The sequence below is a fragment of the Armigeres subalbatus genome, chromosome 3 (genome assembly GCF_024139115.2).
Source record: "Armigeres subalbatus isolate Guangzhou_Male chromosome 3, GZ_Asu_2, whole genome shotgun sequence".
In the NCBI taxonomy this organism is placed as follows: domain Eukaryota; kingdom Metazoa; phylum Arthropoda; class Insecta; order Diptera; family Culicidae; genus Armigeres; species Armigeres subalbatus.
In genome coordinates, this window is record NC_085141.1 from 216,931,686 (window position 1) to 216,995,737 (window position 64,052).

General features: G+C 42.0%; 6 protein-coding genes across 10 annotated transcripts; 1 reads left to right on the top strand and 5 right to left on the bottom strand.

Moving 5' to 3' along the window:
- Positions 1-625: 625 nt before the first annotated feature.
- Positions 626-3,915, bottom strand: LOC134219764 (uncharacterized). Of its 3 annotated transcripts, none has more exons than XM_062698631.1 (7): positions 3,826-3,915; positions 3,635-3,765; positions 3,086-3,565; positions 2,364-3,020; positions 1,623-1,961; positions 1,311-1,470; positions 626-1,253 (listed from the first exon to the last, which is right to left on the bottom strand). In XM_062698631.1, the coding sequence occupies exons 1-4, from the start codon at positions 3,902-3,904 to the stop codon at positions 2,445-2,447; spliced, it is 1,266 nt and encodes a 421-aa protein (XP_062554615.1). In that variant the 5' UTR covers positions 3,905-3,915; the 3' UTR covers positions 626-1,253; positions 1,311-1,470; positions 1,623-1,961; positions 2,364-2,444. The 3 variants fall into 3 exon arrangements, with proteins under 3 accessions (XP_062554615.1, XP_062554614.1, XP_062554613.1); XM_062698630.1 differs by having other exon boundaries at positions 2,260-3,020; XM_062698629.1 differs by lacking the exons at positions 3,635-3,765; positions 3,826-3,915 and having other exon boundaries at positions 2,260-3,020; positions 3,086-3,622.
- A 2,913-nt stretch (positions 3,916-6,828) lies between these two features.
- On the top strand, positions 6,829-9,517 carry LOC134219762 (zinc finger imprinted 3-like). The gene is made up of 4 exons (XM_062698628.1): positions 6,829-7,136; positions 7,215-8,430; positions 8,980-9,212; positions 9,275-9,517. The coding sequence occupies exons 1-4, from the start codon at positions 6,963-6,965 to the stop codon at positions 9,473-9,475; spliced, it is 1,824 nt and encodes a 607-aa protein (XP_062554612.1). The 5' UTR covers positions 6,829-6,962; the 3' UTR covers positions 9,476-9,517.
- LOC134219761 (zinc finger protein 84-like) lies at positions 8,454-24,120 on the bottom strand. 3 transcript variants are annotated; one of them, XM_062698626.1, is made up of 6 exons: positions 23,771-24,120; positions 23,102-23,717; positions 21,299-22,172; positions 20,929-21,186; positions 20,539-20,667; positions 8,454-8,597 (listed from the first exon to the last, which is right to left on the bottom strand). In XM_062698626.1, exons 1-5 carry the CDS (start codon positions 23,936-23,938, stop codon positions 20,565-20,567), a joined length of 2,019 nt encoding a protein of 672 aa, XP_062554610.1. In that variant the 5' UTR covers positions 23,939-24,120; the 3' UTR covers positions 8,454-8,597; positions 20,539-20,564. The 3 variants fall into 3 exon arrangements, with proteins under 3 accessions (XP_062554610.1, XP_062554609.1, XP_062554611.1); XM_062698625.1 differs by lacking the exon at positions 8,454-8,597 and having other exon boundaries at positions 20,489-20,667; XM_062698627.1 differs by lacking the exon at positions 8,454-8,597 and having other exon boundaries at positions 21,299-22,169.
- On the bottom strand, positions 12,459-15,593 carry LOC134222293 (uncharacterized). Its single transcript, XM_062701436.1, has 3 exons — positions 15,258-15,593; positions 14,368-14,985; positions 12,459-12,989 (listed from the first exon to the last, which is right to left on the bottom strand). The coding sequence occupies exons 1-3, from the start codon at positions 15,591-15,593 to the stop codon at positions 12,459-12,461; spliced, it is 1,485 nt and encodes a 494-aa protein (XP_062557420.1).
- Positions 24,121-24,967: 847 nt separating the features above from the next.
- Positions 24,968-25,737, bottom strand: LOC134225430 (uncharacterized). Its single transcript, XM_062705510.1, has 2 exons — positions 25,432-25,737; positions 24,968-25,362 (listed from the first exon to the last, which is right to left on the bottom strand). Exons 1-2 carry the CDS (start codon positions 25,556-25,558, stop codon positions 25,043-25,045), a joined length of 447 nt encoding a protein of 148 aa, XP_062561494.1. The 5' UTR covers positions 25,559-25,737; the 3' UTR covers positions 24,968-25,042.
- Positions 25,738-39,202: 13,465 nt separating this feature from the next.
- LOC134225439 (alcohol dehydrogenase class-3-like) lies at positions 39,203-43,329 on the bottom strand. Its single transcript, XM_062705522.1, has 2 exons — positions 42,944-43,329; positions 39,203-40,463 (listed from the first exon to the last, which is right to left on the bottom strand). Exons 1-2 carry the CDS (start codon positions 42,962-42,964, stop codon positions 39,357-39,359), a joined length of 1,128 nt encoding a protein of 375 aa, XP_062561506.1. The 5' UTR covers positions 42,965-43,329; the 3' UTR covers positions 39,203-39,356.
- Positions 43,330-64,052: the final 20,723 nt, after the last annotated feature.

The window sequence follows — 64,052 nt, forward strand, 5'->3', positions numbered from 1 at the left end:
TTTTAATTTGGAATTCAATGGGCATTACTATCAAGTAGTTGTTTGCATGTATTGTGTCCGCATCGTTTTCAACATCTAGCATTGTAGAAGTAATATCGTCATTATTATCTATTGTGACTATCGTTGGTAGTTGAAATCCTACACTGTTTTTCAAATGTTTAAAAAACTTATGATCGGTATTTACAAAGTTGAAAATGGTTTTGATTTGATCTAATTGTTTTTGAAAATTAAACCTATTCTCTGGATCATTTATGAGTGGTTTGAATTTTGCGAACTTATCTGATATTTCATTAAACAATACGCTCATTTCATTTTGTATCTGATAAACATCTTTTCGCGTAAAGTTGTTATGCTTATGCATAAATAGAGTTAGTTTTAACGCTATTTGATCAAGTGTATTAATTGGATTGCGATTTTCTAGATCAATTTGATCGTCAGTGCTCTCAAAGCGTCTGAGTTTTGACGAACTACCCTCGAAATTGCAAGATGAAACCCCATCGTTATCTGTTGACGATACTGCAAACTGCTTCAAAGATGACTGCTCATGTTGGCTGCTGCTTTCCGTTTCCTTTGTTTTGCTAGTGTTATTATTTCCAACATGGTGCATAATATGTTTTTGAAGGGATACACTTTAGAAAAAATTTGTTGGCATCCGGCAATTGTGCATTTATATTGATGAATAGACGGGACACGATGATATTCCTTTAGATGGGTTAGATACTCGCTCGTCGTTGAGGAAAGGATCGTACATTCAGGTATCATACAGCTGATCTGATTCATGTTAAGGATTTATTGTCCGCTCCTTTTATTGTCAAGATAAACTTGCAATTTGTTGATAGACGCGTAGGATTCTTGCTGCTCTATGCCATATACATATCCACTGACGAAATGCCACACCAATTTCGAAATTCTCGAATAAGGAAGTCCAAGTACAGCAGTAAGTTTGATTAGAACGTCAATGGATCTGGACACTGAGTGGAGCTCATAGAAAATATCACCATACACGACCAAAAATGTTCCTTGGAGCTGGTCCAAGCTATTACCAACCACAATCAATTTAGGTACAATTGGTAAATTCAAATCTTCATAGTTCCGATAAACATCTTGTATTTTCGATCGGGCTTGGTCTTTAGAGTCGACAAAAATCAGCGTATCCTGTTGTCCTACGAGTATGGTAGGCTTAAAACGTGATGCAACCGCAATAGGTGGAAGCACAGTGTTCAGCGCTAGCAAAAGTATGCAAATTTTCTTATCTGAAAAAAGTAATAGTTAGAATGACTTTGTTGTATGGTTGTATAAGAATATCTTACCAATACTTGCGTTATCAGTAGTCAGTCCCTCAAGCAACGATACCGCAGATGGGTCGACAGCTTTCTTTGAAATGTATTCCGTGATCAGTGGCACCAAAAATTGCAGTTTCTTTAATCCGTTTTCAGCTTTAGGAAAACATTTTTGGAAATCAATGTCGATCTAGAATTTAATTAGAAAATAAATTATTAGTTACGTACTATAATTAAACTATACTGATACTTCGCCTCAGATATTTTGAACCAAATTCGAATATATTTTAATACCATTCAGTTCAGTTACATATGCAGAATGACTAGAGATAATAAACTTACCAGTTGGAAACCATGTGGGCATCTGTATTGCGGATATGTCGTAAGAATTCTGGTGATACGCTTTTGGGATAATAAATCATCCTTTCGTGCTTCGTAGCTGATTTTCCATCTTTCTAGAACAACAGACCATGGATCAGTGTTCAACAGCAACCATTCAGCTGCTTCCTCTGCTTCTGCGTTCCGAGGTGGCTGGCAATCGTTAGCAGACTGTTTTGTTGCTTGGTATTCGTTTTCTTTAGTTTCTCGCTTCCTTCTTCTCTGCTTTAAATTGCCAATCTTGTTGGCTATTTTTCCGCCATGGTTCTTTCTATCACCGCTTCTTGAGATGAAGTAGTTTTCCTAAAATGATAAACATACATTGAATGTTAAGAAAATTATTTTGAGCTTTTTAGTGGAATGTCTTCACTTGTCATAAGACGAGTTTGTACAGTCCCATTTAATTCCACCACTTAATTGTATCGACTTAAGTCAAGTCAAGTACGAGACACTGAAGACGACCTTACTGTTGAGGTCGAAATACGTATCTGTCAAGGTACAATTAAGTGGTGGAATTAAATGGAACTGTACACACTCGTCTTAAGACAAGTGATACATCGAATATAAAATGTTAATATATGTTCACGTGATTACAACTTACCAATCGCTCAAACTTGAATAGAGTTGTCACTGCCAAGGCGTATGTTCGGAGGTCTTCGGTTAGTAGCTTACTTCTCGTACTCAAATGATGTTTGGCGATAATACTAGAGAGTTCTAACTGCTTCGCTTCCGAAAGCTCAGATTTGATTCCGTACTGCAAAATTTCCTTTCCTTCTTCGGAGCGTTTCAGCAACTGTTCCAAGGTTTTCGTTGAAAACACATTGCACTCGTGTGGTAGATTATCATTATTGTTAGAAATCGTCTTTGAAGAACCAATGGCATTAGATAGTACAATTGATTGAAGAGGACTTTTTGTTGACATTGCTCTGCTTCATTCAAGCTTTTCCCATCTTCTGTCGGCTGGCAAATGCCAAGGCTAGATTCATTGGGCACATTAGACTCATTTCCAGAAATGGATGTAATACTATCGTTTGTATCACAAGTACCATCTGTTACATTCGCACTATCAGGAGAATTTACGACATAGACCGGTGCTGTGCATTCGGAGCTACCGCTCGCTGAAATGGATACCGCCGTATAATCGCTTCCGTTTCTAGCTGAAGTGGATGCCGCTGTATAGTCCGGGTCGGATTCGTTTCTTGCTTCAACTTTATATATCTGCTCACCGACAAAGTAGTATTGACTTGTAGTGTTGATAGGCGCAAACAACGGCGGAGCAGTATTCAACTCAACCGCAGGCGGATCATCCGGCTTCGTGTAAGTTATTTCCAACGATTCTGGTAAACCAATGACTATCGATTCCTGCAAGATGTAAGCAAAACATTGATTGTTTGATTCCCGTACCTACTAATTAAGAATACACTTACGAGTTCAGTTAGCTTTCGGAGCTCATTTTCTTCGGATGCTGCAGCTTTCTTAACATCATAGTGGTTGCTTGTCTGGAGCGGTAAAGTTGTTTTGATCAGGGAGTATGCGTCCGTAGTTTTGACAGCCTTGGAATCAGCAGCTGCTGCAGCTTTTACATGAACAGTGGATGGCGTTAGTACATACTCTGGTGGCATGGAAGTTGAACTTCCGGTGACTGAAGTAGTAGTAAAATTATCGTCCGTATTGTTTACATTTTGCGTTGGAATAAATGCTGGTGTCCCGACAAATGAATTTGAGGAAATTGGAACGTCTGAATCGAATTCACATGCCGGTCCGTTCGTAGCAAACTGATGGGTTGTGATGGTCGTGGTGTCTGATGATACAGCAGTAGACGTAAACGGAATGATGCTCACCTCACCGGTAAGCCGAAGGCGGTATGGTTGCTCCAAGGATTTCAGAAAATCAGCAATTTGAGATTCCTGTGAAAAGTTGAAATACCTTAGTAAACAACCTACATGGCATACACAGAGAAGTGCACATGTACTTACGTTTCGCGTTCTCCAGGAAGACACCAACTGTTGCAGTACCGGATATTTCCAATTTATTTTTGTTGGTTCCAACGATGCACGGAATTTATCGGCCGTAATACTCAGCAAATCGTGAAAATCGATTCCACACTCTAAATAAATAAAAACAAACTATATTATACTAAAATAGCAATTACCGAAAAGTTGTCTACCATCGAATATCTGCAATAAATGTTGTGTGATTTCCAAATCCGCCAGCAATACTCGTAGTTTGTTTTCAACAGACGCCATTTTGTCGAATAACTTGGGGAATGAACGCGAGATGAAGCTGTCAAAATGAATCACACAGCGAGTACGGGGTTTTCACGTAAGAGTCACTAAGTAGTCACAGTGAACAATACAGGAACAACATATAATGTTTACCAAAGGTGCAATAATTGTTACCTTTGACAGATAAATTCAATATTGAGTTCATTTTCTTTCATCTACGTGATTTTTCAGGTAGCATTAACGTGTGGATTATTTTGAGTGCAGAGCAAGATGATTTAACATCAACAAACTCTTTTGTTCACTCAGCCAAGAAAACTAGTGATAATCATACGAATGTCTTATGTTTTTTTGCTATAAGAACTACACTGACAAAAATCCAATCATATCCATTATGTGTGGCACACATAAATTTTGACTATAGCATTTCCCACATGACGGCTATGTAAATTCGCATAGCATATATGTGGAAACACACATAACCGTTATTATAACTAATAACCTTTATGTGGATTCTCCTATAGCGGGTGGTTATAAACGCACACATAAAATTTATTTGTAAATTTCTTTAGATTTTTGCCAATAAAAATGTGTGGATTTTTATTAGTGTACGTATAAATTTTGGACGATTTTCTTATGAACTGTGTGTTATTTGACCGAGAATGATTTTTATAACTTTGTCTTATGAAAATATAAAGATTTGTCGATGCCCTTGATGGAATTCATAAGAGAATTTTATAAACATCAATCATCCTTGCATATGATGACCCTCATATGTTTTCTACACGATTTTTGTTTATGCTGTGCATTCTTATAAAGCATTAGAGTAGACAAATGCAAAAAAAAATCCACAACTCATTGTACAACATGGTATTTTTTTTTCTCTAAATAATAATCACAATCTACCGTCTAAGACGAATTAAGTAACTCCATTTAATTCCACCAATTATTTCGATATCTTTGCAGATATGTATTTCGACCACACCTGTGTGGTCGTCTTCAGTGTCTCGTATTTGACTCGACTTCGTCGTCGTCGAGTCAAGTACGAGACACTGAAGACGACCACACAGTTGTGGTCGAAATACGTATCTGCAAAGATGTCGAAATAATTGGTGGAATTAAATGGAGTTATTTAATTCGTCTTAGACGGTTGAATAAATTCCACTAAAACGAGCTTAAAATATTTTTTCTGAATCACATTCTCTTAATTCATTCGATTTATGTTTCGTCGAGATGCATCGCACCAAGTAGGAGACTCGAGAATAGTCTCATTGTCGGTATTCCTCTCATTCGCTTCTTGCGTCAACAAAGTTCTGAAAACTATGAAATATTATTTTAAAAGTGAATTTAAACGCCTAACATTTACTTACATTTCTGATCCTAACAACCAACTGCTATCGAACGCGATATTAAAAAAAAATCCCAGTTGATGAACGATAAAACGCAGTTTACAAGCGCGAATGTCGATAATAAATCTGCGATGAGAATTAGTTCGTCCACAACATACTCTGCCATGTTAACTTCTCATTTCATAAGATTTGTCTTATGAGTTTTTCACATCAGAAGTAGTGATGAAAATTATAAGACAACTCTTATGTTTTATTTTATCTATATGAATCACTCCCATGAACTTTATAAGATACAAGAATGAGTTTCATCAAGAGTAAGTCATTATCTGGGTGCTGCGGATAGAGCCGTTTTTCTGCACTCAAGCGAGTAGCGGGATATTTTGAAATCACTACCATAAACAAAATTATATTGCAGTTACTTGACTGTCAAACATTTCCCGCTCTTCGAATTTCTCTTTCCATGCTGCATGAGAGCGCACAAATGCTCTAGACTCTACATGACTTTACGATTGTTTACATACATTCCTGCTCCAATCAGCTGCTGAATCTCGTGAAATTTCGACACAAGTGCTTTTTATTACCATTCCTATTAATTTTCCACTCGAAATATAATGTGGAAATATTTGTTACAAAAAATAAAAAACTCAAACAAAGTTTATTTTTATTTTTTCCACAAATAATAACAATACTTCTCAATATAAGATCAGAAACGAACATAACCACAATCTTCAATGTTTGGCTCCGGCACAATAGAAAAGTTTGGCTTCAGTTTGACAACCAAATCGATTCTATTCGCACCACCCAGGTCATTATCATAAGAAGCTCTATGAAAATGAAATTCGCATATTTTTCCACGCTTCATAAGATTAGGCTTATGATGTTCAAGAGATAGTTTAGTTTAGGGATCCTACATTCAGAGATATGCGAAAGCGGCCATCTTGAGCCAATCGAGCATTGAGAGCTGTCAGAATCTGAGCCAAATGAACATTGTTATTGTTACGAATTGAAAGGTATTGCGATTGTAATGAAAAAGATTTTCCAAAAAGTTTTGTCGAATAAACAATTTGTTTTACATTGGCAAGTTGAAGTAGTCTAGTTTATGCATGGCACTTTGTTCATTTGTATTGCACTTTTATTTTAGGGATAATGCACTGTTGGACGTTAGATAACGAAACCTGAAAAAGCCATTATACGCAAAGTCATGTTCGAGCTCCAACATTTTGCGCCACGGCAAGTGCTGGCAGCGTCTGTTTACGAAAGTAACAGCGTTGCTAAATCGTCTGGAAAAGTATTCGCACATCTCTTAATATAGGATCCCTAGTTTAGTTCAGTGTTGGTCTAATAAAAAATTATACCATGTTACGAAACGAATATCACTAGTGTGTCTTTAGTATTAGGGGCGAGGTCATTGTTAGTCCTACAGTGACTATAATAACAGTGCCGTCAAGTGTCAAAATTGGAACAGAATCAGCTGTCAGTTCCATACAAATGCGCATTCCAAACGAGCAGGAGACCTGTCAAACGTGGAATATGGCGATACTCTTCTTATAGGACTCTAGTTAGTCCAAACTCCCAACGTGTATGAGCGTGTGTACGCTACATTATGTACACTCTGGTTTACCAACAAAACAAAAGAGACAAAGAAATTTTTTAAATATTTGTTTGGCGAAATATTTATTAATTTTGGTTTAATTTGCTTCTAGTGCGTTGTTACTAAGAAAATAAAACCCAAAATGTCCAGACTGCAGGCAGGCTATGCTCTGGACATGGATGTGGACAATGTGTGCCGCATTTGCTTGTCGCAAACTGACGCCAGCGAAAGACTGTTTCACATATTTTCATCAGCAATCGTGGACGGATTCCTGGTGGCCATTCCGGAAGTTTTGGAGTTCTGTGTTAATCTGACGGTAGGTGATCAATTGAAATTAAATATTGACGAAGGTTTGATATACCTACGCAGAACTAAATTGTTCTACATATTCTAGGTAACCGAATCCGATCGAATGCCCTGTAAGATCTGCCAGAAGTGTAAGGGGCAGTTGCTGGGATTTTATTTGTTCAAACAAAAATGCCAGCGAACGGATAAAGTTCTACAGGAAGCTTTCGGTTCAATGCAAAAACAAAAAAGTTCTAATCGAACTTTTGAGAATGAGAAATCTGACGATGATAATGCGATTGATTTAGAAATACTTGAAACTCAAACAAACGGAGACGAGGATGAAGTTGAAGTGGAACCAGTATCAGAGTTCATGGATGTTCCAATGTCGGACCCCCCTGAATTCCAGTGTCATCTATGTGATCAAATATTCAGAACTGAAGAGGATCTCAAGGAACATACGGTGGATCATTGCACATTGATCTCTGATCAGGACCAGTACACTTCGATGGGTGAGGAACAATTACAAGGATATACAAGCGAAGTAGATCATGAAAGCGTTGAAGTAAAGATGGATTATAAAATACCCAGTGAATCCAACGTTCTTGAAGCAGCTGATGAAGATAGAGTTTGCTACTTAGAAGATGCAAAGATGGTGGAAGAAATGCCGATAGAACGATTCCCAAGCGATCAAAGTGATAGTATTTCTCACATAAGAGAGGAAGACGATGAGAGTCTTACAAACAACGTAAAAGCGAATGAGGAAACCGATGAAACCAAGTCAATTAATGGCGTGAAAATTGTCAACACAAATGTGGCTTCGCTTGAACAACTATGTTGTAATATCTGCGGGAAAATAGTGAAAGGGCAATCGCGGTATTATAAACATCTACAAACTCATGATATTCATACAAACGTAACGGAATTTCTAACGTATCATATCTGCAGTATTTGCTTGAAAGTATATTTAGACGAAAATGAATTATCAATTCACACAAATGCAGAAAGTCATGACTCAAAAACTATTCCAACAGACAGCGATACACCTTACACTTGTGGGATATGTTCGGCAGAATACACCCGAATTGACCACGCTAAGCAGCATATGCTGTCGCATCTAACGTCATTTGCATGCCCTTTTCCCGGTTGTGGGTGCGAGTATAGCTCCGCAGCCCGGCTGGGATTACACATATCAGGCAAGCACATAGAGTATGAAACGCATCAATGTCGGTACTGTGGAGCAAATTCATTCGAATCGATGGCCGAGCTGCAGCAGCATTTGAGAGTTAAATGCAATGGAAAAAAGTTCCCTTGCCATCACTGTGGTAAGTTTCTATTTTTGTCGGCTACCAAGTAAGACCATGTTGAAGGTGGCTGGGTGGTTTGATTCTCGGTCCCGCTCTTAGAAACTTTTACGACTTTCCTGAAAGTATCGTTAACCTCATGATGTACGAATGCAAACATAACTTGGCTTAGACATCGTAATTGATAACTGAAAGAAAAAGAAATGGTTGGTTATGAAACGCAACTGATTGCATTTGATACAATAGCATTGTTATAATTGATTGTGACCAGACCAGACAGATATGTTTTTGCTTCCGCTCTTGTCAATTGCTTGATTTAGAAGTAAATTCGCGAAAATTATAAGAAAATCTACACTGCAGTCTAGTAGCAGGGAAGTCAAACTAACAATACTTTCTCTTTCCAATGACCGTAAAGACGTAGCAGTTACAAAATCTCAAGCTAGATATGGTTCTCTGTACAATCTCAATAACACAGTAGTAACTCCGGAATGCGTCTCCCCAGGCCATATTTCGCACGTTCAACCCCATACTTAACTTCTGGCGTTAATGTAATAAAGTATTTTTCCATAGATAAAAAGTTCTTATCCTCAAGATCTCTCGCGCATCACTTGAAATGTCTGGAGAAGAAACATCGCTGCGCAGAATGTGGCAAAACATTCGCTCAACATGGTGAGCTCAAGCTACACGAACGGATGCACAATGGCGAACGGCCATTCAAATGTACGGTTTGTGGCAAAAGCTATAAAACAGCGTCGCTTCGGACGGCCCATATGGATTCGCACATTGAAGGAAAAACGTTTCAGGTGGGTTTGAATGGTACCGTCTTAGTTCATAGGAACAATCAATATTTTTCATTATCTTTTAGTGCCAACTTTGCGGAAAACAGTTACAAACCCGCACCTGTTATCGTAACCATATCAAACGACATTCGGAGGAAAGAAAGTACGAATGTGATGTGTGTTCGAAAAAGTTCTATACCAAGTACAATGTGAAGATTCACAAACAGAAGGTGCATAAATTAATAGATGGTAGCACAAGTGTTGTGCTAGAGACGTGCGACGAATAATTTTATGGTTTTCCACCAAATAAAACAAAATCAAATAGGGAACATGCCGAAATCTTCATCGATTTCATTAGTCCGAACCCGCCGGTGCATTTGATATTTCAAAGACTGTTATAAAGTATGAAGGCGATCTTCAACCCGCTCTGTAATGATTGGTAGGCAATATTTCAGAGGGATTCCTAGACTATGGCTTTGTCTCTCACTGACCGTGTAAGCAGAAATCTGAACCGAGCTAGAAATGAATACAGGATTGTTACGTGGATCTTGAATTATTTTTCGTGATACAATACTCTGAATTATTTTCTCTGCAAGTGCGTATATATAAAAAACAGATTTTTAATATAATTCTGCGCTTTCGCTTCACCTATAACAGATAGGGCAGGTGGTTCTATGACACTAACCCGAATATCACTACCCCGAACGCCAGTACCCCGAAAGGTCACTAGGTCACCTACCCCGAATGATCACTACCCCGAATACCCCACTACCCAGAAAAGCCATTACCCCGAAAATCATTTAAATATATTACGCAATAATTTTAATTATTACTTTTGCATATGCTAACAATTATCCTAATATTTGAGCCGGGAGCGCTCGGGATAATGCGAATTCCAGAGACCTTGCCAGAGACGGTGCTTATATAGAGACCAGCGGAGAGAATGAAAGCAAGTCTGGCTTCACGAGAAATTTGTGAAAACGTGATGTGACTTTCAGAATAAGCAATTATTTCTTTTACTTTAATACATGTCCTGTCTATGAAAGGGATATACATATCTTCAGCAAGAAATAATGTTAATGCGCTAAATACAATACGCGCACTTACCCGAGACAAGGCGAGAGAGTAAATAATTTTTTTCTTTCAAATTATGCACTTGCTCGGAATAGGATTAGAGAGTAAATGTCACCTTCTTGCGGAAGAATGTGTTTCTACTTTTAAAGTACGCATTTGTCCGGGAGGACAACGCAGTAGCCCGGAATAAGACGGGTGAGTGAATGACTCATACTTTAATTACAGTCGCCTCTCCACATCTCGATATTGAAAGGACCATCGAGATAGGGAGAGATCGAGGAATGGAAGGAAAATTGAAATGGATACTAGATCCAAAAAAGCTCGTTGCTATGAAAAACGACAACAAAACAAATGTCGTTTCCTATTGTTGATGTGTTTGTTATTGTCCAAAGATGGTCTAGTAGCTTAAAAATTTGAACATATCGACATAAGGAGAGTAAATTCTGAACAAAATATGATCAGAACACATCGAGATAGAGGGATATCGACATAGGGAGGTTATCGAGATGTAGAAAGCTCAAATGTATGTAGTTTGAAGGGACTGAGGAAACCATCGACATAGGGAGAGATATCGAGATGTAGAACATCGAGATGTAGAGAGTCGACTGTATTTTGAATATGCTACTTTTGACTGATTAGTTTTTATTTTCAACTTCATTATTGAAACGCAATCTAATAAAGTAATAAAGTGAGCAAGAAAGCGAGTACTTTTTTTTTATTTCAATTTTTGGCAAATTCGGGGTAATGATCATTTGGGGAATGATAATTGGTAGATGATAAAGGGTAGTGACCATTCGGGGTAACGGGTTATTCGGGGCAATAGCCTTTCGGGGTACTGGCGTTCGGGTTAGTGACATTCGGGGCAGTGTCATAGAATCAGGGCAGGTATACCAGTTTTGGCTATGGTAGGCCTGGTAGTGAAGTGTTACAATTGATCAATTCAAATTTGGTCAACAATGTATCAATGTAGCTGGTCAAACGAATGCTGTAGTGTCCTTTGTCATGAAGAACTTCCAACCCCAGAAACTGTCGCACCGGTCCAAGATTGGTTGTTTCGAACGCATCACGCAGGGCTGTGAAGACGATATGTATTTCGCTTCACCGTCATGGCGCAAATTTTGACATTGTTTAAAATTTAGGCGAATTAGGGTTTCGTGGCCCTCCTTAGCCGTGCGGTGAGACGCGCGGCTACAAAGCAAGACCATGCTGAGGGTGGCTGGGTTCGATTTCCGGTGCCGGTCTAGGCAATTTTCGGATTGGAAATTGTCTCGACTTCCCTGGGCATAAAAGTATCATCGCTCTAGCCTCATGATACACGAATGCAAAAATGGTAACCTGGCTTAGAAACCTCGCAGTTAATAACTGTGGAAGTGCTTAATGAACACTAAGCTGCGAGGCGGCTCTGTCCCAGTGTGGGGATGTAATTAATGCCAATAAGAAGAAGAAGAAGCAGAAGGGTTTCGTGTAAGGCTTTGTTCCAGCACCGCGCACTCTGTTTTAGCCCATAGATGCTCTTTATGATTCGACAAACAAGACTCTCCTTGCTAGTAACTTCATACCCCGGAGGTTGGCGCATATAAACCTCCTCTTCCAACGTTCCGTTTAAATATGCGGTCTTGATATCAAAATGGTGTAAGGTCATCTGCCTTTTTCCCGCTACTGCCAGAACTGCACGTAATGTTGCAATGCGCGTTACCGGAGCAAAAACGTCCAGATAATCGATGCCATACCTTTGGTTGAACCCTTGGGCTAACAAACGCGCATTATGCTTGACAACCTCGCCTGTCGCGTTCCGCTTTAATTTAAATATCCACTTGGATCCTATTACCTTTTTGCCTTCCAGCAAACGCATCAGTTCCCATGTATGGTTCACATCATGGGATTGCATTTCCGCGTCCATGGCTTGCTTCCACTCGGTAATCTTCATTGCTTCTCTGTAACTCGTTGGTTCTTCCGGGAGATATTCAGCCACACCGACAACAAAATCATCAAACCGGCTCGGTAGCACGCCTCGCGATTTTCGATTTTCACGATGTCGTTTATGATCCACATTGTCGTCCATATTTCCTCTTTCTGGTTCATCCGAATCAAATCCGTGAAAAGACTCTCCTGACCTGAAGCTGCTCTCACTGCAAAGATCTTGCCTCGACTCCATTGGCTTGCACGGAATATCGATCTCCTGTTCCGAACTCACACTTATTCCGTGGTTATCCGGTTTGTAGACTGATCCAGAAAACGGTATCCCTTATGGTCCTCGCTGTATCCGACGAAACGTAATTTTATCGCCTTTTGGTCCAGCTTAGCCCGCTTCACATCCGGAATATGCACGTAGGCTTCACAACCAAATACACGGTAGTGACCGATGTTAGACTTTCGCCCCGTCCATAGTTCATAAGGTGTTCCTACGATAACTCTTGATGGTAGTCGGTTCTGCAGGTACGCTGCTGTCATCACTGCTTCACCCCAGTAGAGTTTCGTCATGTTCGCATCCGCCAGCAAGCAATTAGCCATCTCCTGCAGCGACCTATTTTTCCGCTCGGCTACCCCGTTTTGTTGGGGTGAGTACGGGGTCGTGAACTGAGCTTTTATTCCTTCGCTTTCGTAGAATTCTTGCAATTCGCGGTTTACAAATTCACCGCCTCCGTCCGATCGAATCACAAGAGGCTTTCTACCGAATACGTTTTGAACCATACGAACATACTCCTTTATCTTGGAGGCTGCTTCGCTCTTTTTGCGAAGTAGGAATACCACCGCATAACGACTATAGTCATCGATAAGAGTCGTTATGTAGCAATTTCCGGATGGCGTCGTCGTTTCCATTTTACTTACTTACTTATGGATCCTGTACACCTCCGGTGGTGCAAAGGGCCGACTTGAAAGATCTCCATCCTGAGCGATGCCCGGCTATCGCTTTAACCTGTTGCCAGGTTAGATTTCGGTCGACTTCTTTTATTTCTTTATTGAGGCTTCGCCGCCATGAGCCTCTGGGTCTGCCTCTGCTGCGATGTCCCGCTGGGTTCCAGTCTAATGCTTGCTTACAGATTTCGTTTCCGCCCTACGTAGAGTGTGGCCGACCCAGCCCCACTTCCGATCCCGAATTTCTGTTGTTATCGGCCTCTGGTGACAACGACGATGGAGCTCGTTGTTTGAGATCCAGTTGTGAGGCCACCAGGCCCGAATTATATACCGCAGGCATCTGTTAATGAACACCTGCAGCCGTTGAGTGTTCTCCACTGATACACACCATGTTTCGCTAGCGTATAACAGCACAGATTTCACGTTAGAGTTGAAAATTCGTATTTTGGTGCGTTCACTTATCTGCCTGTTTTTCCAGATATTTCTTAAACTCGCAAAGACAGCCCTTGCTTTCTTGATCCGTGCGCCTATGTCGATCTTGGTACCGCCGTCTGACGCCATTTGGCTACCAAGATATTGGAAGCTTTCAACATTCTCCACTGGTTGCCCGGCTACTGTGAAACTGGAAGGAGTCACCGTGTTTACATCCAACGATTTGGTTTTGTTGACGTTGATGACTAAACCTGCCGAGGAGGAGCGATCGGCAAGGTCGTTGAGCTTACTCTGCATATCAGAGCGCCGTTGCGCGAGGAGTGCAACGTCATCCGCCAATTCGAAGTCGTTTAGGTGCTCCATGGTTATAGGCTGCCATAACAGCCCGCGGTTTGGTTCACGGTCAATCGCATCTACCAGAATCTCATCGATTACGATGAGGAACAGTAACGGTGATAGAATACATCCTTGCCTCACACCAGCTACGACCCGGATAGGGTCGGACAGGACCCCATTGTGCAGCACTCTACACGAAAAGGCCTCGTACTGTGCTTCGATGAGGCCGATGATTTTCTCAGGAACCCCCTTGCGTCTCAGGGCGCCCCACATATTCTCGTGATTGAGACGGTCGAAAGCTTTTTCGTAGTCAATGAATTTTCGTTTCCATGGGACCGCATAAGTCGGTGTGGATTACCTCCAGGAGGCGCGAGGTGCTTCTTTCGAGTTTCGCCGGAAAAGGTTTCCTGGCGAACTTGTTTTTCAAGCAACATTCGCAAGCAGTTCTATTGCCGCAATCATTAAATTTAAATCCACTTACCGACTTATACCTTTCCATGACACGCAGAAGATCGGGATCGCGATGACCGATTCTTCTATGCCACAGGTGCTGGCAGTTTCCGTGACAGTTGCTGACTTTTCGGGCACCTTGGGCCAATCTAAGTTGGTATAGACTGCCCACTTTGTCTCCAACGACGAGGATGTCACCGGCTCGACTTTTTATTTCGCACTTCCGCTCGTTGAATTCGATCACAAACTTCTTCGCGTCCAGCTGACAAACCGATATCAGTCCTCCATCAAGACCTGGAACGTATAACACGTCCTTCAGCTTTATCTCCACATTTTCACCTTGTCCGTCTATACCGCGCACTATACCGTGACCTGTTTCGCGAACACTGGTCTTTTTACCATCCGCGAGTATCACGCTTGAAACCGCACTTTTGTTCAACTCCGCGAAAAACGACCGGTTGCCTGTCATATGGCACGTCGCGCCGATCTCGATAATCCAGTTAGAAAGGCCACCGCCAGCCATGAAGCACACCACACTTCCCGCTCCGTGAGCACTTTTGTACTTTACACTTTTGTCTTTCGAATTTCTGCCCTTATTTTCCTGGCTTCTGTTCGCTTCACTTTTCATAGACAACCACTTCTTACAATTCTTTTTAAAGCATCCCGGTTGTTTACAGAAAAAAACATATTTTCTCTTCCCGTTCACCACTCGCATCCGATTTCATCACTTTCAAATCTTGCGAGACACGATCACCACGTTCGAGGCGCTGACTGTACTCGTCTAACAAACTTGCTTTCACCAACGCGACAGTCCAATCTGCATCCCGAGTTTGCCGACTTTGCACGTGTGTACGGTACGAGGGCGGAACACTCCGGAATATCATCTCATCTCATGGAATTTAAATGATCTTCCATGCTTACACTTTCACTCATATTCGCACCGCAAAGCAAACTCAAATAATGTGCGATAGTCGACATCGTTGCTTTTTCGTGGCTTTCTTTGAGCGCATTCCACATTGCCTTAGCACTTTGTTGAACTAACTTGAACTGGCTCTCTTCAAGGAACAGTCCAATGTTTGCCCGAGCCTTTCGATCCTTCTTCCGCCACTCATCCGTCTCTTCGTCCGAATCCGGTTCAAATGCATTCACCACTTCCCACAAGTCTTCTTTTTCCAACAACCACTCCATGCGTTGTTTCCACGACGTCCAATTTTGTTGGTTCAACTTCGAGAAGGTAATCTTCGCAGTGTCCGCCATTTTGTTCGACCCCGAAACGCGGAAGAAAAAAAAACCGTTACACGCGAATTTTCTTTAATCGGTCACTTTTTCACTTTTCACTAGTGTTCGGAGCAATATTACAATGTTAGCAACCAGACAACATATATCTATTCATTACCCATGTTCTGTTTGAAATGTTTCTGTATCCTTCTTCCGTTACTGTACTTCCTTTTTTAGTTTAATAAAGAAAGATCAAATGAGACGGACGTGTTTGGTTTTTCTGTCGCGAATTAATTCCGAATGACAATTACAAAATACAGTCCACAATTTTGATGTATATTTGGTCCTTCATGGCCGGATGAAGTGGTGAATTTATATTACCGTGAAAAATCTCGAATATTTGTGAAATAAGTGATTGGACATTCGGTCGTAGCATCGGCTGAATGTTGTGAGGCGGCCATTTTCTTTTTGTGCCGATCACCGGATCACAGCGACGCCGCCAAGGTTGCCGTTGTGTAGAACAAATGCGGAACATTTGGTTGAATCATCGGCCAAGTGTAGCGAGAGTGGAAGCCATTTTGGTTGATACTCGCTCGTATTGAAACGATCACGATGCCGTTGGCAAAGACACCGAAGGGAGTGAAAAGGAGAGGAAATGATTACACACCGATTCACGAACAAATCGAGGAACATAAGAAGAGAACAGATTCCAAAGCTACCGACGAGGAATTTGTAGTGCTAGTGCGTCAGATAGGGGCCGTGAAATCGAAAATTTCGCGAGTGCTACATGCTCTATTGGAAACCGAAGATAACCCGAACCCTAACCTCAAAAACATTCACTTTCTACAACTTCATTTAAAGAATGTTGAGTGTTGTTATCGTGAGTTCAATGATTTCCAAAATTCGATGTACGCGCTACCCCTTTCAAAAGAAATCCGTGATGAACAAGAAGAAGAAATCATCGCATTTGAGACGAGTTACAACGACCTCGTCATCAAGCTGAATTCACTTATCGCATCGATTGTAAAAGAAGAATCCCAGTCTGCAGCACCCGTTCGTGCGACTCACGCTTATTCTGACACTAACGTTCAGGTTCAGCTACCTCCGCTAAAAGTTCCATTGCCGCAATTTGACGGCTCCTATGAGAATTGGCTGTCATTTAAGTGTATGTTCCAAACAATAATGGGAAGGTATAAGAACGAATCGCCAGCAATAAAACTATACCACCTTCGCAATTCGCTTACAGGAAAGGCAGCGGGTATCATCGACCAAGACATAATCAATAACAACGATTATGATGCTGCTTGGGACATGCTCACTGAACGTTTTGAAGATTTGCGATTGATCATTGATCGGCATATCGAAGTGTTGAACAAGATGCCAAAGCTTATGAAGGAAAGCGCAGTAGACTTACGAAAAATGGTGGACACCTGCTCGAAAAATGTGGATGCGTTGAAAAACTTGGACCTCCCTGTAGAAGGTTTGGGCGAAGCGATGCTGATCAACTTGATTTCATCAAAAATGGACAACGGAACCAGGAAAGATTGGGAAACCAACCAAGTCGCCGGTGAATTACCTGAGTACAGTGCAACCATGAGTTTCCTAAAAGAGCGTTGTAAAGTTTTGGAGAAGATAAACATGAACACAACACGCGGGCAGCAGGGACTATGTCCAAGGGCTTGACGATCCCTCCCCAGGCCATCTGCAAGTTGTGGGGCTTGCCTAGGATGTGGTGGGGTTTGACAGTGGGCCCTGTTAAACCTCTATAAAAAGCTGCATGTATCCGCAAGTAGGCCCCACCAAAGCGACCGTGTGCCGCTCAAAGCGCACAAGCCCAAGTCCTAGTGTTAGGTGGGACGCTAAACAGCCCTGACACGACGGCCCTCCGACGAGACAGGAGGTTTGCGCAGGCCCAATAAGCCGCCTAGAAAACCAATCATTACGAACAATATAAGAGATAATGCGACTCGATATAATCGGCAAAGACCTAGGCGACGAATACAGGATCACGATTGGAAGCTTGGAACATGGAATTGCAAGTCGCTAGGTTTCGCAGGTTGCGACAGGATGATCTACGATGAATTACATCCCCGAAACTTCGACGTCGTGGCGCTGCAGGAGATTTGCTGGACAGGACAGAAAGTGTGGAAAAGCGGGCATCGAGCGGCTACCTTCTACCAAAGCTGTGGCACCACCAACGAGCTGGGAACCGGCTTCATAGTGCTGGGTAAGATGCGCCAACGCGTGATTGGGTGGCAGCCAATCTACTTTTAGCACTGCTGCTAATGAAGGCCATTTTTTGACATTTTCGATTTCACCGAATTTCGTTTTTTTAACATTTTCGTTATCAACGCTAAATTGGTGGTGGCCTGCCCCATGATTACTTCCGGTCTTTTACTATACTTAGTAGTATAGTCGTTGTACATATGACTAATATGGGGGTAAGCGTGATGAAATGTTGTAGAATTTAAAAAGAAAACGAATGTTAAGACCAAGTGCCACTGGATGACTCCAAACGGGCCAGTATAATGTGGGGTAGTCAGAGTTTAACTAAGTTAGCTAATTGTATAACATATTTTGCCACGCAACAATTTCAGTATAGGTAATTTGTTTCTACGAATCAAATTCCTAGAAGTAAGGTTTTCAGCATTACTTGGCGCGAGGGGTTTTAAACTCTGCGTTACATTGCATTTTTTCCCCGATTCGGTGCGTTATCATGAGTGATCAGCACTCATGGAACACATTCTTTAACGCGAATGACAGCCGGGATCGCTCAAAGTGTAAGATTTAGTGTAATTAGTTTAATTATTTTTATTTTAAGGCATCAAATGTTAGGAGCATGTTTTCAGCGTCATACAGCCCTGGAGAGGGTGTAAGCTCTGCGTTGTAATGGTATAGTGTAGGCCGTCCTCGATTGGGGTCCTGTGGGTCGCATGTAGTGGCTGGGGGCAGTTGTGTGTTGAAAGCGGTTTCGGGGCAGTTAGGATAGAGTTTTAATATAAACAGATGTAGGATTGAACAAGTTATAACCTTCAGGGTTCATATTGTGGAGACTATTGACAGCCAAAGCATTGAGGATAAGCTTTTAGTTAGGAACTGAATTAATTTATCTGATTTGGAATCCTAGATTGAATAGTAGGTAGGGGAACTGTTCCGATTTCCATCTAACTATACATATATCCATCTCATCGCTAAACAAAGAAATACGGCACAAAATTCGACGCTTCTTTTTGTCAACATGCGTGCTCACTGCTGAAAAAAATCACAAAAATAATAAACAAACCCAATTCCTTTCCATTGCTTTGCTTTTGATGGGATGGAAATAGGAGCTATGAGATGAAGTGGCGAACCGCTCCCCTATATATGGACAATATTATTAAGTATTGAGGATATGTTTTTAGTTAAGTTAAATAGCAGATATGCATGTATGATAACCATTAATAAGGCAGAATAAGAACTGTATTTTTGTCTTTGTAGTAAGATTAATTACTTACTAATGTTTTACGGGCCGGCGAGTGAAAGCGGCACAATTTTTTATCTACCTCTTTCCAGACGACCAATGATGAAGAATTTACTTCAAGAAAATCACATAGTTCCGGTATCAGGAGTGGTATTCATAACTAATACTACCTACCACCACCGTCAATACAGGAAGTCTGTGTTCACAACGAGATTACTTCAAGGACAATCCCAACATCCTCTGTGAATTGCAGATAAGTATTGCGTTTATATTTTAATTGCACCGAGCTCGTTCTAATCTGATCGGTGAATGAATTGACTTGCCACATATTTAGATGCATCGAGAATAATCAATATCATTAGTAAATTTAAATATTCCCGTAGATTAGAAAAGCAAGTGCATAAATTACTATTTTATGGCAACATATCACAACGAAACGGGACCCTTCGGAGCCTTAAGTAATATCTCGGTCCGGTTGCATCTAAGGAGATCTTAGTGCAGTGCACACCGGACGTGTTGCCCGGTAGACGTTTCGCTCAGCGGTATTTAAATACAACGCAGATAGGCTATGGTCAGAGAGTGCGTTGATATTACAAGATTACAAGATTTTCGTTATCAACGCTAATTTATTGCCTTATAATCTGCCCATGCCTTCTAATCTGCCCATGGGGCCCTCCTTAGCCGTGCAGTAAGACGCGCGGCTACGAAGCAAGACCATGCTGAGGGTGGCTGGGTTCGATTCCCGGTGCCGGTCTAGGCAATTTTCGGATTGGAAATTGTCTCGACTTCCCTGGGCATAAAAGTATCATCGTGTTAGCCTCATGATATACAAATGCAAAAATGGTAACTTGGCTTAGAAACCTTGCAGTTAATAACTGTGGAAGTGCTTAATGAACACTAAGCTGCGAGGCGGCTCTGTCCCAGTGTGGGGATGTAATGCCAATAAGAAGAAGAAGAAGAAGAATCTGCCCATGACAACGATAAATTACCAACTTTTTGGTGACATGTAAGTAAATATATGAATAACAGTAAATCAAATAAAAAAAAATGTTTTAGTTTCAAAGTGCGCAGAATAAGGAACGCTCACGGTATACAGACAGATATGATAAGTGAGAGACTTTTTCATTCTCTTTTAGATTTAAACCCTAAATTTCATTGAAATGTGAATTACCGACTCGATATTATTTTACCGACTGTTCAGTAGATTTTATCGAACATCCCCGTAAAATTTTACAATTCATCAGACAGCAGGCAGTACCAAGTAATCAGTTGTCCATGTAGTTCACCGAGGTGACTACCAAGAGTTCAGCTGTAGAGAAATCGCTAATCTGATAACAAAGCCCGGCATATAAAATTAATGAAAAATTAAATACAATTAATACAATATGTAAAAAAATACAAATACTAGATAACGCATGATTCCACCAGGATTGTTTCGAAAATTCTATACGATTAACATATGTCGACTGAAAAGTCCAGATAACTCTCCTGTTTATTCTAAAGTCGTATGATAAACTAACTTACCTGATTTGCTAATATTAATTCAATTTTCAATTCTTTCCATGCGTTTTCATGTGAAGCTTCACATGATGCTTTCGACTGAATGTTTTCCCACATTCCTCACATTCGAATGGTTTGAATCCAGAGTGAAGCCTATTAGAAAAATTGTAGACATAAATCCCGTTATACAGCTTAAGATGAACCGCCATCGGGGGTGACAATGGGTGTGGGGGAGAATGTGTCAACGCTCTCACCGGCAGCCTGGAGGTCGTAGAGCAACATCGTTCAAAAAGGTCTCTTATATTTTAATCTTCTTGCCCTCAGATACATTCAAACCATTCTACAAGCATTCTAAGTACTTGAAACAGTGACCCATCCTCACCCCCGACGACGGAACATAAATTTAAAACTCACTTCATGTGACCCTGGAGAATTCTCTCCGCCTTGAAGTGCTTGAGACAGATATCGCATTTGTACTTTTTCTCCTCGACGTGCGTGGACATGTGGTCCCGGCGGTGGCTTGAAGTTCGGAACTTTTTGTCGCAATCCGCAAAGGTGCACGCAAAGGGCCGTTCATCTGTGTGCGATCTTATGTGTATAGTGAGATCACATTTTTGCAGGAACGCTTTCGGGCACATGGTGCACGTGTAGCGACGGTCAGCGAAGTGATTCCTGAAAAAAAAATCGGTTATGAGGACTCTTGTTCGTGAAGTATTACATTTAAGAATTCAATGCATTAACTTTTTTCGAATCGCTTTTTTTCAAATAAATTGTTTATACCTACTTTGTATGCAACTTATACGTTGATTCCGAGGTGAATCTTTTGGAGCAAATTTGACAAACAAATGCAGGCTGCAGAATACCTCTTGCCTCTGTGGATAAACTGCATGCGTTCTTCAAATGGCTTCGGCTCAAATGGTGTGTCAATTTTAAGAAATCCCGATATGTTTCTAAGCAATTATAAGGGCAATCGTGTTTCGTCTTGTGGAAGTAGATATGTTGCCTGATGAAACTTGCGTCTGCGAACTGTTCGTTACATATTCCGCATTGATGAACCATGTTGTATCCGCAGTTGTCCCAAAAAGCAGCAAGGTCTTCGGTATCGGGCTCCTCGTGATCATGTGCGAGAGAATAATGATTCAAAGCATCGGAGAGGGACATAAATACTGAACTGCACAAACTGCAAACAATTTGCAAGCTTTCGTTCATGTGAAATGTTTTTATTCTCGGTAGGCAAATGCTAATGCCGTGACTGTAGAACTGTTCATGTTTGATCGCATCGCGTGACTCTTCCAAATTGTCCAGCTCTATCGGAGCGCACGGCTCATCAGTGAAGTGCTTTTCCAGCCCTATCGTAGTTAGGTACACTGATTTGCAATTCATGCATCGATAGTAGTCCACTCTTTCGAAGATGTACTCAATGGTTTGCTGGTGGATGGCATAATGGTTACTGAAAGCGGTTTTGTTGTTTGTCACAAAGTTGCAGTAAGTGCATTCATTTTCAAACTTTTCCTTGGATTCGGGTTTGGAGAGATTTTTGACGGTTTTGGTGACCATTTCATGATCATCTTGTTGAACGACTTCATAAGTTAAAAATTGAATAGCATCGGTTGCATCATTTTCATCATCATTTTCCTTGGGATTCGCTTTGTTGACTGCTGGTATCGTTTAATACAGTTGAAAAGAATTCATTACAAAAATAACGTTTGTTAATTAAACCAGAGTCGATTTTTACGCAGATGTTTGCATTTATGCATATTTAGAAAAGTAGTGGTCAAAGTACTTGAAAAATTTGATTGATGATGAATTAATTACAAAAAAAAACAAAGGTAATAAAAACCATAAGAGCCAGAGATTCAGCCTGTCACTGTCAGCGAGACACTGAAGACGACCTTACTGTTGAGGTCGAAATACGTATGTGTCAAGGTACAATCAAGTGGTGGAACTAAATGGGATGGTACAAACTCGTCTTATGACAACTGAATTATACATTTTTCGCTTCAAATGCTAGTTTTCATTTTAAATCTTCAGTCACTAATATCTTTGGATCACTTTTGGTATTCTTGAATTTTTTATATTTAGGTTTTTAACCCTTTATACCAGTTCAATTACGCTTAGTACAACATTGATAGTAACCCATCATATCCATGTGCATTACATAAGGCATAGTAAAAGATACATATTTTTTACACCACACTAGTGTGAAAAATGTTTGAAAAGCATTTCAATCAAGCAACGCTGAAGAAAATATTGAATAAATTTCAAATGATCGTTTTCTCGATTTGCTATTTTTTTTATATGGGACTGATATGCGGTTATAGGCAGTGCAGCTGTCGCAAAAGCCAACTTTATAAGATATGCATTAATGCGCTGCAACTCTGCAGAATTCGATGTTTATACACGATGCACTCTTCAGTACAGAGTTCAAAAATGGACCAACATAAAATTATAACCTAATAGTAAGCCATATTAAAACTATTCCTCGCGTAAAAACCGACTCCAGTGTATAACTGGTGAAGCAAGCATCTTTTCTGCTTTGAAATTAATTACAAACAAAATTAGGTTCGGCCAACTTTGAATCACTTACCATCGAAATCAAACTCATCCTGCGCCAGAAGCTCTGGCATGTTACTATCGTCAACTATCAGCTCCGTATTATCGACATCCTCCTCTACATCTTCAATGTCATCAATCACGTCCACACTGGTATAGCTTTCGTCGGGATCCAATTCGGTCTCTTCGACATAGAATGACTCATCCGCCCGAATTGATACGTCCGCTTCAACTTCGATGTTCTCAGAAATCTCAACCGGGTCCAAAGGAGGATCCACTTGGGTGGAAACATCCCTTTTCGGCTTCGACTCGGTTGGTTCCGTTTGACAAATCGATTCTCCGGTTTCGGGGGCAACCTGGCAAGCTGAATCATTTTTAGTCGGTTCTGATGGTTTTTCAATCGTCAGAAACCGATTGTAAGATTCCAGATCGCCTATTTGGACAACCATCTCCTTTGTTTGAGTGCCTGTTACATTGACTTCCTTCTTCATTGCTTGGGACGGGATGGGCAGCGAAGGTTTTTCAATTCCGAATATTTCGTACAGTAGATCGAATGATTTACATGCTTTCTCTTTGAACGAATACAGCTCTTTTGTTCTACTTTTACAATCGGTGCAAATGTTTTTCGGGAAGATTTCATTTTTCGCTGGCTGAAATAATTGGAAGTGAAAAAACGCAATTTTCTAAAAAAAATAATATTTACCTTCACACCCACGACTGACTCCAGAGCCTTGGGGAAGGGAACAATTTTGCCGTCCAAAATTTCGTTGCAGAATATCGGCTTCAGCTGGCCAGCCGGAAATTGACCCAAACAAGTGCGACACATTTCCTCGGCGTTGACTTGAAGTTCTAGATCCTCTGAGTCTTTCATCGTGATTTTAGTTTATTATAGAAACTATGGCAAATGTTACTAAAATTCCGGCAATTTTTTTAAAAACTATTTAGCGATAATTCAATATAGTTCACTGTTTATAAGATTCAACAAATTTATGTACACATTACACCTGATACACACTCCCTGCTCTGCCTGCATCCATCAAAAGACGCACAAAGTTTACATTTTCTGACTTTTGAAAGCAGTGTGGCCAAGTTTCTTAAAGTTATCGGTAGAGGTAATCGGTATATACGGTATACCGTTAAAACACGAGGAAAATAAACTAATTAAAAATAAGTTGATTTTATCCTCGATTAACACTGATGAAACCGGATGAAACCCAGGGTGGGGGGACAAAAAAGATACAGTCGGGATTCGCTGGTTGGAATTCTATTACTTGGGTCACTTTTTAGTTGGGCCTCCGCTGGTTGGGTAATGGCCCAACTAAAAAGCAACCGTACGTCAAAATTCAATGTAAACATGGAAAACGGGATTGGGCATCACTGGACATCATTTGTGATGTTCAAGTCGAAATATACGTGTTCAAATGGCTGTCAGTTGGCCCAACTAAAATACCGAATTCATTAGTTGGGTCGAGGTCGTATGGCCCAACCAGCGAATCGCGACTGTATTTTAGATATTGAGATTCTCACGTTCGAATGTGTGAGTGGAAAAGATATTTTAGTTTCCAGATAAAGATTGTCGCTGTCGTCGCTGTCCGGAGCATCTTTTGCGGGCGAGGATAGGAAAATGAAGGAAAAATACATACACTGAGCAAAAAATCTATATATAGTTTATGTGTTAGCGATATAGATTTTTGCAATAGCATCAAACTAATGCGTTTTATGTGTGGACCTTATAAAAAATCTATAACGGATGACACATATAATTTATTGGGCATTACCTATTCGTTTCATTATATTTGTTGATAGAACCGAATAAACTTTTAAATATAATTCATTGAAAATGTTCGATACAAATTTACTGTAATACGAGTTGCAATATATTTTTTTAGGACAAGAAAATAACAAATCATTACTCATTATTTGATTTTATTGAAGCACAAACGCGAAGAGTATATGAAATGAAATCGATAGATTTTCACACTCCGCCTATGCAGTTTCCTGCCGCTTCCGCCGATGTTCCGCTGCATTGGGGTTGAACAGTAAATGTGTGTAAATAGAATGGTGAGTTTAACCAGACGATATGAAGAGCACCATTTTCGTAAAGCTGCCGGATCACCAAGTTGTATGTCGATGTTTGCCGCTTGCGATGCATCTGCTGGCCATCGGCTTTTGTCCACTTGATATCGATGTTTGCCGCTCGCGATGCATCTGCTGGCCGTCGGCTTTTGTCCACTTGATTTGCGTTTGGATCACCAATTTGACCATCCACTTCTTCCACTCGTGCTGAATCTTGATCTAGAAGAAAAACAGAAACTACATTTACCAAAAGCATTTAATCATTATGAATAATGAGGCCATATTTACCTGCACAAATGCCAATTCTTGATGCTGCGAATTTCGGTAACACGCTTCCTCTTGCCATTTTTTCTTCTCTTCTGGTACTTCTCACGATTCGTACCGCCGAGATGGTACCAGAATCTATTACATGCATGTTTGAACATTATCCAATTTATGTGTGAGATGTTATGGTTTTCAACCATTAGTCTCCACATATATTTTCGAAAAGGGATACAAATGTTCGCGATAATACATACCTATTAAAGGTATGTAGTAGGATTTTGTTAATTATAAAGCCCACATAAAATGTATTGCAGGAGTTTTCTGGTTGTTCTATGTGTATTCACAAATGTAGAAAATTATTGATTTTTTTGTAGTGTACGATTTGACAGTTAGATACCACACATGTTTCGGGCAGCAGAACAATTGGGGAACCGAAGCGACAATCTTTATCTGGTAACTAAAATATCTTTTGTGAGTGGCGATAAAAGGAAAACAAACACCTTTAGATGGTGCAACTCAGCAAAGCTTGGGTTAAAATGAGTATATTTCCATTATATTTTTTGACACCTTTGCAATCATTGTGAGGTTATGAGCATACGGAAAACAAACATGTATTAACACATACCGAATTCCAGATCAGTGTGCGAGCGCTAAACGTCACTCATCTCTATTCCGTTCCGTGTTGTAGAGGTGTGAGAATGCCCTTTCGAATTTAGTTCAGTTCGGTAAAATGAACGGTCACCCGAGGACTAACTGCGCGAATTGAGAGTAAGAAGAGAGAGCGTAGGTTAAAGGTGATGTAACCGAATAGGAGAAATATAGTGGTTGTATACTTTGGATTGTGAACTGGAAAACAAGTGTTTTAATAAACCTCCCACCGAAATAAGGACTTAACAGTGACGACAAGGATAAAATAGTAATTTTTTTTCAAGAGACTTTACCGCGTGTGTGTGAAGATTTTTTTAATTGCGTGCAATTTTTAATTCGGACGGCCGTATCACGTAAGTGGTTTTTGCCGTATTTTGCTTCACCTCGTGTTGATTTTTTTTCCCGCTTCAGCTTGATTTAAGTCGTTTAAGGTACACGTAAAAAAATAACCTTATATGTTATGGCAAAAAACCATTCGAAAATACTTATACTCTTCATTATGCCACCTAATGAATGAGCCCGTATCAAAAAGCTAATAACATTCATAAGTTAATGAAAAGTATAATTTTCCGAATGTATGTGACTAATGCGATGTATAAGTTTTTTCTTATACAGTAGCCGTTCGATAACTGCAAAATTTTTACTTTGCAGTTAACGAATGCCGTTCGATAACTGCAACGCATTCTAGAACTCAAACGGTTGTCAATCGACGTCAGATGCAATAAAAGCGCATCTAAATGTGCATCCCAATGCAGCTGTCATCAAGTCTGACATCATTTTGAAGTTTAGTTGTCCGATAACTGCAAAACTGTTGCAACTATCGAATTGCAGTTAAAAAGCATTGCAGTTAAATGACTTGCAGTTATCGAACGTCTACTGTACATGTCATTAAGCGCCTGCTTCGGCAAAAAAGTATACTCGATTAAGATGAAAACCGGAATACGGGACTAGCGAAGTTGGATTTTTCTCGCAATCCGTACGTTAAACCTAACTTCGCTAGTGGCGCGCTAGTCTAATTAGGGCCTAATTAGACTAGCGCACTACTAGCGAAGTTAGGTTTAACGTTCGGATTGCGAGAAAAATCCAACTTCGCTAGTCCCCCATTTCGGTTTTCAACTTGACTAGCGATATTAGAAATATTAATAATAAACAACATTAAATTTTTTTACGTGTAGTTGATTCGCTGAATCATTTGACCTAACGCGTAGTGCATAGTTTTTCTACTCGCTGAAAAAGTGTGGATAGATATATTTAGAGAACAGCATTTTGTCGAGTACGCCATTGAGTCTTTGTTAGAGACTCTTTTATGTCCGACAGCTTTTGTTTCTCACCATTTTGCGTTTTCCTTTTGTTTCATAGTGAGCACCGATCTTGGCACCGATAAAACGCCATTGACATCGTCATAGATTGCAAGTTGAGTGCACCGGACTCATGGTGAGCATTTCACCCTAAGTGTCAGAGAGGAAGCGAAGTGAGTGGCTTTCCAGTGAGTGTGCTAGACGACAAGCCGTTTGTTTACAACCGGGTGCAGTGAATGCATAGAAGTGCATCTCGTGAAGTGAAGAGTAGCTGTTGGTGTGGTGTTGCTAGCGAAAGCCTTCCAAAGGAGTTATTTGTTGCTGTTGTTGCTGTCTGCTGTTGGCGTGCCCCGACGAAGGAAGAATTTGCTGCTGCTGTTGCTGTTGGATGAGAGGATCTTGCCTGTGTATTTTGAGTCAACGGTTTGTGGGTTTGAGTTACCACCGCAGGAAATCGGGCTGTTTTGTTTTTGATTGACGGTGCGCAGTTGCATCGTGCCTAGGGTGTTTGCCCTTATAACAGCCCTGGTATTTCAGATATGTGTTTTTATTTTCTTATTTTGCAGTGAGACTTTGATTTTGTGCATTGATAAATAATAATATATAGTATTTAATACTATTAGGGTTTCGCCTCATAAAGATTTCCGTTCTTTAAAAAAACATTTATCATATCATCTTAGAATCTACTGGCTTTCACATTCCAAAGAAATAAAATAAAAAGTCTATTAAAAATCTTGAGAAAATCAACAAAGGCTTGAATAACTTAAACAGAAAATATATGACATTTGTTTATTTATATGTAGAAACCGGATGAGTGCCAATGTTTTTCATCGAATCATGGCCTACATTGATTGAAAAATGTAAATATTTTCTACCTCTTGAATGTCAAAAAGGCACTCACTCGGCCGCCATTATCGAGCGCAAAATACTGGATATAGATATTTTTTCTGCATATTTTATTTGTTGTTTTTCTATATCAAGGATGTCTATTAATCCAACGTCTGAGCCCTGGTCTGAGCCGTTCATTACGGGAACAATACCTTTTTCTCAATATCTTGAACAACTGGAATGGTTGTTTGAACACAATAATTATACCGAAGACAGATATAAAACATCATTTCTTGCCGTTTGCGGTACGGAGGTGTTTTCACAATTGAAGCTTTTGTTCCCGGGACAGAGCTTAAGGTGCCTGCCAGAGTAGACGCGTGTACGCGACGCGGCGCGAAAATTGCACACAAAGGAATAACAATCAATAATAACGAGCTGTCAAATCGTATGGACGCTTCGCTTCGCTTCGCACTTCGCGTCTACCCTGGCCGCACCCTAAGAGACTTGTCTTACAAACAGATTACCGATAGATTAAAGCAACATTATGACAAAAAGGACTCGGATGTTATTCACAGCTATCGTTTTTGGACGCGTAGACAGAAGCAACACGAAAAGGCAGTTGATTTCGTTTTAGATGTAAAACATTTAGCTGAACAGTGCGACTTTGGAGATTTCAAAAACAGAGCAATTAGAGACGTTTTGGTAATCGGATTAAATGATCGTAATTTACAGAAGAGGCTTTTCGATGAAGATGATCTAACGGCGGCTAAAGCTGAAAAGATCATTGTCAACCAAGAGCTTGCTTCAGACTGAGATTTTAAGCAATAATGATGAAAAAAAAGTTGGAATAGTAGCTCGTTTAGGTCGCAAAGAAGACCGTGCTTATCGAGAGACCAGATTCAGGAATAGAAGTAGGAGTAATAATCGTCAGTTTAGGAATCGATATGGTGGAAATTACGACGACAAAAGAGACAGCTATTCCGAAAACCGCTTTTTGTGTTCCTACTGTAAGAAGCGAGGTCATACTCGAAAGTATTGCTACCGTCTAAAAAGTAAAAGTCCGCGTAAACCTGAAACTAGTGTAAAGTTTTTGAGTTCTCCAAAGCCTTCTAGTTCCGGTACAGATGGGTTGTTCAAACGCTTAAAAGAAGATTTGGAAACAGATTCTGAAGATGATATGCCGTGTTTGATGATCTCATCTGCAAATAAAATCAGCGAACCTTGTTATGTAGATGCAACGATAGAAAAGCGTAGATTGACCATGGAAATAGATTGTGGATCGGCCGAAAGTGTCATCTCCGAGGAATTGCTTTTGCGAAAGTTAAAAAATCTCCCCATAGAGGCCTGCAATAAGCGTTTGGTTGTCATTGATGGGAAAAAGCTGAAAGTTGTTGGAAAAGTTCAAGTGCGGGTGCAATTAGGCGACATCCAGAAGGAATTGTACTTGGTGATTTTGCGTTGTGAAAACGATTTCATCCCATTGATGGGGCGTAGCTGGCTGGATGTTTTTTACGTTGGTTGGAGAAGCGCTTTTGAGAAACCCATTGCGGCTGTTGACAGGATCAATTCGATAAATGACGACGACGCTATTATTGAGCTGAAAAGTAAGTTTCCATCGGTTTTCGACAAGGATTTATCTCATCCGATAGTAGGTTTTGAAGGAGATTTGGTTTTAAAGGATAACAGACCAATTTTAGGAGAGCGTATGAAGTTCCGCTTCGTTTACGACAGAAGGTATTAGAGCATTTGGATAATTTAGAAAACAATGGTATTATTACCCCGGTAGAAGCCAGCGAGTGGGCGTCACCAGTTGTAGTAGTGATTAAAAAGAACCAAGACATACGTTTAGTAATTGACTGCAAAGTGTCAATCAATAAGGTGATCGTCCCCAATTCATATCCTTTGCCTTTGGCGCAAGACCTTTTTGCTACATTAGCCGGTTCCAAAGTTTTTTGTTCGCTGGATTTGACAGGTGCTTACACACAGCTGCTTCTTTCCAAACGGTCAAGAAAGTTTATGATCATAAACACTATCAAAGGGCTTTATGTCTACAATAGGCTTCCACAGTGGGCCTCGTCAAGCGCGTCAATCTTCCAAAAAGTCATGGATCAGGTGCTTCAAGGATTGGAATATGTGTCGTGCTACCTTGACGACGTTTTAATAGCCGGGAAGGATTACGAAGATTGTAAAAAGAAACTTCACTTAGTTTTGGATCGTTTAGCCAAGGCTAACATCAAGGTGAACTTCGACAAATGTAATTTTTTTGTAACTGTGCTCCCATATCTCGGACATGTTTTGACTGACAAAGGAATGCTGCCTTGTCCAAATAAAGTTGAAACCATCCGCGAAGCTAAGGCTCCGCAGAATGTTTCTGAGCTGAAAGCCTTTTTGGGGTTGGTTACATATTATGCCAAGTTTATACCAAACTTATCTACCCGTATTAAATGTTTATACGCTTGTTTACCTGTTTTATTTGGAATCATGTATACCTGTTTTATTTGGAATCATGAATGTAGTAAAGTTTTTGAAGAATGTAAACATTTTCTATTAAAACCTAACCTTTTAGAATATTTCGATCCAGATAAACCTGTTGTTTTAGTTACTGACGCATCCTCATACGGACTGGGCGGAGTTTTGGCTCATGTAGTTGACGGAGAGGAAAGACCTGTGAGTTTTACTTCGTTTACTTTGAATGAAGCACAATGAAAATATCCTATTTTGCAGCTAGAAGCCTTAGCTGTCGTTAGCACTGTAAAAAAATTCCACAAATTTTTGTATGGAAAAAGTTTTACCATCTACACAGACCACAAACCCCTTATTGGAATTTTTGGAAAGGAAGGGAAGAACGCGCTTTCGGTTACACGATTGCAGCGTTACGTAATGGAATTATCCATATATGATTATGAAATCATTTATCGGCAATCTTCTAAAATGGGTAACGCCGATTTTTGTTCCAGGTTTCCTATTGCCCAAGAGGTACCACATGAACTGACTCGTGAATACATTAAAAGTTTGAACTTTACAAATACATTCCCGCTTGACTATAAAGAAGTGGCAAAGGAAACCAGAAAAGTGGCAAAGGAAACCAGCAGCACTGACGATAGCTCTGATTTCTACGGTTTTGCGGCCGATTCTTTCATTTTTTCGGGGGAGGATGTCGGTCCTTCCAACAATACGAGGCATACGCCGATCAACGAGAATCGACGTTCGAAGAGAAAACGTATTAAAAAGAACAAATCGGATTATGTGTATTACTAGTTCTTTATAGTTAATAATAATGAAGTTATATCAGAAATTAATAGTGTAATTTAGGGAAGATCCATAAAGTACGTCACGCAAAAATTGGCGATTTTCGACCCCCCCTCCCCCCTTTGTCACACTTTTTGTATTAAACCTCTAAATTTTTTGTATGAGTCGTCACGCTGCTCGGAACCCCCCTCCCCCCTAGGAGCGTGACGTACTTTGTGGATGGCCCCTTACGATTAAGCATGTCAGTTTTGCTAGTGCTATCCGAATAATTTCTGTTAAAAAGTATAAATTTGAATTGTCTGAATGCCTATGATTTTCTATCTTAAGGATGAAGGAGTTGTAGAGGTGTGAGAATGCCCTTTCGAATTTAGTTCAGTTCGGTAAAATGAACGGTCACCCGAGGACTAACTGCGCGAATTGAGAGTAAGAAGAGAGAGCGTAGGTTAAAGGTGATGTAACCGAATAGGAGAAATATAGTGGTTGTATACTTTGGATTGTGAACTGGAAAACAAGTGTTTTAATAAACCTCCCACCGAAATAAGGACTTAACACGTGTATATGTTGGTATCGTGTTCTAAAGACATTTTCTTCTTCTATCTCAATCACATGTTAAATTCCGTTTACTGAATCGGAAAAGTAAAGAATCGAAACAAAATTCTTTCAACAGTATCCACCTGACCCTTTCGGCCATATAGGTTTCGGCTTAATGGTTTGTTCGGCCTAGTGGCATTCGGCCAAATGGTTTTCGGCCAAACGATCCTTCCACGTTTAGGGTCATTTGGCCGAATAGTGTAAATAAGTTTCCTTACGAAGTGAGAAGTGAGTAGTGAGAAGCAAAAAGGAAGAAGGAAGAAGGAAGAAGAAAGTAGGAGGAAAGAACAAGGCAGAGATGCATCTGAACACGAGGACGCGTGTTCGTGTTCAAAACGTTTTGAACACAGCACACTGTTCAAGAGCACTGACCCAACTTAGCAACTTGTATCCTATACACGTAAAAAAAAGCGTTTTTTTTTTATTTATTAAATTAAATTCATATCCATTATTACGTCTACCGGCATGAACTTCATTGCTCGTCCAATAATGATCATTTCATATTTGAATGTTAAGTATTTAGCATGTTGATATATTGTATTTCATTTGACAATAAAAAGTATAAGTTTTGCCTAATGGCAAAAATGTATAAGGATAAACTTATACTTTCGACTCGAAGTGGATTTGCGAAAAACATGGCGCTAGAAACTGGCTGGAACATTACCAAGCATTTAATCAGGTAAATATTTCATGAAATCTGAAGCTTATTATAATTAATCCATTTTATCTTTGTTCAGCAGCGAACGTAAACGAATATTCTAAATTTGCTCTCCAGTTAAACCGGAACATCCTAATCTCTTATAAGAGATATTATAATATTAATCAACAAGAATAGGTGAGACAAAATACCCGTGCCAGTTTACTGAAGTTATTGATCTTAAATATAACAACTCATACACACTTAAATTATTTGGCAGATCTCGGCAAAATTTTTGCCGAGATTCCAACAGCCAAGATCTCGGTAATATTTTTTACTGAAATTCGGTAATTCCTTTACCGAAATTCGGCAAAGTTGATTTTTTGCCGAGATCTCGGTAACGATTACCGATGACTCGGTAAAGTTTACCGAAATCTCGGTAAAAATTTTACCGAAATTCGTCGAAATTATTACCAATATCTCGGCTGTTGGATTCTCGGCAATCGGTAAACTTAGAATTTTAAGTGTGTACGGCAATGTTGAGAGAAATTCGCCAGCAGCTGAGATACATTATTTTTGATACATTATTTTTGCAGGTCCATCATCGTCCAGCAGGTGAATCGATAGCTACGGAATGGACATGAAATGTATAAGTTTCATGTTATGAATATCATTCGAATGTCTCATAACCTTCATCTGAACAATGCATATGGTTTATACAGAATTCGCAATGGCAAAAATGTATGTGTATTGGCAAATATAATCATTAAGAAAATTTATTTTCGTGTAGGAAAACAAATTCAAACGACGGCATGCTACACATTTTTCGGCTGGTAATGGAACACGTGGGCATCTAACGGATAGAAATCAAGCATGCTCGTATGTTTTTGCATACCTAGTTCCAAATCTAAGGAATCTTAGTTACCATGATCGTTTTGATTGCGTACCAACCCAGTGCACACTGAACAGTGTTCAGAGATCAAAACTAAGAACACCAAGGCACGCTCTTGGTTCATGTTCTGTTCAGGATGCATCTCTGGAACAAGGGTGAAGGAAGAAGGGTTAGGGAAGAGGAAAAAAGGAAGAATGAAGAAGGAAGAATGAAGAAGGAAGAATGAAGAAGGAAGAATGAAGAAGGAAGAATGAAGAAGGAAGAATGAAGAAGGAAGAATGAAGAAGGAAGAATGAAAAAGAAAGAAGGAAGAAGAACGAAAACGAAGGAAAAAGGTATAAGAAAGAAAGAAGAAGGAAATAGGAAGGAAGAAGAAGGGATAAGGAGGAAGGAAGAAGGAAGAAAGAAGAAGGCTGAAGGAAGAAAGTAGAAGAAAGAAGGAAAAAGGATGAAGAAAGAAGGAAGAAGGGAGAGGGAAGAAGGAAAAAGGAAGAAGGAAGAAAGAAGAAGAAAAAAGGAAAACGAACAAGGAAGAAGGAAGAAAGGAGAAGGAAGCAGTAAGCAGGAAGAAAGAAGAAGGAAGAAAGAAAAAGGAAGAAGGAATAATGAAAAAGGAAGAAGGAAGAAGAAAGAAGAAAGAAGGAAGAAGGAAGAAGGAAGAAGGAAGAAGGAAGAAGGAAGAAGGAAGAAGGAAGAAGGAAGAAGAAAGAAGGAAGAAGGAAGAAGGAAGAAGGCAGAAGGAGGAAGGAAGAAGGAAGAAGGAAAGAGGAAGCAAGAAGAAGGAAAAGGAAGAAGGAAGAAGGAAGAAAGAAGAAGGAAGCAGAAAGAAGGAAGAGAAGCAGTAAGCAAGAAGAAGGAAGAAAGAAAAAGGAAGAAGGAAGAAAGAAAAAGGAAGAAGAACTAAGTAAGAAGGAAGAAGGAAGAGAAGAAGGAAGAAGGAAGAAAGAAAAGAAAGAAGGAAGAAGGAAGAAGGAAGAAGGAAGAAGGAAGAAGGAAGAAGGAAGAAGGAAGAAGGAAGAAGGAAGAAGCAAGAAGGAAGAAGGAAGAAGGAAGAAGGAAGAAGGAAGAAGGAAGAAGGAAGAAGGAAGAAGGAAGAAGGAAGAAGGAAGAAGGAAGAAGGAAGAAGGAAGAAGGAAGAAAAAAGAAGGAAGAAGGAAGAAAGAAGAAGGAAGCAGAAAGAAGGAAGAAGGAAGCAAGAAAAAGGAAGAAAGAAAAAGGAAGGAGGAAGAAGAAAGAAGTAAGAAGGAAGAAGGAAGAAAGAAAAGAAAGAAGGAAGAAGGAAGAAAGAAGAAAGAAAAGAAAGAAGGAAGAAGGAAGAAGGAAAAAGAAAGAAGGAAGAAGGAAGAAGGAAGAAGGAAGAAGGAAGAAAGAAAAAGGAAGAAGGAAGAAGGAAGAAAGAAGAAGGAAGAAAAAAGAAGGAAGAAGGCAGAAAGAGGAAAGAAGAAGGAAGAAGGAAAAGGAAGAAGGGAGAAGGAAAATGAAGAAGGAAGAAGGAAAAGGAAGAAGGAAGAAGGAAGAAGGAAAAGGAAGAAGGAAGAAGGAAGAAGGAAGAAGGAAGAAAGAAGAAGGAAGAAGGAAAAGGAAGAAGGAAGAAGGAAGAAGGAAGAAGGAAGAAGGAAGAAGGAAGAAGGAAGAAGGAAGAAGGAAGAAGGAAGAAGGAAGAAGGAAGAAGGAAGAAGGAAGAAGGAAGAAAGAAGAAGGAAGAAAGAAGAAGAAAGAAGTAAGAAGGAAGAAGGAAGAGAAGAAGAAAGAAAAAGAAAGAAGGAAGAAGGAAGAAGGAAGAAGAAAGAAGGAAGAAGGAAGAAGGAAGAAGAAGGATGAACGAAGAAGGAAGAAGGAAAACAATATAAAGGAAGAAGGAAGAAAGAAAGAGAAAGAAGAAAGAAGTAGGAAGAAGGAGCACTCGTAAACTGATGTCAAATTCTTTTTCACTATTCGGCCAATTGGCATCCGGCCAAATGGCCTGATACACCGATGATAATGATGATGTTGCGAAGTCGCTTGGAAAACGCTGGTTGTGCAGCAGAGTTCAACATGACAGCTCATGCGCAACAGCGTTATACAATGTTCGCACTAGGGCCTTGTAACATGTTATTCGGCTATCTTGATGAGCTTTATTTTGTCGATAATTTGAATAAGATGTTATTCAGGCCCTAGTGCGAACATAGTATTAGTAGCGAATGAAGAGAGAAAATGTGGTAGTATATTGTCGGCGTAGCACCAAGTTAGAATTCGGAAGTCGGGACTTCCGAACCGAACTTTCTTCCGAAGTTTTATTTGTCAAACTAATTGATGCGTTGTTTAGCGCATCTTTAGGCGAATCCAGCGCACTCCTTCCGAAGCTGGAAAGTTGCCTGTATCTGGAGAAAAATCCAACTTCGGTATAAAAAGCTGTATAAATTTATTCCAGATAGACAATACAGTAGCCGTTCGATAACTGCAAAATTTTTACTTTGCAGTTAACGAATGCCGTTCGATAACTGCAACGCATTCTAGAACTCAAACGGTTGTCAATCGACGTCAGATGCAATAAAAGCGCATCTAAATGTGCATCCCAATGCAGCTGTCATCAAGTCTGACATCAGTTTGAAGTTTAGTGGTCCGATAACTGCAAAACTGTTGCAACTATCGAATTGCAGTTAAAAAGCATTGCAGTTAAATGACTTGCAGTTATCGAACGTCTACTGTATATCCCAAGTAACATTTCAAGTTTTATTCCGCTCTAGAAATGGTTTTCAAGATCGAATTACAAGAACTGACAATAAAACCCATTACTACAGGATTACCTTCTGATGACCACTATAAGAGTAAGATATGTCCAAGTGGCCCTCTCTAGATTACCACTATAAACCTCTTATAAGAGTATATAAAAATCCGTTTCAAGCCGCCCGCAAAAAAGGGAATTTGGCTGCGGCAGCTGTCAAAAATTTGCTTTGAAAAAAGAGAAACAAAATCTTGCAAACAAATAATAACAAACTAAAGTGTTGATGAAAATCATGATGAGGATGACTACAAAATAATACTTTTTTTAAAGTTTTTTCTCCAATGTACTTTCATGGAAATGAGGTGCGCGCTCGATTTCATGGTGAAAGCTAGTGCAAAAATTAGATTAAGCACTACGCGCCCGAAAAATAATATAGTTTTGGGCAATGAATTTAAAATTATTATAATATCAATAACGTAAATCTTCACTGAACTAATTGATATTACACCCAGATATGTTTGTTTTTTATACCCTTTACCAAAAACGTGTCTTTTGCGGCGAAAATACCGTCTAATCATAAATTCCAGTGATAAATTTCACTGACTTGAAGATGGTTCTCCATTTCCAATATGGCCATCATAGATTTCGATCAGAAAAATGTTGCTCTTATTAAACACCGTTATAAACCCTTTGCAATGTAAATATTCTTATTGCGGTTATTCATTTGACCACATTACGACCCAAAATTATGGCTTTGATCAAGCTTTGAAAATTGGACTTATTATGCTCTTCGTTACAACCGTCGAGCTGCTAACAAGACCAGTCGGCATTTGACGTTTGAAGCTTTTCGAACAGATTTATTAGAGGTTTATTGATAGCAATAAGATCGCCAATAAATCTGAGCAACTAGCCATGGTGACTGCTGTCATAAATCCGCTATAAGAATTAAATAAATCTAACAAGCATGTAAATTGTTACTTGGGATGGAAGGCAGTATACAGAAGGTAAACAGAAAAGTGAAAACAGAAACATAATTCGCGATTGCAGTTCAGAATTCAAAGTGAAAGTTAAGAGAAAGAAATAGTTTCAAAGATTCTTATCTAAATTCTCAAGTCAATAATTAGCCGAAAAGTGTAGTGATCGTTTGCTTCCTAAGAACCAGTGTGTATTTAAAACCTGAAAAGAAATGGATGATTAATTAACAACAAAAATAAACTATACTTACTTGTAGACACGGCGATACTCTAAACTCCCCTGTAATTGAATTTGGACAATTAATCAAACGCTGATATTGGAATATAGTCGTAAGTACATCTAAAACATGTGGGATTATGAATGTACATAGAAGATTATGTTTCGATATATATATATATTGCGTATTTCCAAAAAATAATCATAAACCATAATAATATTACCAGGAAGTTTGAACTTTTAATTTCTTGAAAAAGCTCTAAGGCTCTGTCTCATTTGGAGAATTAAACTGAAGTTAAACTCAAAAGTGACATTTCAACAATAATCGAGTAACCCTGCTTGCAGAGCAAGATTACTTTTGACAGATATCGAATCATTTTGCATCAATATCTTGTTGGAATTGCTGGGTAGCACCAGCCATTCTTATGGCCGGGTTATTTTCTAATTTTCGAACTGTCACTTTTAAGTTTAATTCTCCAAATGAGACCGGCCCTAAGAATTCTTGATCACTTTTTGGGTTGAGCTTCACCTTAAAAAAACTCGTTCGTCCTTCATAAAAGAGGAAGAACTGTTTAAGTAATTCGGGGCAAAAATGACTCTATGAAATCTCCTAGGTAACCTTTTTGAAAAAGGATTATCTGTTTGAATTCAAAAAAAATCAGGAACGGCATCAATGATAAGTTTAACCGCTGCTTAACTATGAAATTATGAACTAGATTGTTTTGTACAAATGGAAATTGAACTCCTTGAATAGTAATGGTTATCCAGATGATATGGGCTTAGCATAATCATGGGTAGGACAATGCCTGGTTGTTCAACACAGGTGCTATCATGAGACATGTCATCAACTCACGGCCATTGGTCAAGTGTAAGCTCTTAAGCATTGCTTCCTCATACTACTTTCCGTATAAACTTGAAACGACAGTCAGTTGTTGTCCAAATTAGCATTAGCATTAGCATTAGCATTTAGCAGTTCGCACAAATTCGTAGGTGGTACAAGCCAAGACTATTGTATGAGAGTAACATCACTTTCATCCGTTACCACAGATATTGATTTGGGACTAATCACTAACTCTTAGATGGAAGCAATGTACTCTCCAATAGTCGAGATCTGTCCTGGCCACGTCCTTGCGAATGCTGAGGAAGGGGAAGGATGGTTTGTTGGACACCTACTTAAGAAAGATGCAGAGAACTCTACGACCTCTCATAGGTGCCACGGGAGGTTTTGGGATTGTGTCGAAGGTTATAACAGTAGGAATCGTTTTGGTATAACGTGAAACACAGAAATAACTAAGATAGAAATACAAAGTAGGAAAGGGACGAGCCTGGAATTGAACCCACGACCTCCTGCTTATAAGGCAGAAGGGGTAGCCACTGGACCACCGAGCTGTTGTCCAAATGAGCACAAATTTTCGGAATGTGGAATAAAATCAAACTTTTGCTACCATCGAAAACACAAGGTGGAATAACAAGCGGCCATGTTGTGAAAAGTTGATCTGGTGAATGATTTCTATTCTTGACAATACTTACCATTTCTAAAATACAAGGAATTCTTTCAACATATTTTTAGGCCGATACAAATGTTTTTAAAAACAATTGTCTCTCCCCCTATGATTTTTTTGCCCAAAAATAAAATTTTGAGGCGTCAACAAAATATATTCGGATAATTTTTAAGGATTTGCAAAACATTAATATTTTCGTTATTTAACATTAACATTTTTATTTTCATATTTATTTTTTATAACCCTCCCCCCCTTGATCTTTCGGTATCCAGTAAGACATAATTTCAAATAAGTATTTGGAACGGGCTTATTAACGTAATAAAAAAAAACAAATTTTCAAAAAAAATTGTTTATATTTATTTACAACAAGTTCACCATATATAATGTCAGGTATGTAATCAGAGGGTAATCAGTATATTATAACTGAACGAATGCTTTTTCCTTCGCGCATAAGTTTGAACGCTTCGTTGATTTCATCGATTGACATAGTATGGGTAATAAACTCATCTAACATTAATTCCTTTTTCATGTATTTGTTAACAAGCTCGGGTATACATTGCACACTCTTCCATCCACCGAAAATAGCGCCCTTCCATGTCCTACCAAATAGCATTTCCATTGGACGTGTAGAAATTTCACGTTCGTACTCTGCTAATCCAACGATAACCGATACTCCCCAACCAGGAGCAGTCGACTCGAGGGCAGCACGCATTGTGACTGTACTACCTACGCATTCAATCGTATAATCTAACCCCCCTTCTGTCTTTTCAATAAGCACCTGTTGTATAGGTTTGTCATAATCTTTAGGATTGACAAACTCCGTACAACCAAACTGTTTAGCAGTTTCAAACTTTTCAGGATTAATATCGATTCCAATGATTCTGGTAGCTCCCGCCGCTTTACAACCCATTACCGCGGCTAACCCAACAGTCCCAAGTCCCCACACAGCACAGCTGCTTCCTTCACTAACTTTGGCGGAATTCAGGGCAGTTCCGTAGCCCGTCGAAATTCCACACCCCAACAGACAGACTTTGTCCAGTGGTGCAGATTCGTCAATCTTGCACAAATAGTCTTCCTCTACAACGGTGTACTCGGTAAACGTCGAAGTACTCATACAATGGAATATTTGTTTTCCATTGCAAGTGAACCGTGTTGTACCATCGGACATAGTTCCGGCATTGATACGAGTTTTCACGCAAAGGTTCGTGTTGGAGCTTTTGCAGGGCTTGCACTCAAAGCACTGCGGAATGAACAGAGGGATCACATGGTCTCCTGGTTTGAACTTTGTTACACCTTCACCGACACTCTCCACAATGCCAGCCCCTTCGTGGCCAAATACGACCGGGAAGACAATATCTGGATCGAACCCAGCCAGAAAACTTGCATCCGAGTGACACACACCGGTGGCCACAACCTTGACACGAATTTCACCGGCTTTCGGTGGAGCCACCTCAATGGTTTCCAGCGAAAGTGGCTTTTTGGGCTCCCAAGCCACGGCTGCTTTGCATGTGATAACCTGAAAGGTGAAATGGCAAAAAGGTGAAAAAGCGATTAGAGTTGAGATTGTTTCATACGTCAAACTATGCATATGTTTTAGACAGTTGAATGGTTTGGTTAGGTGCCAGGTACCCGTTGAATAGACAATGGAAAACATGAGGCCGAACAATATGCGAAAAGTTAGTGGTTTACAAATTTTTATCTTACTACTCAAATTCATCGTCATCCAGGAACTGAGGCAAATCACGAACCAGATAACAATTGGGAGCAAACGTCAAATTCGAACAAATCGCTTGGCCAACTAAAGATTATTTAAATTGGCAAATTAATCAGTGAACGTACACGCGGCGCACCCCACAGGAAACGGCGCACCGCGGTTTTTGCTGCCCGTATACTCGATTCTTATGGGGAGATAACATTGCCGCGTGTCCTAAGGTGCGGTTGTTCCTTTCGAATGTAGAACGCCGCGTGGAATCTTTTGCAAATGCGCTTTTGGAAACATTACAACAGCCGCGCGGTGAATCGTATTGACAGCAGCCTCAATATATCTCCAAACGATCAAAGAAGGCCAACCAACAGACCTCTTTCAATGTTCAATTGACTTGACTTTACAATAATAAATCACAAAATCATTGTGACCAAATTCGAGCCACCTGGCTCCTCTTGAACCCTTGCAGTTCGTCTTACCTGGCCATTAGTGAAATGAACATATAATGGGATTACATTTCCCCCTGCTTCCCCATAAATGAACTACCCCAAGAAAGCCATCTTGGATCACTTGTTTTCATAATTTGTCTGATTCGCAAAAAAATATTGCTCAAGTTCAACGACTTCGAACATTATTGGCGAAAAAATGTGTTGAATATTTTCTGTAGTGCTTTGGTGTAACCCTTGAGTATTGTATGACCCTTATAGACTCGGTAACTACTGCAACAAACCGCGTAAAAATTGTATACAGATTTTTTTTTGGGCCGGGGAAGGTTCTTATGATTGGTTGGTATTCGAACAGTATACAAATTTGAACATGTTTTATATTAACTGAATATTAGTATTAGAACGACGTTGCCAAACATATCGGTTCGGGCGATTGTGCACACACACATACACACATACACACGGACAGACAGACAGACATTTGCTTAGTTTGTCGGGCTTAGTCGATTGGTATATAATATTATGGGCCTCCGATGCTTCTATAAAAAGTTATCTTTTGGAGAGAAATGATAGCCTTTCGGTACAACAAAAATGTGTTGTTTGTGCTAATATAAGAACTACACAAAACTTAAAGATGCGATGAGAGCCATGATATAACACTTATCGTTCTTACAATATCGCGTCGAGTCTTTAAGCAACTTACATAAAATGAGTTTACCTGATTCGATCAACTTCCTTGCATAATCTAATCTTGTCCAATACAGGGGAGACTGGGGAGACTAGATCCCCTTTTCTGATTTCCAATATATCACAGCCAAAAATAAATAAGCATACGCGATTTCTACACAGACTCCTTAAGAAATATATTATTTAACTTTACTGATGTATTTATGACAGTACCTATGTAAATTATTGTTGTTATTGATACACAACCGATTTTTTGGAGTGCTGTCAAAAATCGACTTTTGAAATATTCGGGGGGAATTGATCCCTCTCCAAGAACTTGCTTTGATAAAATTAGAAAGGTACCCTCAGATTTTTAAAAAAAAATTTCCTTCAAAATACGCGGAATTTTCGAATTGCTGTGTATATAAGCGATTTTTGTTATTGAATTCGACAGCACATGTAATTTTAAAATTTGGGTAGACTTGATCCCCTTTCTATGATATCTACGCAATAGTTATTTCTTCCTGCCAACCCTTCATCAAATCTGTTAAATCTACAAAAAAAAATGAGGATAGATTTATATTTTTTTTTCGCCAAATTTTTGTATGGGTGACTGGGGGATCAAGTGTCCCCATATCGAGGCAATAACTTCAAATCCAAATGTCCTAAAACTTGGATGGAATGTTGACATTTACATCAGTACAGCACATTAGGCATATTTATGGCTTTGTGCTGTGAAAAAAACGAAAGCATTTGGTCATTGTTATGAAAAGTTGTTCAAATTTTGCTTGGCCAATAAAAAATCTTCAGGAAGGTCAAAACATACAAACCGTCCTGCAGAATAAATAAGTTTGTCAATCCAAAAAATAGCACACCACATAAAGGTCATTTGTCTAAAGGATCTTTACTAAAAAATACGCTACAACAAAACTACTTTAATTCTCAATAAAACAGGGGGTGATCAAGTTACCCCGGGGATCAAGTCTCCCACCTTCCCCTAAACACAACAAGTTTCCCATGGATTCATGTGCAACAGCATGTAAACAAATATTTCGCTTTTATCGAACGTAGATATAGTAGATACTGTAGACATGTTTTATGGCGAAAAACTACTAAAACAACGGAATAAAAACACTTCACACCTTTCACTCAATAATAATAATAATAATCAAGACTAACCTTGCCAGTCGTCTCGCTCATTTCTGCTCTCAATACTAGACACAAACTTACTGCTGAATTTCAAGCCAAATTGCAAATTATATAATTTTTTTGTTTGGCTTCCCCCTCCGAGTGTATGATAAGAAGATGTATTATTAAACAATATTCACTTCCTCTTTACACTTTCGTGTCTTTACGTTCGTACTAGAACTTGACCTGCCTTACAACATTGTATATAGTTTAACATTTCCACCGTCATGAATTAAAAGTTTACCATGCCTGCCATTATATAAGTTTGAATCTTGTATAATAAGCACTACAATGTGTCCAGAAAGCTGAGAATCTTTCCCACTCGAAAAGATCCTGGCGCCCTACCGTTCTCCGGATTACCTGCAAGCCTATCTAGCGACCCCATAAACAATATTATGTCTACTGAATTTACGTATTATAAGCTTAGTGGCCACACCCCCCGTTAGGAATCGCCAGTGCCGTGCGCATACTTTTATTTGAAATAGGAAGAGTAGTCGCATCAGTTGTAGCATCATTTCCACCAGTCCAACATAACAGAAGTATCTAAGTTTTGTATTTTGAAGATTACAAAAATCCCTTAAGCTGTGCACGAAATTTTGCTTTAAGTTGACATAAAATTTATGAATCCAACTTTTGTTAAATTGTATTGATTTTAAATTGCGTATTTCACGATACGGCACCACTTTTGAGCGTACTAGCTGAGAACTCTGTTTTTATTTTTTATCCACTTACACGCAGAGAATAGTAGTTTGTGCAACTAGTTTCTGAACATAGTTTTCTAGTTCTAGTTTTTATTCTGAACATACCTGGTTTTGTCAAAAAATCAATCTATACACAAAACTGATTTTTTTTGTAATTTCATTCTATGTGTCACAATTCCATAAATTTAAATTCAACGAAACGAACGTATGTATCTCCTCCTTAGCCTAGCGGTAAGATGCGCGGCTATAAAGCAAGACCCCGCTGAGGGTGGCTGAGTTCGATTCCCGGTGCAGGTCTAGGAAATTTTCGGATTGCAAATTGTCTCGATTTCCCTGGGCATAATAGAATCATCGTGTTAGCCAAAATCTTTTTTAGTTACCAGATGAAGATTGTCGCTGTTGTCGCTGTCCAGAACATCTTTTGCTGGCGAGGATGGGGGATCTAAATGTCAATGAAGGAAAAATACAAAGGATTGACATTTAGGTACCACACATGTTTCGGTCAACAGAACAAAGGGAACCGAAGCGACAATCTTTATCTGGTAATTAAAATATCTTTTTGTTAGCCTCATAATATACGAATGCAAAAATGGTAACTTGGCTTATAGAAACCTCGTAAGTAATAACTGTGGAAGTGCTGAATGAACACTAAGGGGCCGTACATTAAATACGAAAGCAATTTTTCTGGGTTTTTCATCCCTCCATGTAAGATTTTTCCCATACAAATCAATTTTTATTTATATGGAGCGTAAGAAAATGGCCGACCCCCTTCCCCCCATTATTGCTTACGTAATTAGTTTACAACCCCTAAGCAGCGAGGCGGCGTTGTCCCAGTGATCCCCCACCAGTAAGGAGAAAAAGAAAAACGTATAATTTTGATTAAATTATGATCACCAAGTTGCTACATGTTTAATAATCAACAAAATATATTCATGATATAATTCATTATATATTTTAGAAGTAATAAGGAGGACAGGACAGAAAATGTTAAAAATTTATGTAATTTTGAATTGAAGGTGATTGTAGATAAAAATATTTGTCTCATTTTCAATCGGAACAGCTGTTATATGCACTACTGATACTCATACCCTACTAGACAACAATACTGTGGCGTATTAACATTTTGTCCAATTTCGGCTTGATGTAATAATATATAGTATACACACGCGCGCTGGGCCTTTCATACACCTTTGCCTAATATGCGCGGTTATACAGCAGGTACATGTCAAAGGTTCAATCTGAGAAATTTGCGGGATATACGAATGCACAAAAAATGGCTGCTAATAACAGTTAAAGTGCTTAACGAACGCCAAGCTGCGAGACAGCAAGCTCCCGGTGGGATATGTAATGCCAACAAAGAAGACAAACACGCGCGTACTTAATGTTAGAATTCGTTTTGTATATAAATAGATTTGAAAGCGGCGTTGGTCAATGAAGCGTGGAGCGTGTAAACAAAACGACTTTTTATGACGCTGTTTTGGCGCGATCTGTAGCTCAGCGATAAGATGCGCGGCAACAAAGCAGTCCATGCTGAAGGCAGCTGGATTCGAATCCCGGCTCGGTTCTGGGATACAATTTATTCTTCCTAGTCACACAATATACAAATGTAGATACAAACGGGGGCAATGTCTCGGTTTGGGTATCCCGATGCCAGTAAGAACAGAAAAAGATGAAATTTGCATATTATGTTAATTTTTTCACACGTCGTGAATAGGCGTACAACATAATCAAACCAGATGTTTACGTACCGTTAAACGGTAGTTAATAATACTTTTACTCTTTATTGTAGCAATAAATAGTATGGTTGCAAGCTTCATAATTAATAGCACGTTAACCCTTAATACGCCTTCCTTAGCCATGCGGTACGGTAAGATGCGCAGCTATAAAGCAAGACAAGACCATGTTGAAGGTGGCTTGGTTCGATTCCCTCGGTCTGGTCCAGGAAATTTTCTTGACTTCCCTGGACATAAAAGTAACATCGTGTTAGCCTCATGATTGAAACAAACCTCCTTCGACGTCCTAACGTCTATGGGGTGGACGTCCTAACGTCCCTAACTAGCTCACCTCGTTTGGGGTTCTCAGGGTCGGCTTGAACCTGCTTAGGGGACACACAGACAAAGGTACATCAGAGGACAACACAGAGCCAAGGAAAGCTCTGCCATGCACAACAGGGCTAGTACTTGAAATGATTGAAAGCTAATACATTTTTACTTATTTATTTTTGAGTTCTTTTCATCTTGGGTTTAGTGGTTAGTTTTAGATTAGTATCGTTGCGGCCGATTGTTGCATTTGTCATACCTTGGGGATTGGCGCGTTTCCGCCGGGCGAGGTCACCTGGTAGGTCGTTCTGGTGTCCATTTTTGGCGGTGTACGATCCTAGGAGCAGCGGAATCTCTTCGTGTTGGGCTTGAAAAATAGCGCCCGAGGACGGGGCCTCGGTAGGACAAGATCTGACTTGATTCGACACTGGAACAGACTTGTCGGCGGTCACTGCCCGGATGACTGTGGAGACGGAACTACGGATCTCGATGCGTCCGAGGACGGGCCTCGGTAGGGCAGGATCTGACTTGGTTCGACGCTGGAACAGACGTGTCGGCGGTCACTTTTTTTTTTCTTCCTAAACAATGGAGGGGGAATCTGCTCAACAGACATCCTGGGTTGACCAGGAAGTGATGGGTTAGGGGCCACCTCCAATGAGGGCGGCAGGACTGCATCCCCGACAATCTAAACCGTTTCCATTGCCGCCAAGCCCATCGCCCCTTCGGTACAACCAGAAAGTAATGCTTCAAAGGGGGGCCAGGGCATGACGCACCCTCGAGGTTAGCTGCGTGTCCTTGCAGTATCGAACATCGTGACTCGCTTTTTTAGAAGAACACCATGGTATCGTGCCAGCGCATTGCCGGCTTTCCAGGTGGCCTTACCATGCCCTATGTCCTCGGAAGGTGGGCAGGGTCGACTTCGCGCCTGCTTCCCTCTGCACGACTGGTATCAAGAATGATGATGCCGCGTGCACCCCAAAATGACCTTTCTGCGATAGGGCCTATTCGCCAGCACACAGAGGGACTTGCCGACGCGGTGCCTACGCCTGCCCCAGCCTTGACGAGGACCCCTTTCCGTCCTTGGGCTCGGAACCCGCCCGGTTGACCGACGCCGCGAAAGCGACGATACCATGTTGTTCTTCACGCGGCCACTTGTTCGATAAAAGGATCGAGTTCGACCACAGGGCACCGGTATGACCCATGAAGCCGACTCCGAACCCTTGGACGACCTCTTATTTGCGCCTGAACTAGCCATTCCTCGAGTCCACGCACCACCTTTCGTGTAGCTCCGAGACGATTTGGACGATAGCCGATAAAATGGCGTTTCAGTCAACTTCATCTTTACACATCCTCCGGACTAGGTTGTCCGGGGTAGTGTCCAGACCACATGTGGCAAGCATGTGGTCGCGCATTGTGCGAAAACGCGGGCACACAAACAACACGTGTTCCGCCGTTTCCTCTAAACCTACGCACACCGGACACTCGGGCGAGGCCGAGTGTCCGAACCGGTGTAGGTACTGTCTGAAGCAACCATGGCCTGTAAGGACCTGGGTCAGGTGGAAAGTGATTTCCCCATGGCGCCTCTTGACCCACGTACCTATCTCCGGTATCAACCTATGTGTCCATCTACCCTTAGTGGAACTGTCCCACGCACGCTGCCATTTGACCATTGAGGCCAACCTGACAGTCCTACGGATGCCTCTCGTGCCGCGCATTTCGAAGCACTCTATGTCTTCACCGATAACGATGTCAATAGGCATCATACCGGTGATGACGCAAAGTGCATCGTGCGACACGGTACGGTACGCGCTCGCAACTCTTAGGCACATGAGCCTATACGTACTTTCTAACTTTGTTCTGTAGCAGTTAATACGCAGGGCCGTGCCCCAAGCTGGCCCCCCATACCTCAGTATGGACAGAGCAACGCTAGCCAGAAGCTTGCGCTTGCTGGCAGAAACCGCAGAGCTATTGGACATCATCCGGGACAATGCCGCTATAGCTGTGGAGGCACACTTGCAGGCGTAATTGACATGGCTACCAAAGGTGAGCTTATCGTCGATCATTACCCCCAAGAGTTTGATGGAGCGTTCAGAGGTGACCGTGCAGTTGCCTGCCCTTATCACCGCTTGTTGCTCCGACTTTCGGTTGTTAACAACAACCACCTCAGTCTTGTGGTGAGCCAGTTCTGACTTCCTGGAACTCATCCACTCCTCCACAATTGCGATCGAGTGGGCTGCAGTCAATTCCACCTCTTCGATCGATTCGCCGTAGACCTCCAGCGTAATATCGTCAGCGAAGCCGACGATTGCCACGCCCACCGGGAACTTCAACCTCAAGACACCGTCGTACATGACGTTCCATTACACCGGACCCAGTATGGAACCTTGCGGAACGCCTGAGGTTATGTCAACGCACTTCCGACCCGCCTCCGTGTCGTATACCAGTACTCGATTCTGGAAGTAGCTTCCGAGAATCTTGTACAGGTTCTCGGGAATTCCAAGGCAATTCCCCGCCGTATCAAGCAGGCATATTGGTCTATATGCAGACGGATCCCCCGGTGGTTTTCCCGCTTTTGGCAATAGGACCAAGCTCTGCCTTTTCCATGCTTCAGGGAAGACTCCCGCGTCCAGGCATCTCTGCATAACAGATCTGAACATCTCGGGAGCCTCGGCAATGGCCGCTTTGATGGCCAGGTTCGGAATACCATCCGGTCCTGGCGCCTTACCTACACTAAGGGACCGTTACTCTTCCCTCGTCGGCCACCCTGGCCCGTGGCAGCTCCACAAAGGGAGGCCAGGGACTTGGGTCGTGACGTGGGAAGAGCCCCGCGATGATCCTCTCCAGCATCTCTGGAGACCGCTCTGTAGGGGCCATCGCCCCACGTGTCTTGGCCATTACGACCCTATAGGCGTCACCCCATGGATTCGCGTTGGCACTTTGACACAGGCCCTCGAAGCAGGCTTTTTGCTTGATCTAATCTCAGTCTTCAGAGCGGCTCTAGCAGCCACGAACGCCACCCGTCGTTCAACACGCTCCTCTTCTGTGCGTGCTCGCTGCATCCGCCTCCTTGCCCGTAGGCAGGCGCGGCGCATGTTCGCAATTGCTTGAGTCCACCAGTAAGCCGGTGGTCTCCCATTCCTAGGGTGGACTTTCTTAGGCATGGTGGCATCGCATGCACGCGAGAGTACTGTTACCAGCTGCTCGCCGCTCAGACCGAGAGTATTGTGCTCGCGGCGGAGCGCTTCCTTAAACACCTCGTCGTCGAAGTATGATGTCTTCCACATACGAGGACTAGGCCTCGCCCCTTCTTCCGTCCGCTGAATGCTGGTCGTATAGTCGATACTGTAGCGAACCGCCAGGTGGTCGCTGTGAGTGTAGCCATCATCTACCCTCCAGTTCGAACTACTCGTTTGGCCAGGGCTCCAGAACGTAACGTCGATAATCGACTCGGCACCGTTCCAGCTGTAGGTACTTTTGGTACCGACATTAGCCAAGTCCACATCCAACATGGCCAGTGATTCCAGCAGGATCTGCCCGCCGTTGATTCGCAGCTTTGCTGGAACAGGTCAAACAGTTGGGAGGGTTCGTGCAGCATTGTGCCTTATGTCCCTCCAATCCGCAGCGTCGACAGAGCTTGCTTCTGTCAGGGCCTTTGCAGTCCCATTGCTTGTGCCCCGGTTCCAGGCACTTGAAGCAAACTTCGGGTTGCTCATATATGCCCACAGGGCATACCGACCACCCCACCTTGACGCTCCCTAACTTGACTACCTTGGAGGCGTCCGCTGCAGGAACCAATGCTACCTGTGTCCCTGCCGGACCTTTCCGTAGCCGAACGGCTGCGGTGGACGCCTCCACTTCGCACTGTCGCCGCAGTGCCGTGACGAGCTCTTCGACTTCGGTGATCTCGTCCAGGTCTTTAACCCTTAGATTCACCTCCGTCGTGAGTGCCCTCACCTTGACCGTCTCGCCTAGGACTTCCTCCGCCAACTTCTTGTAGGCGGCGCCCTTTTGCGAGACGCCCTGCTTTAGCTCGAGGATCATCTCGCCCATCCGGGTACGTCTTATTCGACGTACGTCGGCGCCGAGTTCATCGAGCTTGACGTCACTCCTCATCGCCTTCAAGACGTCCGAGTACTTAGCCTCGTCCGTTTTGATGACTAGGGCATCGCCCCTGGAGCGATTGGCGCCTACCCTAGACTTCTTGCTACCCTCATTCGCCTGGGCCTTCTTTTCGGCCCTTGACGTCTTCGGTTTCTTCTTGTTCTTGACCAGGGTCCAGAAGGCGTCATCCCCCTCTATTTCCCTGGTCTGGGGCGGCTGAGAGCTCTCAGCCTGCCGTAACCCCTTACCACCGTCTTTCCTGGGTGGACGGACCTTTCCAGGTCCTTCCTCCCCCGGTTTTGGAGGTACCTGGCCGGGGTTCAGCTTCCCAGCCCCACTACCTTTGTTCGGGGTAGTAACCCTCCGTGTTTTGGGGCGGCCCCCAGGGAGCTCATCCCCTTGAGACTGTCTCCCCCGTTTTTGTGTCTGCTCCGTTGGAGCAGCCACCCCCGACGTGCCTGCGAATACTTGAGCCTCAGTCTGGGTAGACTTTGGCACCACCGTCTTCGCTGGCACGCCCTCGGTCGATTCGACCTTGCCCAAATCCGCGAATTCTTGGGCCTCAGTCTGGGTAGACCTCGACTCCATGGATTTCACGGGTTCGCACTTGGCCGTCCCGACCGCCGTTTCCAGCTTGGCGTCCAACATCGACTTTCGAAGTTTCAGCAAGCTCCTCTTGAGGTCCTTACTCATATTATGCTTCGATGACGCAAAGTCGATGATGGCGTCCAGCTGTTCCGTCGCCACCTCGAAGGCCGAAAGCCCATCGCGTTTGCGGTTCATCGCCTCCACAAGCCATGGGCCGTCGATAACCTCTACCGGCGTTTTTTTAGCCGAGAGGAAGGTTAAGTGACCCACGCTGGCGCTGCGCACTGAGCTGCCGACTATTGCCTCTGGCCTCCTAGGCGGAGACCTGAACAACCCACCTCTTGCGAAGGGGTTGTCGCCTACACTACTACCACTAGTTGAAGAATTGTCTTGGTTTTCCATTTTGATTCCACGAGTTGCTCGGGAAAAGAGGTCCACCACGCCAGAGCCCAGCATGACGCGGAAAGGGACAATTACTGTGGGGGGTGCCCAGGTACCCCACAGGCTCCGTTAAAGGCCTAGCTTATTATTTCACCCCCCTGGCCATGCATCCCCTCGGCACGGGTCGCTTGACGCCTTGGGATTAGGGGTTAGGGACGATGGTCCCGGTCTAACTCGCAGTGGCCATGGGGAGGGGTCGTCAAGCCCTTGGACAAAGTCCCTGCTGCCCTCAAAGACTTGTCGGCGGTCACTGCCGGGATGAATGTGGAGACGAAACTACGGATCTTGAAGCGATGTCATGCACCGGGAAATTCCGTTCGGCGCTTCGGGCCTGAGGTGTACTCGATGTTGGCCTTGGATTGGACGGATTGTAGCTCTCAGGTCGGTGGATGCTAGAGGCACTAGGTTGGGTCCGTCGGTAGAGTATGGCACGTAATCGGACCCACACCGATGGCAGGGTGCTGGCCCCAATCGAATAGAAAAGACTGTCAGCAGTTCTCTGACCGGCTCGGGGCAGCAGTTAGTCGGCTTTTGCATAAGCCCGCTCCGGGATCTTCGATGGCGAACGGAAACGACTAGCTTGCGGAAATCGGGACCCTGGCGGCAACCACCGATGGCTAGGGACACGTGGTAGCTGGTTTGTAAAAAGAACCTCGTTATCCACACCTGCAATGTCGGACGGCAGGAATTTGGGCTAATCGATCACGGTCTACTGACTTAGACTTCTCCGGAATCACGACAACTCTTTTTACCGAGCTCTTCACCGGGATTCACTTTTTTCAACTATCGCTTTTTCTTCACCTTTTTTCTTGCCTCCGTACTCATCAACGTCTTCCAAAAAACTCCCCGTTTTCTCGTTCCTCACCCTTTTTCTCTTTCTCTCTCTTCTTCCTCCTTTCGCCCCGGAACTTCCTTCAACGCCTTTTTACTCGCCTCTTCGCTCGTAGGGGTGGAGTTGACGCGTCGCATTAGTATCTACACTTTCAAGGTGGAATACGCAAATAGTTGGCAATATACCTGCGTCTTCCACCTTATGGGTACTACATGCATAGTCTCACAATGGTATTTCTTTTAATCAAAATTAGGGTATGTTAGTTGACTCCTTGTTAACGTATTCGGTAACATGATATACGAATGCCAAAAAATGGTAACCTGGCTTAGTTAATGTGACCAGCAAGCGTCCTGCGAAACGCGGGATTGAGTCACTGGCCTGAAAGTGGATCCTCCAAAAGTGCATTTCGCATAGATTTTGGACCAAAAAAATTGGAAAAATATTTGTAAGGCTGTATAAATTGTAATAAATTTGTAAAACGAAGTTGAAAAATGCAGCGTCCTGCGAAACGCGGGACGTCTTGTCTTGTATCCGTGTTCTACTCTTATAATAATATCACCGACGAACCAACGTGTCACTGGCACTCTGATTGTCTCACACTTTTTAACGGTCATTCGCTTTTGCGGGCGAATGCTCCTGTCAAGTTAGCTAAGACGCAACTCCGCTGCAATGTTAATACACGCAGGTTGGTGGCTGAGCTACGACCAATTAGGTTCTGCAGCGTCTGTATCTAACCTCAAACTGATGACTGATTAGTAGTACTTCGCGTTGGACTCGGGGGCAGCCAACCAATCACGAACTCGAACCTTGTCGGAGTCAGTGGAAAGTACTACTGAACTGTCAAAAAAGTTCATTCGACGAGGACCGAATTCATTCGTGACGTCATGCTGCAGAACCTAATTCGCGAGCCATTACGGGGGTGGCGATAGTGTTCGATGATTTTTCATCATGGCATCGTGGGCAGCAAATTTGAATTATTTTCCATATGGGGTGACACTTCCTTAGCTTTTAAACGACCTATACATCAAATCTATATACATAAAAATGAATTTCTGTCTGTCTGAACCTTATAGACTCCGAAACTACTGAACCGATCGGCGTGAAAATTTGCATGCAGAGGTTTTTGGGGCCGGGGAAGGTTTTTAAGATGGTTCGAGAGCCCTCCCCCTTTGGAAATGGGGGCTCCTATACAAATGAAACAGAGATATTTCTGTTTCATTTGTATAGGAGCCCCCCTTTCCAAAGGGGGAGGGCTCTCGAACCATCTTAAAAACCTTCCCCGCATAGCATAACTCGAGAACTAATCAGAGATTGAATTGATTTTAGGCGAAACGAAGTTCGTCGGGTCTGCTAGTTTTAAATAAAGTTATACAAAATTTGAATTGTGCCATTTCCAAAATTTGTTGTTTTCTCTGTAAGTTAACATTCAATTATTTCATGGTTTATTTTTAAAACATTGAATGTTTAAACTCCGATACAGCTGTGGTGATTGATAAAAACGGAAGCTGCGTGACAGTCCAAAAAGGAGGAGAGATATATCGCCGTAACTCATCACATTTGAAAAGGATTCAACGGGACGAGCAGAATAGTTCAGCAGGTACTCAAGAACCTAACATTGCCGGTCGAACAGGACAGGATCACGCCACAAGATCAGAACAAGAACACTGGGAACCGTCGAAAAGTGCTCCAGCGATCGAACGTCCAGAGGTAGGTGCAACACGTCCGAGGCGACAAGTAAAGGCTCCTGTTAACCCTTAAGAGACTGGGACGACACTTTGACCATACTTTTGGTCATAGCTCATGACGCCGCTGGCCGATTTTCGGAATTTATATAGTTTTACAAAGGGGAATAGCAGCACTTTCAAATGCCGTTACGAAATTCCGGTTCATAGATTCCCGTCCGGAGGAATAACCGGAAATGTAGGGGACACCTCGCATATTTTCATGAATCGAAGGTCAAATTTTAATTGTAGTCAATAGTATTCTAATAAAAATAGCCCAAATCGACAATTATATTAATATATGGTTGCCAGGAATCGATATCTGTGAATCAATAGACTTATATTGACAACTACGTCCATTATTCCGGGACCGGAATCACCGGTATGTGGTTCCGGAGGACTAAATCAAAACTTCAGAGAACCATACCATGCGACACATCAAATTACAATGCCGCGACGAGATATGGCCAACGAAAGTGTAATCGGACCGTTTTGGACACATGTGACCACTCTGGCACAGGTTCCAGTACGCCACTATCCGGTTCCGGAGGACCAAAGCAAAATTTCTGAGAACCATACCATGCGACACATCAAATTACACTGCCGCGACGAGATATGGCCAACGAAAGTGCAATCGGACCGTTTTGGACATATGTGACCACTCTGGCACAGGTTCCGGCACGCCACTATCCGGTTCCGGAGGACCAAAGCAAAATTTCAGAGAACCATACCATGCGACACATCAAATTACACTGCCACGACGATATACAGCCAACGAAAGTATACTCGGACCGTTTTGGTCACATGTGACCACTCTGGCACAGGTTCCGGTACCCCACTATCCGGTTCCGGAGGATCAAATGAAAATTTCAGAGAACCATACCATGCGACACATCAAATTACACTGCCGCGACGAGATACGGCCAACGAAAGTGTAATCGGACCGTTTTGGTCACATGTGACCACTCTGGCACAGGTTCCGGTACCCCACTATCCGGTTCCGGAGGACCAAATCAAAATTTCAGAGAACCATACCATGCAACACATCAAATTACACTGCCGCGACCAGATATGGCCAACGAAAGTGCAATCGGGCCGTTTTGGACACATGTGACCACTCTGGCACAGGTTCCGGTACCCCACTATCCGGTTCCGGAGGATCAAATGAAAATTTCAGAGAACCATACCATGCAACACATCAAATTACACTGCCGCGACGAGATACGGCCAACGAAAGTGTAATCGGACCGTTTTGGACACATGTGACCAATCTGGCACAGGTTCCAGTACGCCACTATCCGGTTCCGGAGGACCAAAGCAAAATTTCTGAGAACCATACCATGCGACACATCAAATTACACTGCCGCGACCAGATATGGCCAACGAAAGTGCAATCGGACCGTTTTGGACACATGTGACCACTCTGGCACAGGTTCCGGTACGCCACTATCCGGTTCCAGAGGACAAAATCAAAATTTCAGAGAACCATACCATGCGACACATCAAATTACATTGCCGCGACGAGATACGGCCAACGAAAGTGTAATCGGACCGTTTTGGACACATGTGACCAATCTGGCACAGGTTCCAGTACGCCACTATCCGGTTCCGGAGGACCAAAGCAAAATTTCTGAGAACCACACCATGCGACACATCAAATTACACTACCGCAACGAGATATGACCAACAAAAATGTAATCGGACCGTTTTGGTCACATGTGACCACTCTGGAACAGGTTCCGGTACGCCACTATCCGGTTCCGGAGAAACAAATCAAAATTTCAGAGAACCATACCATGCCACACATCAAATTACACTGACGCGACAAGATATGGCCAATGAAATTGTAATCGGACCGTTTTGGACCCATATCACCACTCTGGCACAGGTTCCGGTACGCCACTATCCGGTTCCGGAGAACCAAATCAAAATTTTAGAGAACTATACCATGAGACACGTCAAATTACTTTGCCGCGACAAGATATTGCCAACGAAAGTGTAATCGACCTTTTTTTTGCCTTTCTCGTACAACAAAGTTGTACCGAAAGGCTATCATTTCACTCCAAAATCGAACTTTTTATAGAAGTCTCGGAGACCCATGATGTTATATACCAATCGACTCAGCTCGTCGAACTGAACAAATGTCTGTCTGTCCGTGTGTATGTGTGTGTGTGTGCACACGAAACCCGAAAAACATTAGCCACTTTTTCATATAGTAATTCTTAACCGATTTTCTCGCAACAAGTTGCATTCGACAGGGGACAAAGCCTTTTTGATCACTATTGAATTTGATAACGATCGACCATTGCTTTTAAAAGTTATTAAGAAAATGGAATCGAACTATATAAGCGCCATATAAGGTTGGTGTCTTGACTAAATGCGAGAAAGGCAGTATCACAACTCGGTGAATTAAGTTGGGTTTTTACACATGTGACCACTCCGGCACAAATTCCGGTACGCCACTATCCGGTTCCGTAGGACCAAATCAAAATTTCAGAGAACCACACCATGCGACACATCAAATTACACTGCCGCAACGAGATATGACCAACAAAAGTGTAATCGGACCGTTTTGGTCACATGTGACCACTCTGGAACAGGTTCCGTTGCGCCCTGATACGGTTTCGGAGGACCAAATCAAAATTTTAGAGGACCATACCATGCGACACATCAAATTACACTACCGCGACCAAATATGGCCAACGAAAGTGTAATCGGACTGTTTTGGACACATGTGACCACTCTGGCACAGGTTCCGGTACGCCACTATCCGGTTCCGGAGGACCAAATCAAAATTTCTGAGAACCATACCATGCCACACATCAAATTACACTGCCGCAGCAAGATATGGCCAACGAAATTGTAATCGGACCGTATTGGACCCATGTGACCACTCTGGCACAGACTCCGGTATGTCACTATCCGGAGGACCAAATAAAAAATGCTTAGAACCATCGAATCGAAATTTCAGGAATTGCAATTGAAGCGTTTTGGGCTCATTTGGCCTATCAATTTATCCAAAATGCACATACTAGCTCGAGATCTGGAAGACAATATCAAAATATGCATGAGCTGTAGTATGGAATCCACCAGATGGTAGTGTATCAAAGATACAGGGACAATGAAACAACATATCATGAGCATGAGCAGGGTAACCGTACAACTTGTAGCTGCTACTTAGTGAATGACTAGAACTTGGGAAATTGTATTCACCACCAAGTGAATAAAGCTTGAATTTTTAGCTATCCATGTACAAATTTTGGAATTTCAGTGCATTGTGGCATTGACTTAGTAAGTCAGTGGCCGTTACAAATATTTAATAAACACTATATCTTACTGGTCTCCGAAAGGTAAAAGAGAACAGGTGTCCGTAAAAAAATGAAAAACTCCACAGATGTATAAAAGAATGTTTTGAAAATCCTCAAAATATTCCGGAAATTATACGGTTGCTCCCTCAAATTCTTATTCTTATCAGTCCGATTTCACTTTCGTTGACCAAATCTTGTCGCGGCAGTGTAATTTGATGTGTCGCATGGTATGGTTCTCTAAAATTTTGATTTGGTCCTCCGGAACCGGATAGTGGCGTACCGGAACCTGTGCCAGAGTGGTCACATGTGTCCAAAACGGTCCGATTACAGTTTCGTTGGCCGTATCTCGTCGCGGCAGTGTAATTTGATGTGTCGCATGGTATGGTTCTCTGAAATTTTGATTTGGTCCTCCGGAACCGGATAGTGGCGTACCGGAACCTGTGCCAGAGTGGCCACATGTGTCCAAAACGGTCCGATTATACTATCGTTGGCCGTATCTCGTCGCGGAAGTGTAATTTGATGTGTCGCATGGTATGGTTCTCTGAAATTTTGATTTGGTCCTCCGGAACCGGATAGTGGCGTACCGGAACCTGTGCCAGAGTGGTCACATGTGTCCAAAACGGTCCGATTACAGTTTCGTTGGCCGTATCTCGTCGCGGCAGTGTAATTTGATGTGTCGCATGGTATGGTTCTCTGAAATTTTGATTTGGTCCTCCGGAACCGGATAGTGGCGTACCGGAACCTGTGCCAGAGTGGTCACATGTGTCCAAAACGGTCCGATTATACTTTCGTTGGCCGTATCTCGTCGCGGAAGTGTAATTTGATGTGTCGCATGGTATGGTTCTCTGAAATTTTGATTTGGTCCTCAGGAACCGGATAGTGGCGTACCGGAACCTGTGCCAGAGTGGTCACATGTGTCCAAAACGGTCCGATTACACTTTTGTTGGTCATATCTCGTCGCGGCAGTGTAATTTGATGTGTCGCATGGTATGGTTCTCTGAAATTTTGATTTGGTTCTTTCGGAACCGGATAGTGGCGTACCGGAACCTGTGCCAGAGTGGCCACATGTGTCCAAAACGGTCCGATTATACTATCGTTGGCCGTATCTCGACGCGGCAGTGTAATTTGATGTGTCGCATGGTATGGTTCTCTGAAATTTTGATTTGGTCCTCCGGAACCGGATAGTGGCGTACCGGAACCTGTGCCAGAGTGGTCACATGTGTCCAAAACGGTCCGATTATACTTTCACTGGTCGTATCTCGTCGCGGCAGTGTAATTTGATGTGTCGCATGGTATGGTTCTCTGGAATTTTGATTTGGTCCTCCGGAACCGGATAGTGGCGTACCGGAACCTGTGCCAGAATGGTCACATGTGTCCAAAATGGTCCGATTACACTATCGTTGGCCGTATCTCGTCGCGGCAGTGTAATTTGATGTGTCGCATGGTATGGTTCTCTGAAATTTTGATTTGGTCCTCCGGAACCGGATAGTGGCGTACCGGAACCTGTGCCAGAGTGGTCACATGTGTCCAAAACGGTCCGATTATACTTTCGTTGGCCGTATCTCATCGCGGCAGTGTAATTTGATGTGTCGCATGGTATGGTTCTCTGAAATTTTGATTTGGTCCTCCGGAACCGGATAGTGGCATACCGGAACCTGTGCCAGAGTGGTCACATGTGTCCAAAACGGTCCGATTATACTTTCACTGGTCGTATCTCGTCGCGGCAGTGTAATTTGATGTGTCGCATGGTATGGTTCTCTGAAATTTTGATTTGGTCCTCAGGAACCGGATAGTGGCGTACCGGAACCTGTGCCAGAGTGGCCACATGTGTCCAAAACGGTCCGATTATACTATCGTTGGCCGTATCTCGTCGCGGCAGTGTAATTTGATGTGTCGCATGGTATGGTTCTCTGAAATTTTGATTTGGTCCTCCGGAACCGGATAGTGGCGTACCGGAACCTGTGCCAGAGTGGTCACATGTGTCCAAAACGGTCCGATTATACTTTCGTTGGCCGTATCTCATCGCGGCAGTGTAATTTGATGTGTCGCATGGTATGGTTCTCTGAAATTTTGATTTGGTCCTCCGGAACCGGATAGTGGCATACCGGAACCTGTGCCAGAGTGGTCACATGTGTCCAAAACGGTCCGATTATACTTTCACTGGTCGTATCTCGTCGCGGCAGTGTAATTTGATGTGTCGTATGGTATGGTTCTCTGAAATTTTGATTTGGTCCTCCGGAACCGGATAGTGGCGTACCGGAACCTGTGCCAGAGTGGTCACATGTGTCCAAAACGGTCCGATTACACTTTCGTTGGCCGTATCTCGTCGCGGCAGTGTAATTTGATGTGTCGCATGGTATGGTTCTCTGAAATTTTGATTTGGTCCTCCGGAACCGGATAGTGGCGTACCGGAACCTGTGCCAGAGTGGTCACATGTGTCCAAAACGGTCCGATTATACTTTCGTTGGCCGTATCTCATCGCGGCAGTGTAATTTGATGTGTCGCATGGTATGGTTCTCTGAAATTTTGATTTGGTCCTCCGGAACCGGATAGTGGCATACCGGAACCTGTGCCAGAGTGGTCACATGTGTCCAAAACGGTCCGATTATACTTTCACTGGTCGTATCTCGTCGCGGCAGTGTAATTTGATGTGTCGCATGGTATGGTTCTCTGAAATTTTGATTTGGTCCTCCGGAACCGGATAGTGGCGTACCGGAACCTGTGCCAGAGTGGTCACATGTGTCCAAAACGGTCCGATTACACTTTCGTTGGCCGTATCTCGTCGCGGCAGTGTAATTTGATGTGTCGCATGGTATGGTTCTCAGAAATTTTGATTTGGTCCTCCGGAACCGGATAGTGGCGTACCGGAACCTGTGCCAGAGTGGTCACATGTGTCCAAAACGGTCCGATTATACTTTCGTTGGCCGTATCTCATCGCGGCAGTGTAATTTGATGTGTCGCATGGTATGGTTCTCTGAAATTTTGATTTGGTCCTCCGGAACCGGATAGTGGCATACCGGAACCTGTGCCAGAGTGGTCACATGTGTCCAAAACGGTCCGATTATACTTTCACTGGTCGTATCTCGTCGCGGCAGTGTAATTTGATGTGTCGCATGGTATGGTTCTCTGAAATTTTGATTTGGTCCTCCGGAACCGGATAGTGGCGTACCGGAACCTGTGCCAGAGTGGTCACATGTGTCCAAAACGGTCCGATTACACTTTCGTTGGTCATATCTCGTTGCGGCAGTGTAATTTGATGTGTCGCATGGTATGGTTCTCTGAAATTTTGATTTGGTCCTCCGGAACCACATACCGGTGATTCCGGTCCCGGAATAGTGGACGTAGTTGTCAATATAGGTCCATTGATTCACAGATATCGATTCCTGGCAATCATATATTAATATAATTGTCGATTTGAGCTATTTTTATTAGAATACTATTGACTACAATTAAAATATGACCTTCGATATATGGAAATATGCGAGGTGTCCCCTACATTTCCGGTTATTCCTACGAACAGGAATCTACGAACCGGAATTTCGTAACGGCATTTGAAAGTGCTGCTATTCCCCTTTGTAAAACTATAAAAATTTCGAAAATCGGCCAACGGCATAATAAGTTATGACCAAAAGTATGGTCGAAGTGTCGTCCCAGTCTTTTAAGGGTTAAGTACCAAGATTATGAAGTGTAAGTGAATAATGATTATTTGAAATACTGAATTTTGTTTTGAGAAAGGGAGAAGATGTAGTGTTGTATCTGGGAACACTGGGAGGATGGATGAAAGGAGAAGAATAAAGTACTCGGTTTGTGAGCACGCGTTTCTTTGTGTATCCGAATATAACACAACAGCAAGGCCCGGCTGGGTTCGCCCCCGCTCGTCAACGACTGCAACCGATGTGATTTCCCCCTACCGTGAGCACTGAACGCTGACCAACGTAATAGCAGCCAGGACGTAATCTACACCGGTGGCCGAGCTCAGAGGATTCAAGCATAGATTCGTCGAGAACGCTGTGGAAGAATTGCCAAGTCATCGAAAATACCGAAAGTGAGCGTACAGATAGATAACCGAGTCCTCACGTCATTTATGGTGGCTATACAGTATACACGGTCTAGGTGCGGAGAATCGTCGACAAGGAGGTGGCATCCTGGCGAGGCCCAGCAGGGTTCGCCCCGCTCGTCAGTGACTGTAAACCGATGTGGTTTCCCCCTACCGTGAGCACCTCTTCGATCGGTACATTGCCCGAAGATCCAGGTATGTCGATGCTCCCAATCTCGTTCCCCGTCGCATGTTAAAGGGCCCCAACAGTAGCTGATCGGCCGCATTGTTCCCTTTATTCCCCCTTCCCCCCTTACCCTTCCTATGCACGATAAATAAAAAACCCGACTTAATCCACCTACAGTGAACGCAACCCTTCTTACACTTTTGAATGGTTGTGTGTGCCCAGTGCATATTACAATTTCTATGCATATGACCTTCAATTGAATATAAAATAACTGATATTATCATGCTTTTATCGATTTCAAAATAAAAAAAAGGATATTTCTGGAAATTTAACAATTTTTAAAAAATACAAAAAGACTGCAGATTTGATTTTCCGCCTTAAATGGCAATATTACAGCTTCTGTTTAAGCCCAAAAGAGTTCAAATCGGGTCATAGACGGCTGAGATATTGGTGTGACAATTCTTCATTAGTAGTCTGAAAATATGTCTCATATTCGTATTTCACAGATATCTCTGAAACCGAATTTCCGATTGCAGAAAAAATGAATGGGTCCAATGACAAAAACATAGCTTTCGTTTAAAGATAAAATCGCACAAATCGGTCCAAGGACGACTGAGATCTTGATGGGACATATTTTACCAATGTGTGAAGTTGATGCGTCTAATGCTTTATGTTCGTATTTCAGAGATATCTCCGGAACCCAATGTCTAATTGCAAAAACAAAATACAATGGGTTCAATGGCAAAGTCATAGCTTTCGTTTAAAGATAAAATCATGCAAATTGGTTTACAGACGGCTGAGATATTCATGTGACATTATTATGTTAGTTTTCTGAAAATGCACTTCATGTTCGTATTTCTCACATATCTCTGGAACCAAATGTCCGATTGCAAAAAAATTGAACTCGTACAATGACAAAGTCATAGCTTTCGTTTAGTGTTAAAATCGTGCAAATCGGTCCACGGACGGCTGAGATCTTGATGTGAGATTTTTGTAACGCACACACATACGCACACACGCACACACACACACATACATACATGTGCTCAGTTCGTCGAGCTGAGTTGATTGGTATATACGACTTGGGTCTCCGAGCCTCGGATAAAAAGTCGGTTTTTCAAGCGATCTTTATACCCTTCTTAGGGTGTAAGAAGGGTAAAAAGGGATATTTCTGGAAATTTAACAATTTTTAAAAAATACAAAAAGACTGCAGATTTGATTTGCCGCCTTAAATGGCAATATTACAGCTTCTGTTTAAGCCCAAAAGAGTTCAAATCGGGTCATAGACGGCTGAGATATTGGTGTGACAATTCTTCATTAGTAGTCTGAAAATATGTCTCATATTCGTATTTCACAGATATCTCTGAAACCGAATTTCCGATTGCAGAAAAAATGAATGGGTCCAATGACAAAACATAGCTTTCGTTTAAAGATAAAATCGCACAAATCGGTCCAAGGACGACTGAGATCTTGATGGGACATATTTTACCAATGTGTGAAGTTGATGCGTCTAATGCTTTATGTTCGTATTTCAGAGATATCTCCGGAACCCAATGTCTAATTGCAAAAACAAAATACAATGGGTTCAATGGCAAAGTCATAGCTTTCGTTTAAAGATAAAATCATGCAAATTGGTTTACAGACGGCTGAGATATTCATGTGACATTATTATGTTAGTTTTCTGAAAATGCACTTCATGTTCGTATTTCTCACATATCTCTGGAACCAAATGTCCGATTGCAAAAACTCGTACAATGACAAAGTCATAGCTTTCGTTTAGTGTTAAAATCGTGCAAATCGGTCCACGGACGGCTGAGATCTTGATGTGAGATTTTTGTAACGCACACACATACGCACACACGCACACACACACACACATACATACATGTGCTCAGTTCGTCGAGCTGAGTTGATTGGTATATACGACTTGGGTCTCCGAGCCTCGGATAAAAAGTCGGTTTTTCAAGCGATCTTTATACCCTTCTTAGGGTGTAAGAAGGGTAAAAAGGTAAAATGAAAATCTTAGATTTCTTATTATTTATCAGACTATGAGCCTTAGGTATGCATGCAAGTCCGTCTCTATGCGATTGTCCTTTGATGTGTCGATGTCCACTTTGCATATATGGAGTCCTCCAAGTACGTGAAAGCCGGCCCTGAACCAAAGAGTAGCCCTGAGCTAGACGTGACTTACAGCGCCACGACGTCGAAGTTGCGGGGATGTAATTCATCGTAGATCATCCTGTAGCAACCAGCGAAACCTAGCGACTTGCAATTCCATGTTCCAAGCTTCCAATCGTGATCCTTTATTCGTCGCCTAGGTCTTTGCTGATTAGATCAAGGGCCTACTTGCGGATACATGCAGCTTTTTATAGGATTTTAACAGGGCCCACTGTCAAACCCCACCACATCCTAGGCAAGCCCCACAACTCGCAGATGACCTGGGGAGGAATCGTCAAGCCCTTGGACATAGTTCCTGCTGCCCTTGCATGCTTATTTGTATTGGTTAGTATTCTTCTGATTGGACAAATTGGAAAATGGGTTGTTCCTATCTTCTAGTTAAGCAACGTACTAGATTAAGCCGATAGGTTAGCTGTAAGCAAAGCAAATTAATAAAATTGAGATTATCGACAACCATCGTGAAAACTAGAGGCAACTCTCAGTGTGTCTTATTTGTGATGTGAATTCCAAAAAGGATATCGAGTATCCTAAAATATCACTACTTATTTAATTGGGTGAAAGTTTTGAATCAAAAACAAAAGGGTGCCGACAACCGACCACTTTCCCCTATACGTTGTATTATATACCCGGATAGTTAGACGGTTTTTCATTAATTGGATTATGTGTCTCCCTTTCTTTTATTCCAAATCCTTGCAGATTGTTCCAATCCACAAGAACCCTTCTGTGAAAATACATAGTTCTTATCATCAATTACACAGGCGCTTAGCTGACGCATGTAGACTGACTTCTCAAGTTGAACATTAAGATAAGCTGTTTTTACTTTTACATATTTGATTAGCAAGTCTTGTTGCATGGTTACAGGTAGGAGCGTTCGGATTGTTACTATGTTCACTATATAGGAGCAAATACTTCGTCATAATCGGTTCCGAACTTCTGTGTAAAACATTGTTCCACTAATCGAGCGTTGT

What these genes read in the sequence shown, in the direction of transcription:
- LOC134219764 (XM_062698629.1), bottom strand. Translation starts at nt 2,580, where the DNA reads ATGTCAACAAAAAGTCCTCTTCAATCAATTGTACTATCTAATGCCATT. An exon ending in TATTCAAGTTTGAGCGATTG is followed by an intron (nt 1,962 to 2,259) that starts GTAAGTTGTAAT and finishes TTATCATTTTAG; the next exon opens with GAAAACTACTTCATCTCAAG. An exon ending in TACTGATAACGCAAGTATTG is followed by an intron (nt 1,254 to 1,310) that starts GTAAGATATTCT and finishes TACTTTTTTCAG; the next exon opens with ATAAGAAAATTTGCATACTT.
- LOC134219762 (XM_062698628.1), top strand. Translation starts at nt 6,963, where the DNA reads ATGTCCAGACTGCAGGCAGGCTATGCTCTGGACATGGATGTGGACAAT. An exon ending in AGTTCTGTGTTAATCTGACG is followed by an intron (nt 7,137 to 7,214) that starts GTAGGTGATCAA and finishes TACATATTCTAG; the next exon opens with GTAACCGAATCCGATCGAAT. An exon ending in GTTCCCTTGCCATCACTGTG is followed by an intron (nt 8,431 to 8,979) that starts GTAAGTTTCTAT and finishes ATTTTTCCATAG; the next exon opens with ATAAAAAGTTCTTATCCTCA.
- LOC134222293 (XM_062701436.1), bottom strand. Translation starts at nt 15,593, where the DNA reads ATGGCGGACACTGCGAAGATTACCTTCTCGAAGTTGAACCAACAAAAT. An exon ending in GTGCGAATATGAGTGAAAGT is followed by an intron (nt 14,986 to 15,257) that starts GTAAGCATGGAA and finishes TGCTTTAAAAAG; the next exon opens with AATTGTAAGAAGTGGTTGTC. An exon ending in TCATGGAAAGGTATAAGTCG is followed by an intron (nt 12,990 to 14,367) that starts GTAAGTGGATTT and finishes CTTCGCAAAAAG; the next exon opens with AGCGAAGCAGCCTCCAAGAT.
- LOC134219761 (XM_062698626.1), bottom strand. Translation starts at nt 23,938, where the DNA reads ATGAAAGACTCAGAGGATCTAGAACTTCAAGTCAACGCCGAGGAAATG. An exon ending in AGTCAGTCGTGGGTGTGAAG is followed by an intron (nt 23,718 to 23,770) that starts GTAAATATTATT and finishes CAATTATTTCAG; the next exon opens with CCAGCGAAAAATGAAATCTT. An exon ending in ACGTATAAGTTGCATACAAA is followed by an intron (nt 21,187 to 21,298) that starts GTAGGTATAAAC and finishes TTTTTTTTTCAG; the next exon opens with GAATCACTTCGCTGACCGTC.
- LOC134225430 (XM_062705510.1), bottom strand. Translation starts at nt 25,558, where the DNA reads ATGCATGTAATAGATTCTGGTACCATCTCGGCGGTACGAATCGTGAGA. An exon ending in AAGAATTGGCATTTGTGCAG is followed by an intron (nt 25,363 to 25,431) that starts GTAAATATGGCC and finishes TTTTTCTTCTAG; the next exon opens with ATCAAGATTCAGCACGAGTG.
- LOC134225439 (XM_062705522.1), bottom strand. Translation starts at nt 42,964, where the DNA reads ATGAGCGAGACGACTGGCAAG. An exon ending in TGAGCGAGACGACTGGCAAG is followed by an intron (nt 40,464 to 42,943) that starts GTTAGTCTTGAT and finishes TTCACCTTTCAG; the next exon opens with GTTATCACATGCAAAGCAGC.